The following is a 66833-nucleotide window of genomic DNA, read 5'->3' as shown; positions in this document are numbered from 1 at the left end:
CCGCCGCAGCTTGTCTTATCTCGTCAAAATTTAAATCTGCTTTTCATTTCCATACAAGGACAAGACCAAGTATATATTCAGTCACACCATTTGCTAAAAGTAGTGTACTGTATGTATTTTGAAACATAGAAAAAAACTGGGCTAAAGCTATAGATTATGGACCACAAAGATTAATGCGTTTCGTTTTTTTTTTTTTTGGGGGGGGGGGGGGGGTGTGGGGAGCTCATTTTTTCAGCATTTACAACAGAAATTCTCGAGTCCCATTGCTTGGTTTGGTTTGATCGTTTGGAGTCATTCAAGAGGTCTGTGTTTGATGTTCATTGTGAAACAAGGACATTTATCTGTCTGTACTCTGTAGGAATCCTGGGCTTGCCCGTGACAGCAACCCAGCAATGGCCCCGGGGTGGAGGGGGGGATCATTGCGCATTCACTTGGGGGGTTTTATGTTTCATTATTTTGTCGATTCTGACAGATAACAGACCAAATTCAATGTCCTGACCCTCAGAAATCCCTGTGATTCATGACGCGTTAACGCCTTTGGGACAATGCAGTGATGAAGTATCCACGTCTTATTCCTGGTAGTGGTCCCAAAGCCCTTTTGATGACGGCCTTTGAGTTTATGTTCGCATGTGACCGTTGTTTCGGTGCTCATTTTGGTAAAAGGCCTAAAGGCAAAGCCCAATATCAAAATCGAAAAGCATCTTCGGCTGTTGTGTTGTTGCTTCAGTTGCTTTTCCATGAAGCCAATCCAGGGTTTCAAGGCAAATTGGGCTTTTACCCAGATTCCAACACCAAAACTTCACGTTCATGCCGATTGGCAGAAAAGTATGGTAACTGATTCATCCTAAAAAACTCGAGTTTGATGGGTAAGAAACTTAAGAACTCAAAAATAAGTTTAAAATCCTGCTTTTCTTTCTGCTGAAGTTCACTGATCACAGAAGCAGAGGTGTTGAAGAATTTCGAATATGGAATCATTAAGGCAATAGGTGGGAATTTCAAAATTAAATTCAATCTCTATGCTGAAAATAATTGAAGTTGGGTTCAAAAAGTTGTTCAAAGAGAGTAAATAGTTGTGGCTTGGAATTGGAGCCTTCTCATGTCACGGTTGTGGACTTGTGGTCCTCGGTTCTTGTTCTTCTGGCCACTAGCCACTGCCTTTTGTCCAATACCTTCCAGTAATGGTTGGTTATATCGACTTTGCAAGTGGACCGCTTTCCTGCCCTAGAATGGAACCCATTGTAGACGGATAGGTCTCCCTCTCAGCCTCAAACTTCAGTCGACCCACACCCAACAAGTTCACCTGACCCAGCTTCATTTTTCTTCACTTTAACATTGTTCTGATAGTACGATGCTTTTCCCCTTTTTTTTCCCTTACTAATCACAAATGGTTTATTTGGAGGTGCCAATTAAAAAAAAAAAAACTGTATGTACTCTCTATTTGACCCATATATTTCTTAAAATTGGGCATAAACCTAGATAGACTTTGTCTTAGATTATATATAACAAAAGGATTCGGCATCCACTCCACTATTGCTTGTTGAGGCTGTCCCAATAACCTTTCTCCCACTTCTTCACTTGCATTATTGAATTGATTTTTCTCCTCACAAATGCTGCAAGAGCTTGAGGTTCATAAGGAGGCAGGGTGCATGGACTTGAAACAGAAGGACCTTTCACCAAGGATTCCATCATGAACTTCTTCTTCCGCCCTTCAATTCCTTCTGCATGACAGGCCATGACCTCTGAGCACAACTCCACGGCTCCTTCAGGTATTCTTGGCTCAAATTTTAACAACTTAGCATACTCGTTTAACAGATGATACATATAATCATAAATGTAGTCCATTTTCAGCTGCTCTTCCATGAAGCTACTGGCCGCTTTTCCGATTTCCTGTGCCTGCCAAATCCATGAATGTATATCAATTTTCAGAAAGGTATTGCAAAGATTCCAATGGTTGATATTCATCTACCAGTTCAAACTTTAAAGATCAAAATAGTTCTTTCACATGATATTATAGCCTCTTTAAGTACTTGAGAGTTCAAATTTGAACTGCTTTATTCAGATAATTAAGTTTTAATTACCTCTAGTTTTTGAGTTTTCTGTTGTTAAGTTACATTTTCAATCTAAACAATATAGACTATGAGTAATTTAGCCTAGATATGGCTACCTTCTTTTTGTGATTATTGCCCCAATCCACAGCAAACTTAAGGGACCTGCACTTGTCATCGTCCCTTATAGGCCAGTAATGCTCCACAGGCTGCATGCTTCTCATGAAAAAATCATAGTACTGAGGCTGTACAATCAGTGTAACAGAATCACAGGCCAGAATATATTTCTCGCTAACAGACCATGCATACCCTTCAATGTAGATCTTGTACCTGCAAAAACCATGAATTTCCCAATTTGGTAACCTTAATTGACAAGTTAACACCAGTATTGTTGTTCTGACACCAGAATTATACCTATATGTGCATTGATCTGCCACGTTCGATTGTTTAAAACCTTGCTGGCCTTCAAGGATCCAATCCTGCAAACTATGCCTATTAATTTGATATTTCTTTTGAATAAATCAAGAGCTTTGCTTAAAATTACACTAATTCTACCTGGATAAATAGGCGGGCATTCCAGTCTTGTTGATCGGAGACATTGCACTTAAGAAGGTCCTGCCTTTTCCCATCCACGAATGGGTTTCCCTTCCAATAGGCGTATGGTTCCCTGTCTATCCATTTGGTCTGATTATTTCCTTGTCTAACATCTTTCAATATGCTGTGCCATGGTTCTATATTTATCTCAGCCCTAAAATGAAAAAGCACAAACCCTTTTTGTAAATAAAGACGAATGGATACCAACCTGTTAACTTGAAATTTTCAATTTATAGAATTATAATAGCTCAAAAATTAAAAGAGTAAAGCAGTATCAATCAGTTAAGAGTTCTAACTTCCGAAACATTCCAAATTGTACCGAGTCTTATCAGAGGCCTACCAATGGTACGTCACTTAGTTTTTGAAACAGGGGACCCATTTGTTAATATACTACCAAACTTGTAAGGCCTGCCTTTAATACCACATTTGGCTACATCTCGAGCAGACTAGTGTGAGCTCTGCTTTCTACCATGCATGTAGCGACAATAATTTCAAACAGAAAACAGCGTGAAATGAACAACAAAAAGGGACAGAGAGGATTGTGAAAGAAGGCATTACCAACCCCAGAAGGACCAATCAGGAAACACTATATCCAGCGTTTCTTTATCTCCACAGTACCGAAACAATGGTGGTGGGCCCGTCGCATTCGGTCCACGGTAGTCCCTTGATCTGACTACCGGCTTATCTTCAGTGTCAAACATGATTTCCAGGTCCGGTAGCCTTCCGGGGTACTTCCTGAGGAGTTGCAGAACGCCCCAGATGGTGAAAACATCTCTTGTCTGAATGGCTTTTCTGTAGTTTTCAACGTACGCTTTGCCCCCAATGATTACCAGGCGAAATGTTGCTGTTCTGTTAGCTCTTTCCACCATGTCCCTGGTGATTCCTGAGGTTTTCCAGGGACGTAAATCTTCGTGGATCCATCTAAAGTAATCAGGGCAAACATGGTTGGATGAAGGGTCAAGGTCTTCTGTTTGGAATGTCTTGGGGTAATTCGTAGGACAGGTTTGTGTCTGGTTTTTGCTGCTGGTGCACCCGAGTGGGATTTCAATTTTCTGTATCGGAATTTTCGGCTTTTCTGATATTATTATAGTCTTATTTCTTAAATTCTCAGTTAAAAAACTAGACTGCAAAAAATAAAAATAAAAAAAGAGCAGCTCAACTAAACATGAATTAAAAATTGCACAAACTACCATGAAGATTCTGAAAAATGGGTTTTCCAATCCAGTTACTAGAAAGAAAATAGTACGACACTTGTACTTGTGGGAATTTCAGTACTTACAGTGTCAATCCATGAGGAAGATGTAAAGGCAGCCACGAGGAGAACAGTTAAAAAGAGAAGAGCTGCAGTTGTTGCAGGTTTTCTTTTCAATGGAGGCCGCCAGAAAGGCATCTCCAAGACATGTCTAGCCAGTCCAGATCCGTGCAACATGAATTCTTTACTGGATTGCAGCTTTTACGTCAGAGTCCTTCCGCTTACTCTCTTCTTGTTTCACCAAACTGTCACCAAAAAACTGATGCAGCTTCGGTTTGCCGGTTGATAAAGCTTGCTTCCTCACCAATAAACGTTTTTAGTACAAAATTTTGGCAAAGAGAAACATTTCTTAAGCGGTGAAGGATGGTATTTTGGTGGGATACATGTGGTTAGCTAATGGCCAAAAGAGTTGAACATGAGATAACTGAGAGTCTGAGACCAGCATCCAAGATCTCTCCGTTAAAAAAGCCTTGGTATTTTCTAGGACTGGCAGATTTACCATTGCAATCATCATAATTGGTTCTCAGTGGACAATACCAGACGGCAGAAAGCAAGTGGAGTGTTGGGACCATGGGAATTCCTGTGTGCAAAAATACAAGCATCTCTAATGACTTTTGCCTAGCTTACTGTTAGCAGAAAATTACTCTAAATGCTTTTTAAAAAATTTACCTTCTGAAGCATTAAGAAAGAGCTGATGATTTTCCATTTGGAGAAAGTCATAGGATCTTATATGTTTAAACTTACCCATCATAACCTTTGAAGTTAATTTTGACTAAAGAAGCCTCCTCTACTTGTATCTAAATGGCATTTACCAGTAAAGGTGGCGCTTTTCTCAACAACTATTTACTAGTATTACTGTCTTTGCAAATGAGCTAGCCAGGCATCTTCAAGACATAGTGCATATGGTTGCCATAAGTTTGGTCTTCACCGACTGATGCGCCTAAGTTGGCTGAAAGATTGTTGTCAATTGAAGGACAGAAAGGTGGCCCAGCTTTTCTAGTGTAAGAAGCGAGGTCAAGAATGGAAAAGTCTGCAGGGTCCACATCAGAGATATTGCAGTCTGATAAGTCAGGCACGTACATGTTCTTAAATGAAAATTGCTACCAATAATCCCTTTGCACTCAAATTAATCCGATGAATATTCCTTGGTTCTTCTCCAACTTCTGGTTCAGTGAAAAAACTGCTTGAGCTTTTATGTATTATATTAGTCTATTATTTGGTCTGTGACTCTCCCAAGAGTCAGCAAAAGACAGCAAAACACTTGTTTTCATTAGTGGTTGCAATCTTGTTCCTCTGAATAATTTGTTTGGGGTTGAGTGTTTTGAGGGGTAATCTTCCAATAATGTCTCCGATTGATGTCGGTTGGACTACAAAAAAGGTTACCAGCAGAGAGAATTGGTTCAGAAAATGAAGAATGAAGTGTACATAAGAAAATGTTTTCAGGAATCTGGAGCCAAATAAATTAACAAGAATCATTTCCAATTATTAGTTTGATACCAATTATGGTGTAAATATGCAATAACTATAATAAATTTAAAAGGAAAATGTTGTTGCTTGTAAACTCAGATTGGGAATATTTAATTCATTGGTCATTACTTGCAGAGTAGGATCCATAGAAAAGCCAGAAAAAGGTTGTCAGAGTGGGCGACATCATTGAATACATTACTTGCTGATCTAAGCCACTGCCAGTTTGTCATAGCCCTGTACCTATAAATGTGCAACATCCTTCCTTGACGCCTTTTGTATTGAGTTCCGATATTCAATGCTGATCTAGCTGCAGCTTAGTTCTGTTGCCTCCATTCCCTGCATATCCTGATCAATATCCTCAGATGGCTCAGGCATTTTTTTTTTATTTCTCGTCCTTTCCTTATCACAAATATACTGTTTCTAGGACATGACCTTTAATCTTGCATTGCAGAAGGTAGTCTTGAAGATAATGACCATGAATGATGAAAAGACAAAGAAGAAAGCCCTAGAGACTGTTGCCAACATTTACGGTAATCAGCAAACGTTTTCTTTCTTTTTGGGTTCTAATTTTATTCCTGAAACATGTAAATTTCTGAATGAGAGTATTGCAATATGACAAACGTTGTTGAACAGGCGTTGATTCAATTGCGGCGGACTTGAAGGAGCAAAAGCTGACTATCATTGGAGAGATGGACACGGTTGCACTAGCCAAAAAACTAAAGAAAATAGGGAAAGTAGAGATTGTTACAGTGGGACCAGCTAAGGAAGAGAAGAAAGATGAGAAAAAAGATGAAAAGGATGATGAAATGAACTGACAAAGATTTACTTGCCCCTAGACGGCTAGTCCTGACCCTTTTCTGTATTATCTATAGAAATCGAAGAGTGTGTTGTTTGTACATCCTTTTAGCTTGGCTGTGACTAAACATGCCAGCATATTCCATCAACAATCATCTGTTAGTACTATTTTACTGTTTTGCTTTTGAGTAATCAAATGCAATTCAAAGTTAAATTTGATGTATAATTTCATCAGAAGCTCTGTTCAACTGCCAGAAAAGAATACCCTGTTGGAAAGGAAATTCATGGTGGTTGATTGCAGCCAATGTACAAATGTTTACATTTACTGCCACTCGACGGCAGGGCGACCAACTCTCACTGACCACCCCCTACCAGTCCAACCATCTTTACGTGGAAGTAAATGTGAAACCAGAGGAATTCTGTGACTGTCACATTTGAATGTCTCAACTGAAGGAACATTTCTTATTCTGTATCAAAGCACTAAGATAGATCGGATTTGATTATCACAACTTTACTAGGATTTGCAGCTCATTCCATGAATATTTGGAATTAGTTAGTTTTTTATCAAAATGGACCACGCAAGAGATCAAATCTTTGTCCTTACGTTGCAGAGAAATGCATGGCAAAAGCCAAAACGAATGGTGAATGCAGAAGGCATTCTCTCCCCTTGAATACAACATTTAGTAGATATGTTTTGAGCTAGCTAGTTTTCTTCCTTGTCGTGCTTGCTGATGAAAACATACATATTGAATGAAACCCATCTCTCTCTTTGATTTTAAATTAGATTAGTTGGACAACATATAATAAGCAAGAATCAAGACAATGCTCAACGTTAATTAATCTAAAAGCCCGTGTTCGTGTGTTCTGTTCCTCCATATTTAGAGCCCAAGGCGTGGGGAAATGACACTAAGAATGGGCAGAAAACTGGTATACGGCAGCATCAACAGACATCAGATTACACTTAAAATGATTGTCCAAAAGCATACAACTTGATGATAAAAAACAGTCAATCATAACATAAAATTGAGTGTAATCATCATCATAAACCAACTTACTTCCACGGTCAACCATGCTGCAAAAGTTCAGCTCCAGACAAATATTATATGGCAGCACCTGATAAAAATAGACGGTTCAAAAATGGTGATATCTGCCTGGAATCCATTAGATTGCTATGTATTCCACTAAGTAATTATTTGAATGTGGACCTTCAAAGCATTGACACAAACTTTGGAGAGATTACATTCTTTGGAGCTAAAAAGGTCGAGCAAATAAGAAAGGCAAAGGCATTTACTGGTCAGGGTAAAAAGTACAAGTAATGATCTGCCACCTTATAGTGGTATGAAGTGTAAAGATCAATAAATTTCATCTAGGGTGATGTGTTTGTCAACATAGACATAAACTCTGTCGCAACTCACAAAACCCAATTTTTAATGGGGGAAATACTAAGCAATGATGTGTATGTCATCATTGACACATAGTTAAATATTACTTTTTTAATATTTAACTATTTATTCCAGAAGATAAAATGGTAAATTTAAAGTTTCAAGGCTTTCCAAAACATTTTGAAATGCAGTCACTGTGGTTAAAGGTGCTGGAATGGTGATGTTAATGGTTAAGGGCTGAAGCCCAATTGGAGAAGAGTTCCGGTTAAGTAGGGTGGGTCGAGTGTGGCCCATTTGTTGTGGTTAGCTGCTTCATGCTATCGCTATTTCAGCAGGGATGACGAGGCCCAAACCTTACTGTTCCAAAATTGAGCTGACATTGCAAAAGCTTTGTATAAACAACCACAAGTCAAATATACATACGGAATATGCAATTTTAAACTATAATTTTTAAGAAAAGTGATAATTTAAAATAAAATTAAAACATATAATAATGGAATGCCTTCCGTTTATAGTAGAGAATACAAATTATTAAATTTATCGTATAGCTAATCCCTTAGATTTAATAATCAAAGTCATACTTTACTTTAATTATGTTGGGTTGACTTAATTAATTAATCTATAGTTACTTCATGGGGTCACCTGTATATGTTAAATCTTCAAAAAAAAAAAAACGTGGGATCAACTCAAGTTCAAGTGATTTTTCGTTTTTCTTTTCAAAAAAATCCATAGAATTAAAAAAAAAAAAGTCAATGGCTTTAAATGATTTCCATCTCCATTCAGGGATAAGGCAAGAAAGCTTTTGTTTTCCCAAAAAGTCAGTGATATTATTGCTTTTGTTTGCTAATAAATTTCTGTTAGTAATTTTATGGCTAGAAGGTCTAATCCAGTAATTGAAGGCAAAATATGCGGTGGCAGATATGTTAAGTAGTAGGTGGTTCATCCACGTGTAAAATGCTTCTTTCCACGTGGGATGTGATGTCAGTGTGGCAGCCTGCTCGTCTAAAGAGCGGACGCAGACGCTGTATATTAAATTGCTTGCTGCTACTATTAATATCGAATATTTATTGTTTTTTAACTGTTTCTTCATTTATCTCATTCTTCGTCCCTTTAATCCACGTAATTAAAAACTTAATTAAAAGATCAGGAATCGGATTCCTGAAGCAGTCCCCAATGTACCTGAACTTATACTAGTTCTAGTTGGCTAAGGCAGTCTCTATTACAATGGTCAATGGTAATGGCTAATTAAAACCAAAGTAACTCAACCCATCATGATAAGTACTAATTCCAGAACAATATGTCAGCAGCTTGGGATTAAGTTTCGTAGAAAATTTGTAGTAGAATAGTTGATTGTTTATCTTATTTTCCTTGAAGATAATCTTGGAGTTTGGTTGATGTATGTAGTAGCAGCAGAGAAGTATATGAAAAAGCATATAAAATAATTAAATCATTGAACCGATAAGGATCTGATCAAAGATAGGAACTGAAACAAATACTATATTTCAGGTCCATTTTCTTCATGACATCAACAAATCCAAATGCTTAATAATACACTTTGAAAAAAAAATTAGAACTACTGGGAAGATAGGCTCAAAAGGGTTGATCTTTGCTGAGTTAAAAAACCCTGTTCTGTTCAGAGAGCATGCTTTAAACGTGCATTGAATTTCCTCTGCCGAAATATTCTCTAGATGAACTAATATCCTCTTTCTGAGCCACCGCATGATGGCATTGTTTAATAATAAACAAATATGCGTTTTTAGGAGGCTGAGGTACACAAAAGATCACTGAAAGTTAACTGAGAAGCTTAAAATGTTTTTTTTTTCTTTTTTTTAAATGTTATTTTACTCTTTTTTTTTTAGTTTTCGATTGTTTTATGGGACTCCATGACTGTGACATTGCATTGTTTTCTTTAATCATTTAAGTTACAACTCGGTTCCTAAGGATAGGAGCATAGATATAACTTCTTGCCGGCCTTTCTGATCATCTTCAAACCCCAACTTTCTTAACTACCTTTCAAAATGGCTAAGGTTCATCCCCAAGCATCCGTTTCGGATCCCTGCAGTATGGGTTCTGCAGGAAGAGAAACGTTCACTATATGGATGAAATCTCTTGTATGTCACACCAATGGTTGCACCGTCTTTGATTCAGAAGGGGAGATTGTCTATCGTGTTGAAAACTATGACAGCAAGGGTAGCAGTGAAGTTCATCTCATGGACCTGCGAGGCAAAGTTCTCTTCACCATACTAAAAAAGGTACTATAGATGCAACTAAACATCTTATAAAGAATAAACATCTATATTCTTGATTATCTGGAAAGACTCTTGATCGGGTTTTCTCACCTTTGACTGTTTTTCCAGAAACTACAACTTTTTGGATGTTGGAATGGCCATAGAGGGAACTTTACTGGCACAAAGAAGGAAAAGCCATGCTTTCAAGTTAAGAAATACTGGAGGATTCCCCGGAGAGATTTAGCTTATCAAGTTACTATGGGCTTGAACAAGTACTGGATAGTTAGCTTAGGTCGCAACAAACAAGGATTTAAGATAGTAAACATAGCTGGAGATATTGTAGCAGAGGTAATTAAACACCAAGACTTTAAATTTCTATGATTAAGTCATTATATAGAAAAGATAAGTTATCCCATGGTAATGTCGTCGTCACTGACAATCTTTCACCATGGTTAATATTGCAGGTGAAGCAGAAGCAATTATCTTCCGGGGTGGTGTTAGGAGATGATGTATTAACTTTGGAGGTAGAACCCTATATTGATCATTCCCTAATCGTTGCTCTTGTGACCGTTTATGGGTTGATAAACAGGAGATTGTAGATCGATGATTCCAGGCATAAATTTTCGAGAAAGCAACTAATTAAGCAAGTGAAGCATGTGTACACGTATACAATGTAGGCTTACTCCAGCTATATACAAGTTTGTGTATATATATATATAGTCTCATTTCTTTGTTTTGTTTCAGATTTTATCCATTTGAAGACTGGTATTTCCTTACGATGGAAAACCAATAACCTAGGTTTGTTATTGTAATTGATAGATCAACGAATGTATAGGAGGAAAAAGGTAGGAAAAGAAGAGAAATGATAAATTAGATTTTATAATGGAAATCAGTTAAAATACGAATATTTTGTTAAAAACTCCATACACACGTGATGATTTTTTTCGAGAAAATGTTTATTACTAGTTTGAAATACTCAATCAATTTTTAGAAGGCTCTAAGAATTTATCTTTTCATGTCTAGCACTTACCCTGCCAGGTAATTACTAAAATAGGGACTCCTAAAATTGGAACTATATATGAACCTTCAGGTAGAATAAGTTTGGCTATAAATATATATATATATATATATATAGAACAAGATATAATGTTATCTCTACTGATCTCGAAGAATATATCCCAAATCAAGTGGAAAATAATGCATATGGTTGATGCAATAAAAAAAAAAAAACCCTGCAATGAGATTCAAGAGATCAATAAGACGTGATCAGCACAATCTCTCCGACTAACCTGCCTTTGATGTGAAACTTAACTCATTTTCCATAGCCGTGTACATCCTCATTGTATTTTTGTCAGTGATCCAAGGAATTTTGAACTACTGATTTATTAATTAAATCAAACGAAAATGTGTAGATATAGAGTGTACTGTGCTAGTCCACAACCGCAAGCTCACCAAGCCATGGCAGTGCCCCAAAAAGCTGCAATTAGTTCGCTTGCCGGTGTGCTGTTTTCTGTGCATAATATCGATCACATGCGGCTGGACGCTGGCCCCTCGTGTCTTTCATACTTCACACGTTATATTGGAACTCCCAATTTAACATACCGTAAATTATTATAATTAAAAATTTAGTCAATGGTGTGAAACATAAATTTAAAAAAGAATATTAAAAAGAAGTAATAAAAATATAAAAAAAAATTTATTTCATTTCTTGTTTCAATATATCTACTATCAACCACAATGCCTTTACTTATAAGTACACATAGATAATGGAAAAATGAATTTACATAAATAGAAATGATGAACTTAATAGATAAGAATGTATATATATTGAATAAAATAAAAAAAATATGGATATATCAATATAAATATGTACATTGGATATGAGGAGATACATTGGATGTTATGAAATACAATGAATATTCATATGTATTCATAACTATCAACTTTTTTTTTATTAATACTGTTCATTTAGCTAGCTTTTGGTTAATTTTGCTGTAAATTAATTAACTTGATCCATTCTAACCTTATTTAGTTTGATATTTGTGATTTGATATATGTAGCAACCATTCAATGTACCCACAATAAACTATTTAGGCACGCATAATACATTATAGATCACTTAATTAAGGCTAATCTTATATTAAATTATATTATTTTAATATTAAATTACTTGTGCTTTAATTATTTTAGCGTGGTCATGCCCAATATATGGAATATTCAAATTAAACATGTTGAAAAATAAAAAAATTTAATAAATACGAGAATAGTTGTATATTCTTCTTGTACATGCTGAAACATATATAATATAATATATAAATGCTAAATTAATTAAAATTTAAACAATTGAAAAATAATAATACTACAAGAGAATAGAACCAAGACGCCATCTAGGATTTCATCTGACCTGGTCCCCACCTTACCCTAATTGGGTTAATTAGTCAATCAAATAATATCATGCTGATTTATATTTTTTTTTACCTTAATTTGTTTTTTTAATTCCTTCATGTTTACCTCCGTACAGCTTTTATTAATAAAAATTTAGCAGATCTCAAGAATTAAATAAATCTTATTCTAAATAATCATTTAAATTTCCCAAATTTGCCTTAATCAACCCATTGCCCGTATTAATTAACCCAATTAAGAAATTTTGAAAGAAAAAATATGACAGAAGTTTCCATCTCTACCCTTTCCCGCGACGCACATGCATAAATGTGAATGGCCAAACAGAAGGGTAGCTCGAGAATCACATTCTTTTCATTAAAAAGTTAATATATTCCTGCTTTGGAATTTGAGCTCAATTATATCGTTAAATGTTAAACATTGAAAAGCATTTAAACAAGATAGTTCTTCTTCTCTTATTAAATCTAGAAATGGGAGTAAATAAGGTACCAACTAATTTTAAGATATTCAATCCTAAATCTAATTAAAGTTTAATTATTCATATTCTGCTCGATTAAACATTAATATGTAATATCCAAACTCAATTATTAATATTTGTGGAAAAAACTCAAACCCGAAATAAAAATAATTTAAATCAAATTTTATATAATATAAAATTAAAATAATAAATATATTTAAAAAATTAATTATGAATTTTAATAAATATTACATTAATTATAAATAAATTATAAGTAAAAGTAATATAAAAAAGTCAAATTTAATATTAAAAATTATTATTTATAATTAAGTTCGCCTTTAAGATTACTATAAGAACTCTACCTAGATCTAATAGTAATTTTTTATTATCAAAACTTACTTATAAGATATTCTATTTTTACTTAATCGAATAAAATAATATAAGGTATCGGATATCAAGATATCTATTATAATGTATCAGATGGTAATAATTTTACTTTTTTTTTTATGAAAGGATCCTATTTCTGCTTTTCAAAAAAAAAATCTATTGCCATATCTAATTAAAAACAAAGCAACTAACTAAGGTGACATAAATATATAGTTTTTTTCTTTTTTCTCCATGGAAATACTTGTTCCGTAAGTATGAAATATCTATATTTTGTAATTTTCAGTATCAGATTCCTTGACAAGTAGCCTGCAATTTTTTGCTGCCAAAATGGCATATGATAATCAAAAACCGAATGATATAATCCAATTGTTGGCCCACTGTATATTTAGTAAAGTCGTCAAACAAGAAGGGCTCCCTTTCGGTTGAATTTAGTCATTGCTGCAAAAAGCACCCACGTCATGCTCATTCCCTCAATGCATTTGGGTTTGGAAGAAAAAGATGATAGTAGTACTAGTAACAACATGCGCATTGTCATGTTGAGTGGAATTCAACGTTTTCATCAGGTGATAGAGACCAATGGTGGGTGGAGAATTAATTAATCAAAGGCTGGGGAGGAGGATTTTGTTTCTTGTTATGCTTGTTTTGGTACTTTATCTAGCAGTTCTAGAGGAAGTCAAAAACAGTTTAAACAAGGGAAGGGGAATCTCATTAGCTAGTACAAGCTAATTTCCTAATACATGCACAGTGCAAAAACGGAGATGCATACCATAAACGTGGTAAGTTCATTCGACCATTGAACCTGCGAGATGTGAACTCCCTTATTCAATTATTTGAGTTACTTTTTCTCATTTTTCGGGCTTTACATTCATGTACTTTTTCCCATAATATGGATCAGCTACATTGACTAAGTCTCTTGAGTCGTTTAAAAGCACCAGCACTTTTTTGACGTGGGGGAACAAACCCAAATATCTCATTTCTCAGATGATCAAGGTTCATCCTCTTGCAGCTGCAGCCGCTGCTGCAGCTGTTCCTTCCTCTTCCTCTTCTTCTTCATATGTCACTTCAAGGAGAGAAACTTTCACCGTATGGATGAAATCCCTTGTGATGCAAGGAAATGGATGCACTGTCTATAATGAAAACGGTGAGATTGTTTATCGAGTTGATAATTATGATAAAAAATGCAGCGATGAGGTTTGCCTCATGGATCTTCAAGGCAAAGTTCTCTTCACGATACTAAGAAAGGTATTTGAAAGTTGAAATTTATGGTTAATTGGAGCCTGAAACATATGCAACTATGAAATTGATGTTCTTTCTGTCTGATTACTTATTACAATTAATACCTTTTGCAGAATCAATGGTTTTTCAAAAGATGGGTGGGCGATAGAAGCAATGATTTGAATCTGAATTCTGAGAAGCTGCAGTTTGAAGTGAGAAAGAACTTCAGAAATATTCTTAAAGGAAATCTATCCTGTCAAGTCATCATTATCTGTTGTGATAATGGCCAAGCAAGCTGCTACACAATAACAGGCATGGCCGGTAAATCAGCTTTTAAAATAACACAAGGAAACGGAAAACTAGCAGCCGAGGTGAGTACTCTTGGCCTAGATTTAGCAGGAGCGAATACTCTTCTGTTCTTATTAATTTCTTTCATGACTGAAAGTTTGCTGGTTCTGATTGTGATCTTTGTGTAGGCAAAGAGGAAGCAGTCATCTTCTGGGGTTCTATTAGGGGAGGATGTATTAACCTTGGAAGTTGAGCAGCATGTAGATCATTCCCTTATCATGGCTTTGGTAACTGTTTATGGACTTATTCATCATAGACTGTGAATCAGCTTTTGAAAGTTCTTTTCTTCAGAAACGATTCGGAGGGAATTTTCAGCAGTTCTCCACCCAATGTAAGACCCATTTCTGCCTGCCTGACTTGACTTCACTCCCCAATATAGAGTACAAGAGTTGTATACGGAGGAAAGACCTCCATAGTTTTCCCCGAGGCCATGGTTGCAACATAGAGTAAGCTTGAAAGATAGTGACCGGCTAGCTTCTTTGCTTCATTTTCACATGTGTATATAAAGTGTTCTTTAGCTTCCTTGTTGAATTTATGGTTGTTGTTCTTAGCATGTAAAATGAATATTTTTTGGAGTATGTAAAAAATTTAGGTCTAGTATAATAAATTTTAATCCTATGGCAATGGTCAGATCAATCAAATTAAGCTTATTGTTCGCCCTTTTACAGACAGGATTACAAAAAAAATGGCATCCATCAATTAGAAACTGACAATATGAACTTGCCAAGGCTGCTGGCCTAGCCCGAAGGGCGACCCCACATTTTTATTGACACGTGTATGTGATTTTCTTCGTCTGACCTGCGAAATTTCCCTGCTCGGACACGCCGAAACCCAACAGCCTACCGAAACTGATTTACCCGTTTTTGGAAAACTTGTGATTTACAAAAGACAGGTGCCCACCCAAGCCAAAACTGATCACCGAACCAGGATCTTTCTCGGAAATCTCAAAGTTCTCCCGAACCTGAAGCACTAATAATCATTAAAAAACGTAAAAATATTATCATCACATATTTTCAATTTAAAAAATATATTTTAAATAAAAAATAAATATTTACTAAGTGAAAAAAAAAACCTTTATTTATAATCCCCAACATATATCATCTCTTTTATATAAAATTCATAATATTCTATTTCATCCAATTATACAATACTTTTATTGTACTATCCGTAATAGTTTTACTCTACTCTATTACGTAATATCCTTATTATATTAATTCTTTTGCTTATTACAAAAAAATGACTCCCTTAATTCAAATATATCACGATTTTACATCTTTTCATATTAATAGAGATTTTGATAAACTTTAATACCATTTATTACAAATTCACATTTTTAATCCAAAATTCATACCTCTAATCCTAATTTGAATTGTTGGCACAATATCCGGACAAAAATAAAAAAAAAGGTTTCGGGGAACAACAATTTGGGCGACAACGGTAACAATTCACGATCCGGCAGACTTGTTTACAGATTTAACGTACAAGTCCTGGGTAATGAAAGATACAGAAAGACAAGAAAATCTTAATTCTGCTAGCAAAGAGTAACAAGAACTCATTAATTTGTGAGTGTAATTTTTAGCAAAAAAATGAAATAATTATATTAATGGAAAATGTCACCATGACAATCTTTTGAAAGAGATGGGAACAACAAAAACGAAATTATGGGAGGACAAGAATCAAAACATGAATAAAATAGACTTACCTACATCTTGGAAAGCCACTATGTGAATGCGTATTAATATTTTTTTTTTTGTACAATTTAATTTATTCACTCTGGAAAAGGAACTGTCACACCTACAATTTCCGTGTGGGCACACCCAGCTACTACTTCGACTATACATTGTATTTTTTTTGTATAGGGAGACATTCGACACTTGCTTAGCTCTTCTTGGCATTCTTGAGGTTCCGCACGGTCATCACAAGCTGTTGTCGTTCACCTTCCACCTCTGCAAATTTGAGGCTTATCTCGGAGTATCGCTCTTGCATATCCTTCAATTCATTTTCCATTGATTGGTTTCTTTCCTTCAACGATGACAGTTCAGCTATCAATTCATCCTGGTTACAGTCCTTATTGACAATAGAGGGTTTCTGTTCTTTCGTTGACAAATTGTCATTGCTGCAGTTAAGAAAACGATTAAAGTAGTTTTACTTACTTCAACAATTTTCATTATTACCGGGAAGAAAAGTAGCAAAGGTAGAAAAACTGACTCAGAAGCTAGAGTTCAATTTTCTTTAAGTCATACCTTTTCACAGAAGGCTCAGTATTTCCATGTTGCTTGGATATGCATGCTTTCCCATCTGATGTAACCCCCACCTCCTTAGCATCTTTAAATACCTGCATTTTTATACATGTAAAAGAAAATACAAGTCAAAAATAAGAGATACACTTGCCTACAATGAAGGGACGCTGTTGACAGTGAAACCAAAAAGCAACTTGAAGTAAAATTAGCCTGTTGCTAGGTATGAAAAGACTCCAAATTGGGCCGTTCTAGCCATAATGAAACAATGGTTAGGGTCAAAAAGTGCTGCCATAAATTCATATTATAACAAGATCATTAGTCTTGATGCTGGGGAAGCATGTTGAAACTGCTAATGAGTAACTTCAGTAATGACGCTTCAAAGTATTGTTCATTAATATTACAGAGTTTACCTTAAAGTGCTATTTTTTTTCAATTTGAATCATGGTATATTGTTTCTAACCTGTTTGAATTGGTACTGGCAGAGAGTGGTGCTTTGCTCATTGAGTTCTTCTACTCTGAATTCTAACTCATTAATTTTCTTCTGAAGATCCCTTTCCTTTTCCAGAAAGACATTTGTGGATGTTTCTAACGCAGTTTCCTTTAACTTTATTTGTCCCTGCCATGAGAAAAAAAAAATTATGAATACAAATTTTCCTTTTCATAATCTCCACCAGAATAGTAAGGAAGAAGCAAACTATAAGGGAAAAAAATGATCGCAGTAAGGTCAGAGGAATATTATAATATACACTAGAAAAGCAATGTTGTAAACCATTTGCAACAAACAGTCTCCACTAGGAATTTGATTTTTTATAGTACTTGGATGTGTAACATTTACCTCAAGCAACTTTATTTTCTCCCTCAGGCTTGCAACCTCTTTAGGACCACGAGGAACCATGGAGGGTTTATTGTTTCTTAATGTTGTTCTTGTTCCATCAGAACCTGCTGCTCTTCCGTTGTTCTCCTTCAGCTTCTTTTCCATGCCAGTAAATGCTTCTTCCTTCTTCTTAAGGTCACCCTTTAATTGAACTACTTGCTTTCTGAGTTTTTCTTTCTCTACTTCATCCTCAAATAGAGAATGTTTCAATTTATTGCACAGAGTTTTGAGGTTGTCCAGCTCTGATTGTAAGGATTCAACTGCTGCTTCTTTCTCATCCTTCAGATGACTCATTCTTTGCAATTCCTCCAGTGACTTAGCTGCTTCCTTTTTCATCAAAGCAATTGTATTTGCCAGCTCATTTCTTTCTAAATTTCCTCTTTGCATCTGCACGTCAGTTTCTTTGGCAAATGCTTGTGTGCGCTCCAACTCAAGTCTCAAGTTTTCTGCCTGCTCTGCTTGTTCACAGAGGAATTTATTTTCTGTTGTCAGCTTGTCAATCTCAGCTTTTAGGCTGCACATTTCCTGGGAAAATGCCCCACTAGCTTCTTCCTCATGCTTCTTTTGATGTTCAAGCTGCTTAGATTTATCATCAATTTGCTTCAACATCTGTTCTATCTGATTTGATTTTAAATTCACTTGATTGGAAAGGTTACAGAGTTTTGCCTCATAATCCTCCCTAACTGATTGGAGCTCTTCCTTATCTTTCTTGAGCAGTTCTTCCAGCTGATTTTTCAGCAAGCGTAGGTCACTAGCTTCAGTCAGAGCTTTTGTAGCCACCTTCTCATTTGCATCAAATGTCGAGGCCATCTGCATGGAGAGCCTTTTGAATTCCTCCTGTAGCCTTTCAGCTGTATTGGCATTCTTCAATCTTGTCGTTCGCAAGGCTTCCTCGGCTTGGATAGCTCTTTGCTCCTGCTCAACTTTGGCTCGTGTGATAGATTCTAGATCCATTTCAAATAGTTGTGCCTGTTTCTCTAAATCTTCCTCCAAGCTTTTGATGTGGGTTTCTAGTTCATTTATGGTGGCTAGAGAGTCAGAGAATTCTTTTGACTTCTTGTTGAGTTCGCTTTCCAAGCACTCAATTTGGGTCTCAAGTTCATTTATGTTAGCAAAAGAAGACGGGCACTCATACTGCAACTTTAATTGTTCTTGCAGCTGGCTTTGTTCTAATTTGTATGAGATGTCGTGATTTTCCTGCTTCAGTATCTCATAGTCAAGTGCTAGCTGCTCCATTTGCGCCTCAAGCTCATCTTTGTCTCTCCTGTAGATCTCTATCTCACTATAGAGGTCCATGATCTTTTGTTCCAGGACAGAGGTTTCCTTGGTGTCTCTGTGTTCTTTAACAAGCTGTTCCAACGCCCTTTGCTCTTCATCCTCATCTGTGTCACTTCTTCCGATGGTTCCTCTAAATACTTCAGCATTGTCATAGGATCCTGATTTATTGGGAGGGTTGGATATCTCCATATTCTTTGCATCCAACATTTCTTCTAGGTCTTGTACAGCAAGGATTAACTCAGCATTTGATTCCTGTGTCTTCTGCAGTTGTAACCGAAGATTGGAATTCAGGTGCTTCTCGTAATTCAGCTCTTGTCTGATTTCTTCAACAAGAACCCAGGGGTCCCCACTCTCAAACTGCACCCTGCTTTCTGTTTTTCCATCATCCATTCGCTTCTGAAAGGCCTTCAGTTTCTCACACTCTAATTTGAGTTCATCTCTCTCTTCTTTCAAAGTAACAACTTCTCGTGAGAGATCCTGCCCCCTTTTGCTCTCCTTTACAATTTGCTTTCTGAGAGTCTGCAATTCCAAATCTGACACATCCACATGCCTGGACAAAGCAATAAGCTCATTCTTGAGCTTTTCAATCTCATTATCTGAAGCATGTTGGGAGTTTTCTCGCGGAAAGGTGTCCTGAGAACTGTTAGAGTCATCAGTACTCATTCCATGATCAGAACCTGCCGACCATTCCTCATAGATTGTTGTTGAGGCAATTGGTGTTGGTTTAGGAGTAACTGAGGTGTGATTCATAGATGACAGATAAGTGGGAGGGTCCTGATTGTTGTTGTCATTCCTCATTCCAAGTTCTCGTGGCGTATTAAGTCCAGAGCTATCAGAACTTGAAATGGTAATGTCAGATCCATTAGATCCTCTATGGTTCCCACGCAACTCAACATTGTGGGTGGTTTTGCTGAAAGGCGCATCCTATGAAAGAAATGATAAACAAATATATAAGTAAAACATGCAAATCCATTTTCAATGAACATTTACAGTAAGCACACACTAAGAGAGAAAAAGTAAAAGGAGAAGAAAAATGGTCTGAACAACAACAGCAATAAGAAAACCCAATGTGAACGGTTTCACTGAATGGGAAAGGAACCTTACTTCAATGGGATCATTCTTAGTGCTTTCATCTGCATCACCATTGCTCAACTGGGCCTTCAAGCTCCTATCTTGCGATTTAATACTTGCATCTTCAATTTCTTCCACCTCTCTGCAAAAACCATCAAAAAATGTCAAGCTCAAAATCAAAGACTCCAGAAACAACCTCCAATAACTATAAGAATTTAATAAAAAAAGCAATAACTTTTTACCTTTGATCAGCATTTTCCTGCAGCCTCTGTATCGAGACCTATTCAAAACCAACAGTTTGAATTCAATTATACACATCAATCAACATTCTTACGAGCAGAGGTTTCACAGAGCTTAACAGAAGTAATCTGTGAAACATATAAATATGAGAGACAAACAGATAGAGAGAGAGAATGGATGCATACTAACATGCAAAATTGCTTTAGAGTTTGAATTCTTTAATGGAAGAGAAACGGTGGAAGTTTTAATTGCCTCAGCATAAACAGCAAAATTAACTGAAGCTTCCCCTACCAAGCCGCCTTTTCCCAATCCCTACAACAAACATACAAAATATTTACATCACAATAAGAAAACCCAACACATCAAAAATATAAATTCATCAAAAAAGATATCTTACTGTTGACAAGATAAAGTGATAGATTTTCTCATTGATCTTCCCAGTTTTTGGCTCTCGAACAAATTTAACGGTCTCGTAAACTGGATTTTCCCATCGACAGTTACCGTCTTGAACCGTCGCCTTGTCTAATTTTGTTGTCGGTTTTCCCCCATCGCCAGGAACCACTGATATCATCAATGCTTGCACATTTAACTGTGTCACCTAAATTACACCGAAAATAATTATTATTTCTCCGTTTCTCAAATTATTCAATCACATTACAAAAAATAAAAGTAATTAATTAATAATTAAAAACATTTGAAAGAAGAAGTATCATTTTAACCAAGCAAAACAGCTCAAGCAGCTTCAAAAAACAACCAAGTCAAACTTTTTTTCTAGTGGAGCTGCATTTTCTGAGCAATGACGCTAATAAAGAAGGATAGTAAATAAAACTGCAAGAAGATATTCAATTAATATGAATTTCTGGAAAATAAAGAAGAATTTGAAAGAATAAGAGTACTTACTTGAGTTGCATGGAACTGCAACTTGAAGACAGATTTGATCCTGTTCTTCTCGCTCCTCCATCTCGCCGACTTAAACATCTCCACCGCAAAACTCGCCGGAAATCCCGGACTCTCACCGGAGCTCCGGCAACTGAAGCAGGAAACCCGCCATTTATTCGATCGCTGGATCCAATGCCCGAAATTCAATCAAAATGCAAACTACGGGCGGGAAAAACAAAGCCTATTGCTACAGTCTAGACGTAAAATTTGGCCTAAAGCAGTAAACAGAAGGCGAGCTTGTTCAATGCGAGTGGAACTGAGTCAGAGAACGAGTCAAGAACTCAGAAACAAGCAAGCAGTGAAAGAGAGCAGATCTAAAAGAAGAGCTCTTTCTCTTTCTTCTCTTTCTCCTCTCTGTGCTGTATTTGTAACAAGCTCCGGTTGAAAGAGACTGCACATTTTTTTAAAAAAAATGAAAAAAAATAATTCAAAAAAATTGAGGGAGAAGCTTCTTTATCATTAATTAATTTAATCAAAGCTTAATTAAGATAATCATGTATTAGGTGAAAGCAAGTGTTTGTTCGTTCGTTTTGCGTCAAGAGAACAGTAAGGAAAACTCATTCATTTCACATAAATACCCCTTCCCGGTATATTTTTGACAAATGTTCTTGCTTCGGTTGAGGGTAAAATGGGTAAAAAACACATTTTCTAAGAATTTAAAAATATAGTAGTTTGCACGTTAAACGACGACGTGGAATGCGAAGTTGTACATTATTTCATGCGCTTGCAAACTTTGTGAGAAAAAAATAAAAAATATTAATTGCTGAGGCCGTATGGCCAAAAAAAAGTTGGAATAAGGTTAAAAAACAAATATACGGCAGTCTGAGCGATGAAAATGAAGTAATATTGAGGATATCCAAGAAATGACAAAATTATTTTGTTTTTTTTTTTGACAATATGCTTACTTTTCTTTAATGGATATGCCATGCCACCTTGTTACATCACCAAGGGAGATAATTAATGTGCCAATCTTATCACTCTTTTTCTTTTCTTTTTTCATTTAAAAATCTCTAAATTTAAATAGAAATATCAATAGGTACAATATCATTTTTGTTGAGATATACTAATTTGAATCTTATTATTTGACAAGATAATTGAATTATATAAATACTCGATTAAATTTTTAAATTTTTATTTGAATATTTTAGATATTATTTGTTAAATACACGTACTTATTGAATATGCAATTGAAATAAATTTAAAATAAATTTTATGTATATTAGTTATGAAAATTAAATTAATAAATTTAAATTAGTTTCTAACTAAGTAAATTAATTAAAATTTAAAATCATATTTAAAAATATTAATAAATTTTTCTAAGAATTGTATTAATTTTATGAAATTTGCAAATAAAAAATAATATATAAAATAAATTTTGAATATTAAAATTATTATTTATAATTAAGTTTAAATAGTGGATATCTTAAGATCGTTACCAAAACCCTTTATAAGTAATAGTTTTACTATTAAAGTCATACTCGAGTCCGATATAGGGTACCTTAATCTTATTTAACTAGGTCAAATAATATAGAGTACTCAATTATAAGGTATCTATTGATATTTTTAAACTCAATAGTGAAAAACAATTATTAAAGTATTTTCACAAAAAGGGAAATCGTGGAATATAATGTTAATTTGAGATTGAAATGAAAAATTGATTTTGAATATTTTGAATTATATTGGTGATTTCAGAGTGATGTAGGTTGTGTCATTTTCAATTCAGTGAACTCTTTTCATTTTTGTGTTCTAAGGCCCCATAGGAGCTTCAATTTTTGGGAGATAATTCAATAATTTCATTTTTCGTTTTTTTTTTTTAGGGAATTCCCTTCTTTTTGAATCAATAATTTAATTCATTTCCAAAGTTAAAGATCTAGGGCCCTGAGTTAAGGATGTGCAAATACAAGCCCAACCGAAAAATCAAACCAAATCAAAATGAGTTCGGTTAGTTCAGTTTTTTGGGTAGTTCGATTATTAGAGTTAATTTGATTCAATTTCAATTAGGAATTTTTCTAATCGAATTAACCGAACTTGAATAAGAATATAATAGGGTTTTCGCATGGGGAATAAATCACAAATTATTTGTTGTTATTTTTATTCATATTTTTTAATTATTTATTGTTTGTATGAGTATCCATCTTGTATATTTTAATTATTTTATCATTATTTTTAATATTTTTGTAATATTGATTTATAAAAAAATATAATATAAATAAATATATACAAATAAAAAAATTTAAGTTCGGTTTTTGAAAACCGAATCAAACTAACTGAATTAATTCGATTATTTGTGAAATTTGATTCGATTTCGATTATTTTTTAAATATGAATTCAATTATTAAATATCTAAAATCTAACTAACCAAAATAATTGTTTACTTTACCCTACCCTTAGCCCTCTCACATTCCACAAAATGCAATAAATACAATAAAAATATAGTATTTGCATTCTCAATATCCTTTTCTTTGAAGTCTACTTGAAGAAATGTTGAAATCAATGTGAAACATGGATCTCAAAAATAATTTTAATATCGCATTGAAATGACGTGGATGGGGTCATACAAAAATAATTTTAGGTATTACATTTTCATCAACGTTTGTTGGCATTTATGTCATAATTGTAAATTCCGTCACTTAATAACATATGGTGTGGCCGTAAAGTTTTGTGGTGCGAGGATACGATACGCAATTCAGGAAAAATTAGACGGGTATTTTGGTAATTTGGATTCTAGCTTTCCTAGTGCATGGTGGTGCTGCCGACGGACGACTTCGAATCCAAGATAAAAGGGGAAGCAAACGCCAACGGTCTGCTCTGACTAAGTAAATACTTTAAAATAATAATAATAATATAATAATAAATATTATTATAATTTTTTCAATTATATACTAATCACTAGAAAATGACATTTTAACCAAAAAATTCTGCTTTAGCTTCGTAAAAAATTTTTCTACCAATTTACGTAAGCTTAAATTAATGTCTTCTGTAGTATACATCAATCTACCACTTCTTTTTATTTCTTTTAAACATTTAAAATTACAAAAAAGGAAAAAAGAAATTTAATCTAAAAAATATAAGAAAAATACTATAAACATAGAATCACTTAGATCAAATTTGAATGGTTATGAATCCATATAAGATTGGTAGGCCATTGAGCTGTACATACATTAGCTTCCCATCGCAAATGTAGATTTCAGACTCTTTTCATTGCTGGGGTCCCTGATGAGTGCCTTTGTAAAAGCACGCTTGTTTTTTTTATTGCCAAGTGCCATGGCAAATTGCAATGGAAATTTTATTGATTAGCTTGAGATTAAGGTTTAGTTTAGTTTCAATGTCAAATGTAGGAAGAAGTACTTCATCTTGGGTACATAGACTTGACTGCTTATTACTACATTTAGCATTTATTCATCTAATTAATTCCTCATTATTTAAAGCTTGTTTGGTCTAGTTTTTTTCTAATTTAAAAGTTATTATGAAGCTCTTATGAAAAATAATAGCTTTTAAAATTAAGTTAAAATTGTTTGGTAAATTTCTTTTTATAAGTTCTTTTTTATAAGTTATAATTTTTGTTAAAATTATCATAGAAGGTATTTCTTTTTTTTGAGAGGGTAATATTGTAATTATTTTTAACAAATAAGGATATTTTTGAAACAAAAATAAAAATTTTCTTATATTTTTGAAAGAAGAGAAGAAAAAACTTCTCTTTGGAGCTTTTTTTTAAGCTCTTTTTTAAAAAATTTTGTTCTTAAAAAAAAAAGTTAATTTTGTTCAAAAAATCATATTTGGCTTGACTTTTACTTTTAAGAGGTAAATAAGTTGAAAAAAAGTTAAGCCAAACATGCACTTAGTGAGACAGTTGTTAATTAAGCAATGGATCCCCCGGGATTTCTTTTGTACTAATCAGACATAAACACAATTAATTACTTGATTAATCATAAGATTATAATAACATAAACAGAGTTGTATACCATCTATTATAGTGAAGAAGACAAGCAACTCTGAAACGGGAAAATCCTTATCTCAAATATAAAACTACAATCCATGGCCAAAACAAATAGAAAACCCACTAGGGAGCATCCATCAAATGTAGGTTTCTATTATCCAAAGCACCTAACTCTACCACGCACTATGTGGAATTTAATTAATGACAATTATTATGATGTTCTCTACAAAGTTTATGTTAGTTTTGGAATCCAATCGAATTACTTAAAACTTAAAAACACATTAAAAAAAAAGAATTAGAGTTTTTAATATTGCATTATATAATGGGCCAAGTGTATATCCATTCAAGTCATTGGAGTAGTACAAATTTTATATGCAGTCAGGCAGCTTATATATAAGTCACCTGCCGTTTGGTTGATTATATGTTAGGTGGGAGCATGGGAATGGTGCTATTTAAGAGGGCACTCTTTTATAACCTTCTGCGGGTACATTTTTTTTTATGATGGAAAATAAATTTAAGGACCTTTTTTTTTTTTCTTTTTCATCAAATTGGAAAGTAGTGCAATATTTATTTATTGTTGTTTAATTCACAAGTAAAATATGTATCTACCAACTTTGTCAATAAATTGAAACATAAATGTGTAATGTCAGAAATTTTAACCAAAGTAGAAATGCCCTAGTGTTTTTTAAGAGTTGTTGGCCTTTGTTGAGGTTCTCTTCTTGGCTATATGTGTTTGGTCTTTTTCATTATTGTTATTATTATTTTCCTTGTACCTCTGGAGATGGCTTGAAAGAGAAAGCACCGACGACTTTACCTCCATGGCAGGAAAGAGGGAACTGATGTTATTAAATACACACACGTATTCTAAAGAAATGGGTTTATTTGATTTGTTCATAGCAATAAACTTCTTTCGATGCGAGCTTTAAGTTCAAAATACAAAAAGGAGGGCGGAAGAGGGAAAAAAGGAAGGGACAAGTTTAGGTGGAGAATTAACTACATGTATGGTGTAAGGTGGTACGTGGGGAGTGGTAGAGGTGAAGCTTATTAGCTGAGAAAACCAAACATATGACTTATTAGGTTGCTTTGTATAGTTTCTTTGCTTTGCTTGGCTTTAAAGCTGGTCATGTGTTGGGCGTGAGACTTGAGGTTTACCCACAGACCGGACCACAGTACCAAAGCCGAAGCCTCCTTCAAATAAAGAGTCCACCATGAGTCAAAAAGCATGCGTAACTGTTCAAATAGCCACTCACCTGACTCTCTCTAGCTACCAATATCACTGTCTACCATACGTAGAATCTTTTTTTTTTTTTTTTTACAACGAATGGCATAAGGCAATATGGCTGATGTCTTTGTAGAGTCACAAGAGTTCACAACCACTACCAACCTAACTGCCTGCCTCCCTCCCCCTTCATAATGTGGGGTCTGCGGTTCACCTCAGCAGGTGGGATGCCAGTTACCTGTTTTTCTTCTGATTGGGTCTTACCTACAGTTCTTCTTCTGTTCGCTCCATTAGCATATTGGTGGTGTTTGATGAAAGCGTGACCAAAATTTATACTAGTTCCAGACTTGAAAATTTTCAGATTGAGAAGCAAAACCAAAGCAGTGTGGTGCGTTTTGAAATTGAGATTTAATGTAAGCACCACTATCCCTTGCCCTGTTTCATCGTTTTGCCTGGGTGCAAGCCACTGAGGCTAAGATCACGTGCCAGGACCATGCGAGTTTTCTGTGCTCAGACAAACAAAATCAAGTGTTGTTGAGTGATTGAATGATCAGTGGCCCAACTGGATAATTACGTCGCAGCAAAGCTCACAAGCTAGCCACAGGAACAGTTATTTCTATGGTCCATGCCCTTCAGTGGAAGAAAGGGCCACTGTACTGCTTCTAGCATCAGTCCAATTCCCCTACATCGTTAATGGATAGAATATAATCTATATGCACCTCGGGTTGTTCTTATTTATCTACCACAATTACAACTGGTACAATAATGTCATTGATCTAGCATTTATTTTTGGGTAATGTGATGTTTCATTTTAGCAACATCTACAACTCTACATTGTCTACCATTGTACCCATATAAAAAGAAGCATATCACATGCATATCAGATGTAGCTATGATCTTGTATGAGAAAATCAATATTAATAGTGAAGGATGCTGAACCATATTTGGTAAAATTTCATTGCTTTAGCAGATCTGCAGAGGAGAAATTAAATATCTGAAATTTATTAAAACAAAAGATTTTCTTTTCATGAGAGAGAGAGCCCTTCCATTGTGTAAATGATTAATGAATGTAGTCAAAGCCATCTTTACCATCGTTTAGATCTTCTTTAACATTCATTTCTAGTTGCAAGCAAGAGGCCGTTAGGGAAAAGCTCTAATCTGAAAATTATGGGGGAAAAAAAATTACTAATTGGTGCATTATGTAACTTCCTCGTCTTGTCAACAAAAAGAAAAAAAATTAAAGGGAGAATTTGGTGGTAATGAAAAGAAAAGGGGTTAGAGACAGGCCTCCCCATCTTCAAAGAAAGTAAAGGTGGGAATCATATAGACACTAATTCCTGTTGAGTTGGTGATAAATAGTTTCTCTTAAATTGCATTGGATGAGAGGATTATTAGTCAGCCAGACAGCCTCCTCCCACCTTTCTAACTTGGTTTCGAGAGGGACCCTTAATCAACTTGTTTCATCATTACATAATTAGCTTTTACCATGAATCACATGTAAGTTGCAATGTCCATGAAATTGGAACGAGCTATAGGGCGTCATCAGACTTTTTAGGCTTATGTATAATTAAGCTATCATCAATGGTATCTCACAAGAAAGTTAGGGACATTACAACCTTTTCTTTTCGGTTTCAATAATCTACACTAATGGAAGTTGAGGAAAACATATCAATCAAATCAAAAAGATGGGAAAACATAAAAGATCCAAAGCCAATGCTGGTTTTGGATAAAAAGTGAATGATGAAACTTCCAAACTAAGCTAGAACTGTAAGGCATATGATTTGCCAAAGAGATCACACAGTGTACTTTGTCCCTTTTGTCATGTGACCCATTGCAGTTTATGAAACTCTTTTTCTTTTGTTAATTTCTTTCATGAATAAAGGATGCCCATAGCTGGCTACATCTATATCTTTTTTTTCTTTGGGGCTCTGTTTTTTTTGGAACAACCTGACAATTGAGACAATGGGGGAAGAGAGTATAGGACTAGCAAAGGAGCAATTGGTTGTTTAATTCATGACTTAATTTTTATTGATTCAACGAACTCTTAGTGTTGCAAATTAAGTTGATGAATACATGGAGGAATTACTCAAGAATCGGCAAAGGCTAGGCTTACCTCGTACACATAGTTGTTTCTTGTATTCACGTGAATATATGTTCTTTTTCTTTTGGATATTTTCTACTTTAGCTTTTTCTTTCAGCATGATAGTATTGCAAAAAAATAAAGCTGAAAGTGTCATAAAATTGAAGAAGAAAAAATAAAAGATGAGAAAGGCCAAAGGTGGAGAAGGGAGAAGGGGTGAAATGATGATGAACATGAGTGCACACATGAGAGACAACAGAAGGTGCTCACGTGAAGGTGGTCGATTTTGTAGGCCTAGCCCAAAGGGACCCAAAGATCTTTTTATTTTTCTTTATTTTTTTAATTAAAACATACCTCCATAAGATTTGTTTTGCCCCATTTGCATCATCACAAGGCAGAAGCAAGTAGAGGTGAGAATAGGTGCAGAGATGTGGTTTGCAAGTGCCAAAAGCTGTTGAATGATGGAGGAAAGGGTGGGGGCGACGAATTGAAAAAGAAAAACATGGAAATTTATAAATTTAACTCACATGTAAGCTTACTTAAACCATTGGGACACTTTATTTTGGAGCAGTAATACACTATAACTAGTCCTGTAGTCTATGTATTCCGGTATGGGCTGCAGTCTAGTAGTCCAAGAAGTTAGGCTGTCTCATTCCATGAACTTAATCAAAAACTTTTGGGCTTATAACATTTGAGCCTATCCACATTTCTTGATGTTAGGACCTTCAGTTTGAGCTTCCACCAAGGATAAGAAAACATAAAAGAGAAAAGAGGTGCAAATACCTTCAACAGCCCAACCCAAGAACCAGAGGCCTCGAGCCCTGGCGGTAATTTTCTCTTTGATTACTTCTTCTTATGGTGCACTAATGCCCCTGGTTTTCGTGATTTATTTTGTTCTACCGGAAACAAAAATCGATTCCAGAAAACTCTAAAACGCAAAACAAGAACAAGAACGAACTCATTAGTATCCCCCCCCTCTCCCCAACCCCCCAAGGGTGTTGATGAATATATTGCAGATCTTTGGTTGACTTAGTACTTGATCGTAAGTACTTCCAGTTCCTACTGATCCAGACTCAAGCAATATCTACACTCCCACTGTCTCTTTAAAGAAACAAAGAATGAAGATGGTAGGAAAAACTGGAGAAACAAGAAGGTACTAATCTTTCTCCACTGCTGATAAGTGATAACAAAGCGTTTGTTTGAGGTGGTCAGCCTCAGGGCAGGAGACCAAGGCATGGGGATAAGGGCAGAGGATTTAGTTCCTGTTCATGAACTCGATAACTTTGCTAGGGGCAAAAGATTAGACTTTTTTGGAAATGGGTTGTTGATTATACTTAAATTAATACTTTTGAAAATTAATACTACATTGTCTTATTTACTAGACATCATAGTATATATTTTAGGTTCAAAAGTAGGTTCAATCCATATAGGTGGATTATCAGAATCATAGGATTCACCAGTAAAATGTTGCTCAAAGCTCCCATCTCTCATGTTGTAGATCCCCTGGTCTTTTCCATCTGCTTTTTGAGAGCCCGAGTAGGATGAAAAACAATCATCAGTGAAGTATATGCAGTCAGCTTTACAACCAGATCTGCTTGTAACTTGGATAGAGAAGGATGAATTACGGCCTAAGAACAACGCTCTGTTCCCTAAACTATTCACCCATTTCCACATTCCCTTCTCCACGTCCACTTCAAACACTCGGAACGCCATGGTGCCATGCCCATAATCATGACCACAAGCTTTCCCTTCTCGTGAAACAACCAACAATGACCCTGCTGATTCCACCATGTAAAACCGCTCAAAGTACTGCCATGGTTCTCTCGTATCACCGTAATTTGGTAGAAACTCTCTTGGGACAATTGAAATCACTTGAGCATTCAAAACTTCATGGTCAAAGACCCAAACTCTTGCCAGGATATCAATACCATAAAATCTTCCTTCGTAATAGACTAAATCATTACATGCACAAGAAGGATAAGCTTCAACTGTTTTCCAGGTTTCGTCCCCAACTTTGCAAACTGCCACTCTGTTGAGGCTACCTCCATAAATAATTGCAACCCTCAACTCATTTGGATTATTATTAGTAGATAAAATCGCTTTGTATATAAAATGAAAACACAATGAAGCAGGAGAATCAAATAAATAATTCAAACCTTTCAAAGTGTGCATATGTGGCAATGGTACTCGAGCGCCAGATAGAGGATGAATTAAATTAATGCCGCATGTTTTCCCTATTGCAAACAGCCAGCCTTGAGAAGCCAAGCACTTCTTACCAATGTCATCTGGTATCGAGAACTTATAGATCTTGTGGGTGGTGAGGCTAAAGAACTCACGAAATCTCTTGTGTTTCCTCTTCGAAAGCATTAACCAAGGAGGCTGTTGCTGCGACGGTTCGAAGTTGCTCTTATCCGCTGCCGATCTCCATGAGGTACAAACAACACCAAAGGCCAAAAACTCCTCGACGGAGACCAGCTTTTTGGCAATCAACACCAAGAGGTCGCCTGGAAGCTCTGACCAATCCGCCATCATCAAAGCTATTGGGAAAAAAAAAACGATTTGAAGAAGATAAGAAACGATAATACAACATTATAGTAATTCATAAGCATGACCAAGGACAATATATATAGGCCTACTATGTTTACATTTGTCTTTGCAAAGAGAGTGTACATTTTCCATGCGTAATATTCTCGAGTGCCTTGAATCAAAATTAGTAAATATAGGCATGCTATCATCTTTTGTTGTCCTTCTTTTAAGAAAAAAATTGTGGTACACTTCCTATGGTTAGGGTCCAAATGGTTTTTCTCTTTTCAAAATTTATTAATGGATTTCAATTTAATGAGATTATAATCTACTAGACTCGGGATGTGGGAACCGAGATGAAGAAGCAAAACAATAAGCTAATAAGGTGTAATATTACTTATAAATTTAGTAATGGTGTTTCTGTTTTTCTTTTAAATTTTTACTTTAGAAATAAATTCATAATACTTTAAATATTACTACTATTAATCCTCTAGCAGTTACCTACCAAGGTGCATGCCACCAAGCTTTCTCGTATACATTTTGACACATCGAACAAAAATCCTTATCTTTGTTTAAGCAAATGGCGAATCCCGTTTTGTATAACAAAAATCCCCTGAAGTCCTCCTGGTTTGTTGTCTTCCTGTTCCTCAAATTCAAAGTTCTCAAGCCTGTCGATTGGTCGATCCGTGCAAACAACCTCTTCGTACTGATTGCCAAGCGGTTGGTGTGTTGGGAGGATTTCGTGGCGTTTGGTGCGGGTTTGAATACCTCATGGCGATTAGCTGCGGATAAAAGGGATTTTCAGCCATCAAAGCAGCAACCTCCTGTGACTAATGCTCGCAGAGAGACCAGTGCAAACTCAACGGAACGCTTGCACCAAGAGATCACGTTGAAGACCCGACCAATTATCCATCTCTTACAATTACAAGTGGAGAAAATAGAAAGCAGAGTAACACAAGACAGAGCAGTTCTTTTGGTGATTACCAAGGGCGGTTGAAAGAATTATATATATATATATATAGATGTTGGATTATCTAAAAGTTAATTTTATTTCGTTGTTGTTATTTATAATTTATTTCTTTTGTGCAACAAGTGGTATTTTCATTAATTCGCATTCATATTTGTAGTCTGGGAGTAGGTCAGACTTATGAGATTGCAGTCCCTCCAAAATCATGGAAACCAGGAGTGCATGTGAAGCACTGGAATGCTGGTGGTGCGTACGTGTGCCACAGCTTGCTGGGCTCCGTGTTGAGATGAGGCCATATTTCTCGTCCAACAACAACTGAAAACAAGTCACTCTTCAAATTAACAAGAACAGAAACATAGAGCAGTATTAAAACTTCGATTTTAGGAAATGTTTGGGGAACAAAGAGGGCAATTAAAAGGACTATGTATAGATGTTGGAGTATTCAAAAATTAATGCAAAGATTTCATTTCATTAGGGTTGTTACACTGATTAATCTGAAAAATTTCCACAGTTGGCTTAAATGGGCAGATCAAATCATGCGCCCCCATGAATAAGAAGCCTGCCTAATGCATGAATTGAAAGGTTCACTTGAAGAACATGTATTTTAGGAACAGATTGGCAATGATCTTGCTAAGTTTATAATTATTTAGTTGAAGCTATGGACCCAATCCGAACTATTTGCGCTTAGATGAATATTAGACCAAATCTCAGCCAACACTTTACGCATGAAGGCAAATACTTCCAATAACAAGATCAAGATTTGTTATATTATAAATCTATTGGTATCTGTCACACCAAAAGCAGCAATTTGTCCTTACGGATCATTGAAAACAGCATCCTAACACCCAATACAATACATGCGAATGCGATTGCCCTAGGCTCCTTGACCGTTAAGCCTGTGACGTTCACAGCCCTCAATTAAAAATGTTGATAGTGGCCAATAAAGAAAAGAAAAGTTGAATACTATCACGTCAACATGGTGATGGTGGATTCGGATGCTGAAATAATTATGAAAAAGTTGAACAGTTTGCCAAAAAAAATTATACAAATGATAATGGAAAAAGTTCAAAAAAAATTCTTTGATTCCTTGAAAAATTAGGGTAATATAGCCTTATAGGGTTTTCAATGCCATTCATGATCAGCTGCCACAATTAAATTACTAATTTCGTTTGATTTTGCCGGCCGAAGGAGGCTAGGTGGCCGGCCTCCAGTACCCTTCTCTCCTTCACATAATTCTTCCTTCTATATAATTAAGCAAAGCTTCACCATTAATATCTCATTCGCTTTTCAACTGATCTCTTTCTCAAACTTGCATTAATTACTTGACGATCGTGTTATTGAAAAGCAAGGAATCTGAGAAAAAACGAAGCAAATATGAGGCAAGCAGGGACTTATTCGGGCATACTCTCTGGTGGAATATCCGGGAGAACCGGGCCTCATTCCTTGCCCTTGGCAAGGATCAAGAAGATCATGAAAAAGTCTGGTGAAGACGTGAAGATGATATCCGGGGAGGCTCCCATCGTTTTCTCCAAGGCTTGCGAGCTGTTCATCAAGGAGCTAACGCAAAGATCTTGGATGGTCACAATGCAAGGCAAGAGGAGAACGCTCAACAAAGAGGATGTTACGTCAGCTGTTGTGGCTACTGATATATTTGATTTTCTCGTGAACTTGGTATCTGAAGACTCTGGAAACACTGTGGACGCTACTCCTCTGGAAATGGATACCTTCACATCATCATCATAGGCCTCTCTCTCTCTCTCTTCCATTGCGTACACAAATTTGTCATTAACAAGTCTCCAAGTAAATCTAAATTGCTGTGATTAGAGCTTACAAACCATATTCATGGTGGACGGGGAAGAGCTTATATAGCACTATACAGATTTGTTGCACCAAATAAAACGAGAATACAATTCTAATTGTTGTCATAACATTTTCTCGTTCTTTTCTTTTGTATAATTTTTAAAAATTATTAATGGCAGAATCCAAAGTTAATGAATTTGAACATCGAACTTGCACTTCTCATCTTTTCAAGAGATGAGTACCTCCTAGCTAAACATTTATATGATAATATATCTTCTCGGTCAAATGACTAAAATCTCACTCCCTCTCCTCTTGTATTTTTCAAAAAACTACTTGCACGTATATGTTATAGTATTGATAGTAGGAATATTTTTCCTTTCCTTTTCCCTCTCTCTTTACCTACGCAGTGCATGACTTAAGAGAGGAGACCAATTATTTGTTAATAAAAAAGTCTTCAAAATGTTCAATTTTGAATTTTTGATCATATTTTAACACACAAAATAATACGAATATGGGAGTAGCCGGTACGTAATAGTCGCCATCGTTAGATGCATTATTTCATGTAGTGGCATTTTCTTAAGCATTTTTTCGCATGTCCAAAATCGTGGTATTGTGAGAGATTTTAAAATTGACTAAATGGGTTTGAACTCTTGAAGGCTTGAAGTTAGATCAGGGCCTGAGGCCTAAGGCCTATGGATACCTTTTGAGCAAAGGCAAGCCTAAACCTGTACCATGGGACTCCTCTTTATTCAACCCGAGAAATGTGTAGATTCAACGAATAGGCCCAACTCAAGCAACCGATCGAGCCGCGGCAGTAATCAATGAGAAACAGAGACTGTAGATTTTTCTCTTGTTTCGTAGCATCTCTCGGCATATTCACAACCTATAATTAAACAAGGACTGTATACTGCTTGTATATTGCATTCTACGATATTCCTTTATCATTAACTTCATACTGGATTTATACTTTCTGAACTCAACTAAACCAACTGAAATCTTATTCCCTAGTTGCTAATTAATGCACGTTCTTAATTAAAGTAGACATCCAGCTCAAAGATGGCGCTGCTTCTTTTCAACATGTTTTAGCCTCAGTGTCAAGCATTCGGAAGAGGAAAGAAGCAGAAGGAACAAAAATGGTATCTGCATATATTGCTATGTAACGTACACAAAAGAAAAAGGACATAAATTCTAGTTAAACTCATAACAAACAACTTTATACTATACGTTTATGATGTTTTGGCAATCAAAATTAGGCTGAAAAGCAACCGAAATCTAGGTTTTCACCAATCCCACCAGAGACCAAGAAGTCGTTGCTGTCTAGTCGAAATGGTGGTGGCAGGGACTTTTTCTCCTTGTCGGTTCTCTTGGTTGCCTCCGGCACCTTGTTCGGCCTCTTTCCAGCAATGGCAGCTGCTCTTTTCTCAATTCGTCTCCGTATAACATACTCTTCGGGAATAAACACATCCATTTGAATTATTCCCGAGTAGTATGCAGTCGCCTGAAAATAAGGTGACAAAAGAAACTTGGGTGAATGCAAAGTGTAATAAAATTTTTAACACACGGCAAATACGGTAAGATCTGAAACATATATATTTATGGGAGAAGGGACGGGGGTGATAATACCATGGGCGTTGGACCCATGTTTTTGTCTAAACAAGCTACTTTTTTTTTTCTGGTTCTGAGAGGCTTCCAAGGTGCAATGGTTTTCAAAAAGTTTTTGACTGTAAGCAGCTTTGGTGTATAAAGCTAGGAAATAAAGAGAGAGAGAGCATGTGTTGAGACAACGAGACAACTGTTAAACTAAAAGGTTATTTTCAAAAATACCCTTACACATAAAGTTATTTTCAAAAATACCCTTACACATAAAGTTATTTTTAAAAATATTTCTTTTTATAATTTTAATTATTTTTAATCAAAATAAATTAATTTTGAATAAAATTATTTTTAATAAAATCGACTCATATGTTTAGGTCTGCGTTTCAAACCGACTAATATTCTTTGAGCTTTCCTCGTTAAATTACTTATTTCTGTAGTATTCTTTACCAAAAAGAAAAACTTTTAAACATTTTAAGTATTTTAAAGTGATTTTTAACACAAAAAAAAACTTTTGAGCATTTTGAGCGTTCTTCGTCAAGTAGGTATGTTCATTGATTATATTGTTAAATGGAATATGATGTTTTGTTTGAAATTGTTGATTTTATTAAATGAAATTCAATAATTTTTATAGTTTTTAGACACTGCATAATTGATTTTTGAGCATTGTGTGACTACCTTTTAGGCATTGCATTACTAATTTTTAGGCATTGCATGACTGGTTGATAGACATTATGTGATTAGTTTTTAGGTATTACCTAAAAATCAGTTACGTAATACCTAAAAATTAGTCACAAAATGCCTAAAACTAGTCACACAATATTTGAAAATTAGAGACCTAATGATTAAGTCACGCAATACTTAAAAATGAGTCTCGTAATATCTAAAAACCAGTAACATAGTATCTAAAAACCAATAATGCAATACCTAATAACTAATTGATTTGCTTACTCGCAATCAGGTTTAAGTTGCCAAAGTCATACAATTTTCTAATTTACAAATATGTCTAATTAATTTCAACCCCTCAACTTTGAGATTTTATGAATAAACTAATAAACCCAATAACTTAAAACACATATCTTAATGTCATCTCTGCTCTTTAAGATCGTAAGAAATAGTTGGATGGTGAGAAAAACAATATTTGATAAGAGAGAGAAATCAAAATTTAATTTTAAAATTTTTATCTGGATGGCTGGATAGAGAAAATCGAAATCGTTTTAATTGTCTAAAATTGTTTAAAGGGCATTATTGTCAAGTTATATAAAAAATTGACTGAAAATAATTAAAATTATAAGGAAAGATATTTTTGAATTGGGCTTATGAGGAGAATTATTTATCACAATTTCCTTTAAATTAAAAGTATGATGCAGTTGATATCAGTTTTTACCCCTAAATAAAGAGAGAAAGCCAAAAATACCCGCTTGTCTCAACTCATCAGTCAATTTTAGTACAAAACATGCATATCTCAAGGGCAGGGCGGATCCAAAAATTTTTACAAGTGGTGTCAACAATTAACAATTTGATAAGTTTTTATTTATTGATCAAAATTAAGTATAAGTATCCATAAATTATATAAAGTTAAATATAAAAATCAAATAATCACATAATATATCTAAAAAATAAATTAGAAAATAAAAGATTCATAATTTTAAGATATTATTTGACATACAATATTATTTTCTATTAATTAGATTCTATTTGAATCCCAAACTATAAAATTAATAAAAAAAATTTAAACATGAAATATTTAAAAAATTAATTTGAATTGAAAATTAATAGATGAGTTGTTTTGAGCGAGTGAAAAACGTAGTCAAAGATTGAGAATAGGAAGCCTTACTACGAGTCTCAAGAGTAAGAATATTTTTGAGGGAAAAAGAATAGTTTAAATTTTAACTTTTTTGATAAAATATTAAATTATAAAAAGAAATTTTTTTATCTTTTAGTATTTAAAAAATAATATATTAATTACTTTTTGATAAATTTACTTAAAATCTTTGATCTCTTCCCTACAAAATTACAAAAAAAAAAATAATGGATTCATTACTTTCATTGATTATATAAAACTCTAATTAAGTAATATATTTATATAAATTTTTTGAAATATGACAATGCTGGGTCCGCCCATACTCGGAGGTTCATAACACAAGACTGTTTTATTCTTTTCTTTTTCTTTTACATAAGATTCGATTATAGAATACTTTGATATTAGATATTTGCAATGACAAATAGAAAAAATTAAGTTTGGAGCGCATTCATATGAATATTCATGCACTTCATATGCAATAACTCATGTATTACGGTATAATTAGTCAATTTTTATGGCGTTTATGAGTTAGTTTGGAATTGTGTTTGATTTTTAAAACTTAATTTTTAATAACGTAATGCCAAATATATTATAATTTGAATACAAAAAACGTTTTTTTTTTTAATAATTGCAAGAGCTCTTTGAAAGTGTGATTGCGGTTTTGCAAACTATGGTCTGGAAACGAAATTACTAAATATCTATCCTTATTTTGAAATTTGACAAAATTATTTTTTAATTAATTTTTGGTGAATAGAACTATCGTTTCTTTTCTTTTATTTCAAATATATAATATTACCATATTTTGATATATAGATATATTTTTAATTCGAAATGAAAATATAAAGAAAACATAACTATTTGGTTTTCTAATTTGAAGTAATTTCAATTTTTTTAAAAACATAAATTTTTTGTGTTTTATGAATTTTGAAAATTAAATTCTACAATAATGTATTTTTTTTATACATATTAATAGTAGTTTACTTAAATAATATTGAAGACTCATTTTTTTTATAGTTTTTAATATCATATCTTTATTAGACAATTTAACTCCCCATGTCAAATATCACATTTTTTCAATCATGACAGTAACACCAAACCTATATCTATAATATATATAAAGGTAAGATAATTGATTGACACTTGTCATTATCAATTGAATTAATTTTTTTATATTCTTTATATCTAAATTATATTATTTTTTACATTGAATGGTTTTTTTAACTTTATTTATTTCAGCAAAAATATTTAAAAATAATAATTTTTAACTTTTAATATTTAAAGGATAGATTCATTTAATATTTATCAATTAAAATTTAATATTATTTTATGTCAATATCTTTTTATTTTGTATGAACCTAAATTCATGGTATTTAGACATCTCTTTTTTGAGTCAATTGATTGACACTTGTCATTCTCAATTGAATTAATTTTTTTTATATACCTTATATCAAAATTATGTTGTTTTTGACATTGAAGGGTTTTTTTTTACTTTTATTTATTTCAGAAAAAATACTTAAAAATAATAATTTATAACTTTTAATATTTAGATGGTAGATTCATTTAATATTTATCAATTGTAATTTAATATTATTTTTTGATTATATATTTTTATTCTGTATGAACTTAAATCCATAGTATTTAAATATCTCTTTTATACATCTAATTAATATCCATCCAATTCATTGAACAAAATAAAAAAGTTAAGAAAATTTACTAATTTCTTAATATACATAGCACACAATCATCATTTAATATACAAATCAATTGAATTTGACAACTTTTAACTATTTATTTTATATATAAAAGACAGATGCTACTATAAATTAATAACTATTTTATATTGATTTCTCAATATACATAACACACAGTCATTATTGAATAAACAAATCAATTGAATTTGACAACCTTTAGCCATTAATTATATATATATAAGATAAATATTACAAGAAATTAGTAATTATTTTATATTGATAAGATCTTTACATTATACTATTACCTTATATTCTATAACTATTTATCTTAATCTGTCAATAGTATAGGTTATATACTCTCTCATTTTTTAATATTTTATTATACATCTAACAATCTTTGATAAGATTATTATATTCTTTGGATAAGTACTGTTTTATAACTGTATATGTAAGTGCAAGTTTTCGGTAATTGAAATCAGAGTAAATAAGTATCTTCAATTAATATCAGTTTATTTTTTCCTCTACCAAAAAGAACCATACATTCAAGCAGTTCAATAATACAATATAGCACAACAACAGAAACCAAAGAAATAAAAACAAATGTATATGGCAAAAAGAAGAGCAAACTGTCACTATAGTCAGACATATCTAACGGTTGTGTAATAGTTTATATTCCATTAAAATTTAGTTAAGTACAAGTCCTACATCTAAAAGATTGATATACATCATCTAACAAAAATGGAAACCTCTAAATCCCAAATGTTATTTATTTTGTTTGAAAAATATATTTTTAATGAAAAAAATTTACTGAATGTTTAACAAGATTATTATCTTTTTTGGTTAAGTATTGTTTCAAAATCATATATTTAGGAACAACTTTTAGTAATTGAAACCAAAGCAAAAAACTATCTTCAATTAGTACCAATTTATCTTTTCCTTTACCAATAAAAATTATACGTTCATATAGTTGACTAATACAATATAACTCTTTGTACAAATTTTTTTGAAAGTATCAAACTGAAGTCCACTCCAACATAATCTATATTTTTTGTGATCTTTTTCGTAGTGTAGCTACAGACACCATCGTAGTATATAATAATATGACAAATTATGAAGACATTCAACAAATTCCTCTTGTGTTGTACATAAAAGGAAACTACAATCAATTTAAGAATATGATTAAACAGATATAGACACTAATTAAAATTATTATTTTAAAAAATTACTTTCAATATACTATTTTCACCAAAATTAAAAAAAGAACACATTAACCAATACTAATTGTATGTAGTAATAGTCATCCGGTTTACATTTTTCCTTAAATTACATTTAAAATTGTGAATTTTGTTCGAACATGTATGTCAGGATGCCCCAACCCATTCAAACATTGAATCTAATGCTTTATTCGATGCAAGACAAGTGTCATTAGGGTACACTTAGTTCAATAAAGTCAATGGTGAAATTAGTGAAATGTGAACAGAATGATCAGGATCCGTCCATAGGTCAGAAGCATTCCATGGTCGGTTAATTTAATTTGTTTGGGATAATATAATTTAATTACTGTTGAACAGTGAAAAGAAGATTAGTTAATAATAAACTACTTTAATTAACCTCGAAAAGATAAAGCTGTAATTAATCTGACAAACACTTTTGGTGTCAGAACACTAAAAGAGCTATAACCTTTTTTTTAAAGGCCAGGTTGACCAAGTTCAAGGGAAGCAATCGGATAACGTAGAGGTTAGATTGGATTAATTAACTGTAATTAGGATTTAATTAATTATGGGTTTTAGTAATTAAACAATGGGTTCAGCTTTACGGTGGGCTTCTTCTTGGGAGACACGTACTGGACAGTAATGATTCTTGCAAGAATGCCAAGACATGGAAACCATGGTCTTTCTGCTTCTAATCCTACCTCCTAATGCTTTAACTGGCAGACATGCACATAGGAATCTGGATTCTATGGATTGTCGACATATCTCACGGTCAACCCAAAAAAGATGGGAGGAAAACCATCTTGGATTCGATGTTTCAATATAGTGAGGAAAGTCACCGACTTAAGGGAAAGAATGAGGATCAATCTCAGTTCGAGCTACACAAAAACATCTTAATCAAGCCTGAGAAGACATCTGGGTTAATTTGTTTTGATACTAATAAGCTATCACTCCTTAAGAGGAGTAGGTGAATTACTGGAGCTAATTAGCTTCATATAATCATATTCTATCCACACATCTATAGATTTTTATTGCAGGAAATTATGAAATGTAGATATGGGTAAGCATCCACCTATGAATAATTGAATAGTCTAATTTCAATGACTCTCGTAACTCTTTTCCTCATTACATTTGACACCAAGGATTACTGCATCATAATTGTAGTCAAGTAGGGCATTAAAAACGTGACAGCTCCACTTGACAATTCGCACTTCCAATTATTTTGAGTTAATGACTTAATGCTCATAAATGTAACTGACAGACTTCAGGTAAAAAATTGGTTTAAGATTGGAAAAATTGGAGTTGGGGCTGTATATTGTGCGATAGATTTTTCTTTTCCCGACGGTGATGGATTCAGATATGGAAACTTGCATCCTTGGTCTAACAATCCATCCGACAGACAGGAAGTCGACGGCCGGTCGGCTGTCACCAGACAAATGGAAGCAAATCGACATCCAGAAAGTTCATGCATTCATTTTACAAATTTACAACATTTTGATGGTTGGGCGGCAGTTGTTACAAGTTGGGTTAAAAGCAACTGTCCACTAAATTCAATAGAAGCAACGTATATAGGCAGTGCAGGGGTAGCAAGAAAGGTCTTTCCTTTCTGTTTTTTCTCCCTAGTACGTAGTTAAAAACCATTATCATATGATCCGACAGAAATATTATAAGAGCAATCATGTCCGTTCATCATCGATTATGGGATTCTTGTAAGCTTATTGTTTGTCAATATTTGAATACTGTTTTCCTCCTCCTAATTATATATATATATATATATATATATATATTTTGCAAATAGTTCCTCTTCACGGGCTGTGAAGTTTGTTTTCTGAACATCGCATGAACCTCTACTAACCAAATTCCAGGATTTTTTAAAGTATTTTGTCAGATTGGACCACGAGATGTATTTTACTTAGTCAAATGAAGTGGAGAAACACTGTCATTTTAGATTTTAACTGTTAGTTTTATCATGTCGATTCGCCATCAACCTAGCTGTCCCAAAACTCTGTTGGGACATTCTTGTATAGTTAGCATAAGAACCGTCCTTTTTCAGCAGCTCTAGTTTCTTACCTACATTTTGAAGGAACATTCATAGGAAGTTTGAAGGCACCGTGCTTTGGTCTTTTAAGTGCATTAGTACGATTTCAGAATCAACATACCAATTACCATTTATAGTTAATGGTTTAAGATTAGTCTCAGGTTTGAGGTTTCACTCAAAATTAACATAATCGCATTTCCATTTCCATTTCCAATCAAACTTCACATCCATAGTTGAGAAAACAACAAATTAATTGAAATCAAAAGAGATTGAACAAGGCACTCTTGAGGAATATAATAACGCTCTGTTTGACTCTGTTTGTTCATTTATACCTTGCTTGTTGTTTCCGCAAGTGATAACACAAAAGCTAACAAGTGTTTCCCTTCTAAACTGTCAAGTGATGATATCTTTACTTTAAGAAAGCCACCTATAGAATTTAAAAAGAAAAGAAATTGCAAAACCAATCACCTTTTTTGTCAGGACCCAACTTCTATTTGCACCTATAACCTACCTCAACCACCCAATAGTTTCCAGCTGACATTTCCTAAGAGTTTCTCTTTCTCTATCTCTGTTTCTCTCTGCAGGTACTTTGCAGTTGCTTAAATCTGTGTAGAATCTACCAGAATTTTTGGGAGAGGAATTGATTTTTTTTGGTGTTCATTTTGGTGGTGTACCTGTGGCTAAGTTAAAGGAATACGTAATGGGAGAGGAGGAAGCCAACAAAATGGAAGCCTCTGAACCCAAGGAGCAGCAGCCTGTTAAGGAAGAGAAGGATGCAGCAGCAAAGACTGATGTAGCTGAAGAGAAGAGCCTGATCCCAGTTCCTGAAAGTATGCTTTCTCTCATAGTCTAGGATTTTCTTAAACAACTCATATGATTCTGTGTAATGCTTTTATCAACTTCATCTCATTGAAATTTGCTTTTCTTGTGTGATTTTGCATTAAGGAATTTCTCTATTTTGACATGTCTTCAGGATCATGGCAACCTGAGAATTTCTTGGGTTGTTCTTGTTTGTAAACTGTAGTGCTTTGTTTAATTTTAGGGCTTCATTTTCCACCTTAATTCTAAATTTACTGAAACTGTAATTGTGCATATATTAAATATCTTACAAGAATTAGGCTGTCTGTATGCAGTCAAAAATTGTTCTGAAAAGGAAAAGGGTGTCCCAAAGATTCGTTTTGGTTTTCATATTTCTACTTTTGAATCTGCCTTTACCTTTATGGAAAGCTGGGTTCAAAAGATCATAGTTATTGCCGTTAGTTTTCGTTTAAAGGAAAATTAGAACTGGGAAACAGATCAAGCCCTTGATCTTATGCAGACTAATATTCAAGTTAGGATGCTTTTGTTCAGTTCTTCTGTGGGCCTTCTGCCATTAAAACTTCCTTTTTGTGTTCTTACTCCTTAATACTTAACACAAAATAGAAGAATCTTTTAGTCATACTACATACATACCCCATTGGCTCAATAGATTTGCTCTGATGAAGGGAATGCTGCCCTTTGGCCTTCTTGACCTTTGTTTTTGCTTATTCAGTTACTTGCATGTATAGGGGAACTTTCTCTATGATAATAGGATATTCGAACCTACTTTTGCAAGATCCTTGGATATCACAACCGAGCTTTTTAATTTTACTCTTAATTTAATCAAACTATTTCTCTGTTGAGTTCTTTCTTTCTGTGCCCAGGGACTGCATCTGCCAAAGCATGCTAATTTGATGCCAGACGAACTGGGTCATAACGTTCCATGGGTTGCATGTTCTGGCAAATTGCTTGTAGCTAATAATATATTTCATTTCCAAGATACAGAATCCATAATGTTCATTGAAATGTTGATTGATCTAACAAGTCAGATTGGAATGTGAAACTTTCGGCCATTCAGTTTAAATGATGTACAGGCTGCCCTATGATATAACATTATCTGACCTCTTTACATGTTGAAAATGGCAGAAGCTGCAGCAGTAGCTACAGAGAAAAGTCCAAACAATAGAGGTTTATGCCTCATTTATTTGAAAGCATTTGTCCTTGGAAATGGTACATTTATTTGGAAAATAATTGACTTATCTGATCATTATTTCAGATTCTGTGCTTGCACGGGTTGAAACAGAAAAAAGACTAGCTTTACTTAAAGCATGGGAGGAAAATGAAAAGGCAAAAGTAGAGAACAAGTAAGGGGCCATCTGTGAACTTATACAGCACCTTGTTTTCAGTTCTGCCATTCTGCAAGATATTGAAAGGGAATAGAAAAAAAGATTACTAAAACAATCTGGGTAACTCTAATCCAAACATATCATCCTAGCTTAGGTATATAAGGCGGAAAAAGAATCTCATTAAGTTATGATTTATGCAATATAAGTTCTTAGCCATGGCCAATTCACATTATTCTCTTTACAAGGAGAAGAAAGTATTTTCTGTACTTCTATTAGCTGGAGTGAAGTATCTGTTCTTTGGTTTCATAATGCTTAAAAACCCTTTTCTGTTATGAACCCTTGAACTTGATTTAAGCAACTTAAGATGATGCAAATGTCAAATCAGGGCACATAAGAAGATATCTGCTATTGGTTCATGGGAAAATACCAAGAAAGCTGGTGTAGAAGCACAGCTAAAGAAGATTGAGGTAACATCTCTACCAGATCAGTCCCTAGTTTAAGAATTACAGGGCATTGAACTCCTAATTAAGCACAACTAGCTTGGATTAGAACAAGTTTTAGAGATTGTGGGTACTGTGTTTGACGTAGGTCTTGTTTTGATAGGAACAACTGGAAAAGAAGAAGGCTGAGTATGCTGAGAAAATGAAAAACAGAGTGGCTGAAATCCATAGGGAAGCAGAAGAAAAAAGAGCAATGATAGAAGCCAAGCGTGGGGAAGATTTTCTCAAGATAGAGGAGACAGCAGCGAAATTTCGTGCAACTGGATATACACCGAAGAAATTTCTCGGATGTTTCAGCAGTTAACGTCCTTGATTGATATTCAAAAGAGAGAGAATTGTTTTTGCTTTTTTTTCTGGCATTTATTTTGTTCTTTTCCTCTCCTCCTGTTGGTTTGTGCCTGGGACCTTTTAATATCAGTGTACGTCAATGTATCTGTGTGTAGATATGTGAGATACATTACTTCTATCTTCATAAATCTAGTTGTAATTTGTAGAAATTTATGGCTTGTACTTATGTTCTACCATGAGATTTTCCAATTCCTTTTCTCCCCAGGCTTTCTATATCTTGTCATTTGTTCTCCCTAAAACTCTGCTGTATGGTGATATGTTGATGCATCTGGCCAATTTTTGTAAGCCAGGCTGTTAACAGAGCTTAAGACTGACCCAGTAAAGCTGCTCTGTCTTCCTCTGTAATGGATAGCATGTTCAGTCAATAAAATGATTGTAACTTTCAAAAAAAAAAAAAACTCTACTGTACTTTCATGTATGGAAAGGAACTTCAGCTCCCAAGTTCAGTTTGAACTTTGCTTGCTTACTTATTTGCTCCATGAAAAGCAGTTACAAAATTGTTCTCTTAATTTTCATTTAATGATACAGTTAACCTTCTTAATCTACAATTATATTTTTTCCTCCACTCATTCAAGAGGCAAACAACTACTGGAAAATCTCACCCCTGGCACCTTGACTGGCGCTATAATTCATTGTATGCAATCTTTATTTAGATATAATAAGTGTAAATTGTAAAGCGAGGATCATCTGTGCTCAGGTTGTAAACTAATCTTTCATATCTGGATCATCCTTGAAAAACATGGTCAGCAAAAACCTTGCATCTCTGTCCTTCCATGGAACATGACCCTATTCTTAGAAGTTAGAGCACGGAGTTTTGTACATGCCAAAGAGTTGGGGATGGACCTTTCATTGCGTACCCTTAATAAGCGTTGATTCATATCCTCCACTTGTTTTGTCCATTACATTTTTGACCCTTACTCTGCCTTTTAACATTCGCGAAACAAAGGTGTGGAAGGCAATAGGCAAATTTCTGAGTTGGTTTTCTATCTCAATACCTTCTGAGATAGAGATCAGAAACTCGTTTTTGTCTTTCACTGAACCATCTTCTCTAGACCAACTTTTATTTTTGCTGTTGGACTTATAACACGAGGAAAATGGCATTCAGTGGGACAACTGAGAAATGCAAGACTTGTGATAAGACTGTTCATTTTATCGATTTATTATCAGCTGATGGAGTTTCTTATCATAAGACCTGCTTCAAATGCAGTCACTGCAATGGACTTCTGGTGGTATGTATGATAAGCCCTTTGCAAGAATTTTAAAATTTCATATAATTTTTAATATGACAGTAAAAGCTTGATGGAACTGAAATCAGATGAATAAAAAGGTTAACCATAAATATCTGGGTGAAGGGTGTTTGCTTTTCTTTGAATTATAAGGCATTGGAGATTGACGAATCAATGTCTTGTTGCAATTTGTTTTACAGATGAGCAGCTATTGCTCAATGGAAGGAGTCCTATATTGCAAGCCTCATTTTGAGCAACTCTTCAAGGAGACCGGCAGTTACACAAAGAAATTCCAATGTGAGATCCCTTTCCTTTCCAAGCCAGTTCTCTCCACCTGATCGAGCATCATTAGTTTTGTCCATTTTTCATTTTGGCTAACAGGTTTTGCTTCTTTGGTGGTTTTTCAGCTGGGAAATCCGATAAGCCAAATGGCCTGGTACACAAATTCTTTCCCACCATTGCTTTAAAGTTGATTTTATTTGCCCCGTAGATGCCAGGGTTATTTTGATATAATTTAATGTTCATTTCATTCTACTGGCAGGCAAGGGCTCCTAGCAGACTGGCATCCTTCTTCTCTGGCACACAAGATAAATGCGGAGTCTGTAACAAAACCGCATACCCATTAGAGAAGGTCTGCTATTAGATTCTTGCTCTTTCTATTCCTCATTTTGAGTCTAGATAATCTTATTTACCCCTCGAAAAATAAAAAGGAAAGGCTCTAGGTAACCTTTATTCTTATTTCTTCTCCTGAAAGCTTGAACATGCTAGCCTTTCATTGATTGAAAGAATCAGTTATAGAGTGTGTATGTTAATAATCTGACAAAATTGAAGATGAAGAAACTGATTATGTTGAGCAAAAATAATAACAGGTGACTGTGGAGGGCGAAAACTACCATAAATCCTGCTTTAGGTGTTCTCATGGGGGTTGCTTCCTCAACCCATCATCCTATGCTGCATTGGATGGTATTCTCTACTGCAAGCACCACTTTGCTCAGTTGTTCAAGGAGAAGGGCAGCTACAGTCATCTTACGAAGACAGCTTCCTTGAAGAAAAATTCAGCAGGAGCTTCATCGGAACAAAATTCTGAAGCCGAATCTGAATCAGAATCAAAGCCAGGAGATGAGCCAAAACCAGAAGCAGAAGAAAACCCTGCTGAAGCTGTTGCACAAGACCAATAGTAGAACACTCACTGAACCTTCAGGGGCATTGGGCTTTATCCGAATTGGGTGTTGGCCTTGTTCTGTTTTCGCTCTAGTCTCATGAAGAAGTTCCTGTGGCCCAAGGTCTCCCTGTTCTCCGACTTGCAAGCAAATCCAGGGTGCTGGTCCATCTTCCATTCCAATTGATTGGAAATCTCATGAAAGGAAAAACCAAAAGTTGTTTTTGTTTCCTTTCACGCAGCGGCAGTATACCTTGTATGCGGGCAACTGTTAAACTCTGAGGGGGTCCTAGGGCTGGTTTTGCGTGGATGGGCAATCCTTTCAGATTTCAGACTTTCACCATTGTATTGCATTGCGTTTGAAATGAGATGAATTCAGTTTTTCCATTGCTTGAAATGTTTGTTTCAAATCTCTTATTTTGAGAAAACATTTTCTGTAAAACATTTAAAAATTTTTTTGAATTGTTTTAAAAATTTCAAATAAGATTTTATTCTTTTATCAATGCTATTTGTCATTTTTATGTAAAGTGATGTTTACGTAATAAATTATCATTTTAATTAATAATAATTAATAAATAATTAATCATAAAAAGATCTATCTAATTTAAAATGAAGATATAGAATTTTGAATTGAACATAAAAAAATAAAAATTTATTTAAAATATTTAAATAATTTAATCATGAAGAATGATTAAGGAAAAGAACAGAGAGTCCTTGGTTTAAGCCCAATGGCGGCCTATTGCCCCATTGGATTCAGGCCACAAGGATGATAAATTGGAGTCTCATGGCCTCCCTCCACACATGTCACGAACCACGAACAATTTCTTTTCATTAAAAAAGAAAAAATAGAAGAGAAAACTCTAGTAGAATGATTCCACGTGGCGAAATTTTAGCGGATGTCAAACTAAAGTTCCACGTGGGCGTTACCAGAGGGATAGATAATGTTCTGCTTCTTCACTCCCCAGTCCCAGGCAGCCGTTTTATACCCACCAGCAGTCCAGCACCAAAGCGCAATTTTCAATCTGAGTACAAAATTCTACAATTCCTCAATGCTACTCAACGCTGTCTGATGAGTTTGCTTTTAATTTCGCATTAGGAATGAACGGTCTTGCTTGCGCCTCCGCTACCACCGCCGCTGCTTCGTCCTTCTCTGTCAACAAGTTTTTGCTGTTTCCTTCTGCATCACCGTCAAGAGCAGGACCGAAAAGAGGGGCGAAAAGGGTTTCTTTCAGGATTTTTGCGGCGAAAGAAGAGCCAAAGTTTGACAAATGGGACCAAATGGAGCTCAAGTTTGGCCGCTTGCTTGGTGAAGACCCCAAACTCACCCTTGCCAAGGTCCCCTTTTGCTAACTTTATAATTTTATGCTCAATTTAGCGAAATTTTGTGTTTTTTTAAACACTCATTTTCTAATAGTTAAAAGAATTTGCATCTTTACAACTTCTGTTAATCTTATTCCATTTGGTTTTTCAGATAATGGGTCGAAAAGCAAACCCCGAAGCATCTTATATTGAAATTGAGAAAGCATTTCATAAGAACAAGGGTAAAATAGTTGAAGTAGAGGAGGTTCCTTTTGATGTTGAAAAGAAATCGCCCACCTCATCTTCTGATAGCTTAAATTTAGTTCGTCCTGTTCCGAAGAAGGGAATCAAGTTTAAAGCTGATGGTAATCCAGCTGTATCTGAGATAAAGAGACCAACTCTGTCAGATGGGAAGACCGTGGATAGTGCAAAAAAGGGCAGGGTTCCAAACGTTATCTTGAGAAAGCCAACTTTGATCAATGAAGATGATGTAGAAGACCTACCCAGGTTTAGGATAAAACCAAATTTGTCACTGAAAATGAGGAATGAAAAGGCGAAGGACCACTTTAGTGAAATGACATTGTTGAGAAAGCCAGAACCGATGAGTGTTGATACAAGCCTTGATAAGAAACAAGACTCTGAAGGTAGTGTTGGGCTGGAGAAAGAGAAAGAAGTGGAGGATAGAATTGGTGATTTTACAATATTAGAAAAGTCTGAACAGAGTATCCATACAAACATTCGCGAAATGCAAGAGCTATTTGAAGATTTAGAAATTGAAGGGCAAAGGTTGGAAGCGGAGATAGAAGCTAACATGCTGGCTAACGCAACAGAGAATACTTCTCAAGAATCATTAGAAGCGGGGCATAGCTCAATCCCTAAGAAACCTGAGAGAAAGGATGACTCCATAAGTGGTAATGTACCATGTTATAGCATGAAGTTCCTTTTAGTTTAATTTTTGCTTCATTTTGTCTAGTGTTGCTGTGGTGGGCTTATCACAACTAAGGCCAATTTTAACAACCCCCACCTCTCTCTCTCTCTCTTAAAAACCTTACAAGTTTCCACCTTGTACGTTATCTAAGAAGTTTAGAAACCCTTCAATCTGGAGTATTAAAATTTATGTTTTTCTGGGTTTTTCAAGGAATGCAGCCAGTTGAGCTAAGTAATAGGGTATCTACTGAGGAATCCAGCACTGGTCCCTCTATCGAAGCTGCACTTCAAGGGAAGCCAAAAAGGTGGCAAATTCTTTCTTAAAATTAAGACATTTCTTCTTCAGTTGACCGAGTTGCGATTAACAGATTGCTTTCTTATAGATTAGATCAATCTGTGAAAGAAACATCAAACTCCAGTAGAGCACAAACTGTTCCCATCAATCCTGAAGATTATGGTGATCTCCCTTCTATATCACCTCAGGAGGTCAGCTTACTAGTCCTTTTTGCCCTTAAGCCGTTACTGGACATTTTTAAAGCATGACTTTAGGAATGTCTGATCATTCTTGGTATCTCATGCTATTGTAGGATAGTGATTGGACGAGGGTAGAACATCTGCTTAAGACAGGAGAAAGGGCAGAAGTGGAGTTAATAAACTCTAGCACGAGAGGTTTTGTTGTGAGTTAATCTTTTCCTTTTATCATGTTTATTTGCAATCATGTTCTTATTTGTGACTTTTGACTTTGAAGCATCAATTTTACAGGTATCTTTTGGTTCTTTGATTGGATTTTTGCCTTACCGCAACTTGGCAGCTAAATGGAAGTTCTTAGCTTTTGAGTCATGGTTGAGACAGAAGGGCTTAGACCTGGCTGCTTATAAACAGAATTTGGGAGTTATTGGAAGTTCTGATATAATGAGCAAGAACTCTTCTCTAGTATCAAACTCAGATATGGAAAATAACCAACAATTTGAGGGAAAATTGTCACCTGATATGAATTTGGAAGATCTTTTGAAGATTTATGATCAAGAGAAGCTTAAATTCTTGTCCTCATTTGTTGGTCAGGTTTGAAGAAATTGATTTTCCTTTCTAAATCATCTTCTCTATTTCCATTTTGTATATTGATATGGTTAATACTTGCAGAGAGTCAAAGTAAATGTGCTAATGGCTGACAGAAAGTTCAGAAAACTTATAGTTTCTCTGAGGCCAAAAGCAAAGGAAGAGTTAGTAGAGAAAAAGAGAAATGTTATGGTGAGTTGCTACATTGTGTTTCAATATTTCCTTAGTCTCATCTTCAATGTTGTGCTCCCTTTTTGTATACTTGAAATGTTGTTGCACTTTGCAGCAATAATAACTATTTCAGAATTAATGTTTAAATTTGTCTTTTGAAAAAATGAGAATTTGAGCAAACATTTTCAAAAGAAAAACATCCTGTGCTTCATTTGACAAAAATAAAAAATTTCAAGTTCTTATGCTGTTTCTTTTTGCAGGCCAAGCTTCGTGTAGGCGATGTTGTTAAATGCTGCATCAAGAAAATCACTTATTTTGGTATATTTGTGGAGGTAAATGATCTTTCAGCAACAAGTTTCTCAGCCTTGTTGCAATATCTTAGCAACTACTAGGTTAGACGCCTTTTAAGAAATTGAAACTACTCGAAGCAATTATAGTCTGGCAACAGTGTCATGTGGATTTTTGCTACTTGCCTTGTTTTTATTTTTCTTATGAACTTACGCTTCTTAGCATGAAGCCATAACACCCATGTCTTTAAGACTATAGATCCTTTAATGTATTTTTTCCACTCAAATTGTGATTTAATCTTACTAATATAGGTTGAAGGCGTGCCTGCTCTGATTCACCAGACCGAAGTATCGTGGGATGCCACCTTGGATCCTGCATCTTATTTCAAAATTGGTCAGGTATTTGAGTTTACTGCAGATTAAAACATAGCAAATAGAATCTCTTTTTCTTTTCAGTAAGAATGAATGACAAAGAAGTAAGACCTAACAAGATTAAAAGCTGTTGACCTTCACGACATTTGTGTGTGTTATTTCATCTAATGCTTTGTCTGTGCCTGAACTCCGTGAAGCCCTTTGCTTTTAGGCCCTGCTTCTATCTACCTACTCTTTCTATTCCTTCACTTGAATTTTCAGATTATCTTCATGATTTCAGATTGTTGAGGCAAAAGTTCACCAATTGGATTTCACACTGGAGCGTGTATTTTTATCATTGAAGGAGATAACGGTAATACTAGTTCTTTCAATTTTCAAATTTCCTCAGTTTTTTTAGGCAATTTCTGAATTTTTGATTATATGGTGATTCTCTTTGTTCTCTTTTCCCATGACAGCCAGATCCACTGATTGAGGCCTTGGATTCTGTGGTTGGTGATCGTGATAACTTAGATGGAAGATTACAAGCAGCGGAAGCGGACTCTGAGGTTTTCGTTTATGCCCTGTTATAGATGCTTCTTATCTTCTATGTTATCCTTTTTGTCCTAGTATTAGGTATTGCATGGCTAATCCTCATACAATGGTATTAAATATTGACAGTGGCCTGATGTAGAGTCACTTATCAAAGAATTGCAACAGATTGAAGGGGTTCAATCAGTTTCAAAAGGCCGATTTTTCTTGAGCCCTGGTTTAGCTCCAACATTCCAGGTATGATAGCTTTAACATATCAACTATATAGTAGGTTAATGTTTGTGATCTCTGTAGAGAAGCTGTGTAATGTAGAACTGGTATGAGAAAATGGATGGAGTGCGAAATTAGAGGGTAAGAGGGGAAGGAGAAAGAAAGAGAGAGATGGAGACTATTCTGAATAATAACTCGGTCATCATCATAAGCTAACTGAAGCTGAAAAATTATGTAGGTATTTATAGAGTATTCCCTACCCCAATGCACTTGGTAAAGAATCAAGACTATAATATAAATAATATAAAATACCCTAAATTTACATAGATTACAATTGAACCCATAAAAAATACAAAATTAATTCCTAAATAACCCAATCCTGTAATCAGCATCATCTGTCCTGCATGAGTGTGTCATCTTTTAGGTGCCAACAATTGTGCTATCTTTCAATTCTAGGCTTCATTGCCAACTTCATAATTGAAGCCACCATTGGTTCAAACCCTGGAATCTGTTGAGATTGGATTGATAATAGGGATGAATGGATTCATGCACTTGATATTTGAAACCTTTCTTACAAGGTATTCAAGAAATTGGTCAGTTTCTTTTTTCAGACTCCATTACGGAATTATCTGCTTCCACTTGGTGCAGGTTTATATGGCATCCATGTTTGAGAATCAATATAAGTTACTTGCTCGATCTGGAAACAAAGTACAAGAGGTAAAATTTTCCATGATCTAGTACTTTGGCAAGTATCCAGCATAACCCTCAATTGGGGGATTTCAATCTTACCAATTGAAAACTTCATCCCCTTAAGAAATATATACCATCACATTTAAAGTTTTGAACCACAGTTTTGTTGTTTGGTTTTATTTCATTTTGACTCTCTTCAACCTCAAAAGATTTTGCACCTTTTGCATTGTTAGGTCTATTTTCACAACACTGGTAAAGTTTGATGTTTGAACTCAATGATTGTAGATCTGTCACACTGGTATTTTTTACAAGGCAATGACACAAGGATAAGTAAAAAATTTTCACAAAACGCGAACATGAATGTGCATAGACTTTTGAGGACCCTCTGTTGTGAAAAGTCTTTTTGTTTCCTATCTAAATACAACCTTCTTGCTTTTGTTGTTCTTTTGAATAAGTGCAACCTTACTATTATGTCTTGAATGCTGCAAAGAAAAAAAAAAAAATGGAGATATGGATGATAAATCTTCTTTTTTGGCAGATCATTGTTCTGGCATCATTGGATAAAGAAGAGATGAAATCTACAATTCTGTCGTGCACAAATAGAGTGGTATAGGGTTCTTGCTTTCTGGTTTACCACTGTCTTCTTATTCAGCCTATTGGTATCCCATTCCACCTTTTCTGGAACTCCAACTTTGTCCCCAATAGGCACTTTCGGCTGGAGGATAAGAGAGTGAACAGAAAGTGCGGGGATTGGGGCGGTGGTGGATTGTTTGGATTTTCTTGTTAACCCCCCTATAATGGCAAGTATCACTATCAGCACATTCTGTCGTTCTGCAATGGAAAACATAAGCAATGTATCTTCTGTTCGAAAGCTTATCTTTTTATACCAGGTTCATATTACATAAACATCGAATTAATGTCTGATAGAATAGCACTGTAAACAGCCACCCCTATTTATTCAATATAGTTTTATGCCTTTTCTTTTCTTGTTTTTTTATCTTTATATTTTAGCTTGGTTTAGAATTGATTTAGGGTAGTTTCTTCAGATTTTGTTCATAGAACATTTTTGCAATAAAGTTTTCCAGTAGGTTCTGTCTTCACGCTAGTGAGAGAGATCCATTAGTTCTGAAATGAGATAAATGCAAGTAACGAAGCTTTCAAGACATTGCTGGATTGTCCTACTGGCAATAAAGTCAGCATGGGCAAGTTTTCCCTTTGAATCTACGTTTCAGCTTAAAATGAATTGAAAGCATAGGCAGTACACTTGACCCACGTCTCTGCCCCCCCTCCCTTGCTGTTTCCTATCCGTTATGATGGCAAAATCCCATAATCAAATTTGTAATAGAATTGCATGCTATTACTAAGCTGAGTTTCTTAATACATACTAAAGAATAAGATTAGAACAGGTACAGGATATACCGCAGCCGAGAGAGGGGGAGGGGGTGGGGGGGGGGGGGGTCAAGTACAGTATGGTGAAAATGATTGAAAGTAAAAGATAATTAGTGTAAATTAGAAAACTGCTCAGAATTTTGGAGTGGTTGTAAAATACCAAAATTGACCTGACAAAAAGACACAAGTCATACGTGGACGCTTGTCCCACGCAAGAATCTACGTTTAGGAAAAAGTTAAAACCGTCAACGTTGTAATATCTGACTGGTAAAAGGCTTTAAAGATACTTTGTTGTTGGATATTGTCCTAAAATCCTGATGATCTAAGGGAAACGATCCTTCCTTTCTGTTATCTGGAAAAACATGAGCCATGTGCATGTCCATTAACCAAACTACCCCTCCCTATCCCTTGCAGCCCTCAGCATTTCATCTGTGCCCAACCCGACCAGCTCATTCTACTTGCCTTGCCTCTCTCTCTTTCCTTGCAATGCAAGTGCCACTTTAATATCAGAGTTCTCCAAGAAACTTCTAAAGTTCTATTCTTTTTCTTTATATATATATATATGTCCAAAAAACATTCTTCAAACTCAGAAGTCTTGGAAACCCATCTTCACCAGTGCTTTCTTTCTTTTTTGGTTTTTCTTTGCTTCTGTTTGTGGAGTTTATATACAGATAAAAAAGGAAAGTGAGAATGGGTATGGGAACAAGCAATTTTGTGATCAGATGGATCAACTTTCTTACAATGGTATGCTCTTCTTTAAGGCTCTTTTTATGTTACTGTGGTATTTCAAATGGGTTTTTTTTTTTTATGGGTCACAATGCCAGCATTATTTGTGGTCATTATTAGAATGAAGATTTTTCCTTTTACTGTTGGGTTTGTCCCATTTGTTGGTTTTCTATTGATGGTGTTATTTTATACTAAAATTTGCTTAGGTGCTTTCTCTTGAATTTTCTTGAACATTGACCTGGTTGGCTATTTCATTGTAAAAACTTGCAGAAAATACTGTTTTTCAAACTAGTTCTACCATAACCTGCTGCTCATTTCAATGGTTCTGCTGCAATCAAGTTCTAGTAGAAGTGAATGGAAAAAAATTGAACAAATTTTAGCTCGTTTAAGTTAACATATGCTTGTTTTGTATACTTTTCGTTGTGCAGCTTTTAGCTATAGCTGTTGTAATTTTTGGGGTATGGATGAGCACTCATCATGATGGGTGTAGAAAATCCCTTACGCTCCCAGTCTTAGGCCTCGGTGCCTTCATTTTTATAATGTAAGTTTTTATCACTCTAACTCCTAATTTGGTATAGAAAGTCACAATTCCATTCTTTTCTTTGAATTTAGATCCATAATCGGGTTCTTGGGAGCAGTGAAGAAGAACACCATACTATTGTGGATTGTATCCTTTGCATAATTTTGAGTTATCAAGATTTTTTACTGATTCTGTTCTTTTTTAATTTCTTTGTTTGGACTACCCTTGACTCATTGGGTTGCAGTATTTGATTATGTTATGCATCATTCTGGTGGCGATCCTGGTATTCACGGTGTTGGCGTAAGTATTTTTAACTGAGTTTTACTTCTTTTTCAGATTCAGTCAAGACCGGCAAGGGGAGTGGTGGGATTGCTGAGCTTTTAATCTTTGTGGCATTTCTAGTTTAGGGTGCAATTGAGTTTTCTATCTGTGATTTAAACAAAAATTTTCTTAGGATATTTTATAGGGTAGCTATTAGATGGAAGTTGGTGTGCTATTAACTAAATGGGAATTCTAGATGAAACCGGCTAAAAGTATGGTCTGTAGGGAGATGTACTGGATGACTCTGTTTTATGAGATGGTGTTCCTGGTGAAATAGGTACTTGTGTCTTGTATAACTTATGTGATTCTATTATCTTAACGTCGTTCTTCTAGAGCAACACATGAAAGTAAAAAATGGACATATTAGGTTGCTGCTGTTTCCGCTATATTTTTTTGTCTCAATCTGTTCTGTAGCTTTTCAGTTTCCAAGGCTACCTTATCACTATATGTTTTAATAAGACATTCTCATGCTTTCTTTGTGTGTATCATTATAGGCCCTTTGTGTCCTCACTTTTATAAGAGCTTTCAAGTTAAACAAATTGATTGTATGCCTTTTCTTGTAGGTTCATTATAACAAATAATGGATCTGGTCACAATGTATCTGGCTTGAGGTAAGGAAACATGTAAACTTAAATGGAAAAATTTCTCATTGCCTCTCTTTTCTCTTTTGGGTGGTAGTACCACTTTGTAGTATTTCCTTCCAGTCTTTATGTGATTTGTACCCCAAGAAAACTGAAAAACAATCAGCCACCTCTCTCTCCGTGCACTTGGTGCCGAGGTTTACTTCATCTTCATACAAAAATGCAGTAGTGCCCAATCTGTTTTACTTATCCAGTGGGTGGTCTTTGCACTACTTGTCTCAAATAAATGTGCATAATTCAATTTAGTGAGATCTGTGTATGACCCTAGTCTCTGTTGTCTTCTTTTCTTATCAGATACAAGGAGTATCAACTTAAAGACTATAGTTCATGGTTTCTAAAGCAGGTGAGGGTTTCAATTTGTTGGCAATGTAGTTCCCCACTTTGTTTAGCCAAGATTAGCATTTGTCTTTGATTTTGTCAGCTGAACAATACCGATAATTGGAAACGCTTGAAGAGTTGTCTTGTGAAATCACAGGACTGCAACAACCTAGCAAAGCAGTACAAGGTCTACCTTTTAACTCGTGAGTGCTATTTGTTTCTCTGACATCTATAGTAATGTTGTTCAACTCTGATTTTCAGACTCTTAAGCAGTATAAAATGGCAAAACTGACGCCTATTGAAGCTGGTTGCTGCCGACCTCCATCCGAGTAGGTGTCTTTTCTTTTTGATTTTTGGTTGGGTTGGCTCTTTGCAGCTGCACCTCTATTTAATCATGGTCTATACAGCTTCATTTATTCATGTTATGAATAACTTTTCTTGACATTCAACTTGATTCACAGATGTGGTTATCCTGTTGTCAATGCTTCACACTACGACTTGAGCTTTCATCCAATTAGTTCCAATAATGACTGCAAGCTTTACAAAAATTCTCGGGCTGTGAAGTGCTACAATTGTGACTCTTGCAAGTAAGCATTTTGGTTTTCCCGTGCTCCTTAACTTCCATTTCCTTTACGGTATAAATTTCTGACTGCCATTTGCTTTCCTCCAATCACCTTTTCAGGGCTGGAGTTGCACAATACATGAAAACTGAGTGGAGAGTTGTTGCAATCTTTAATTTGGCACTATTTGTTGTCTTGGTAAGATTCTGTTTACCAATTTCTGACCACCGTCATAGTCTTTTATCCTGCTTAAACCTTCCATGGATTTCAGTCTCAAAATTTCGTTTCATCACTTATCGTGTCGAGGCTAACTCTTATACTATGTTTCACAATGCCAGTCGATTATATACTTTGTGGGATGCTGTGCAAGACGAAACGCTGCTCAGAGCCAGTCTAAAGTTTGAAAAGGGTTTGACCATGTTCAGTTCCTTTCTTTGGTTAGTGAAATCAACTACCACCCTTTAGGATTCTTCACTTTGTTATTCAACTGATTTCTCTTGTTATTATTACCTCATTGAAGGTTGATGGAGGAATGAAGAAGCCTGATTTGATGGGGTTGGAGGTTTACAGCTTAGGCTTATATACAAGCCTAAGGTTGAATCATGTGAAAATGTTTGTTCTGACACAATGGTAAAAATTCATGCAAGGGGTAAAAAAACTACTGGTAATTTATCAGGTTTCACAATTAATTTAATGATTCCGGATTGAACCCAATTTGTTGGGATTTAAAGTGGTTTGTTGGGCCACCTTTACCAGATGTTTAAAAGCCCAGACCCGAACTCAACAATGCTTAATTCGTGCATAAGCAGCCTATTTTACACTCCAATTAAAATCCATCTTAAACTTTTTTGAGAGATTTCTAACATTAACTGATTAATAAAACTTTAAGCAGATCAGATGCTTGAATTTCTAATTATTTATAACAAGTTAAAATGCAGTGAAGGATCTTTCATCCTTGGATTGCTCTCCTGTAAAAGGTGCATGCGTATAAACGACGTAGTTTTACCTGGAAAATAGTAGAAATAGCTGGTGCTGATGGATGGCTTATTCGTTTGAAATTTACCTCTACGGATTGAAGTTATGTAACAGGAGACAACACGACGTCGTCGTGCGTCGGCAAACTTAAAAACACCATCTTAAGCAACCCGGCAAGTTTCCCACTTCTCCTTAAACCCTAAACCCCACAATGTTCTCAACGGTCCTCCTCCAGCGCTCTAAAACCCTCTCGGATCTCCTCCGATCCCGTATTTTGACTCGACCCATGGGTGGTGGTCCTCGGACCTTCCCCGGCGGCCTAAATAAGTGGCAATGGAAGCGCCTTCATGAGAAAAAAGCCAAGGAGAAAGAGAGAAGACTCCTCGACCAAGAGAAGCAACTTTACCAGGCTAGAATCCGGTCCCAAGTCCGGGCCAAACTAGCCGGGAAGCCCGACTCGAGTTCAAATACAACAAAATATAACCCCATGAGCCCCAACGACCACATCAAAGCCCTAGCTGATCGGTTCATGAAAGAAGGGGCGGTGGATTTGTGGAACGAAAACGACGGTCCATTGAAATCAGAGGAACAGGAACGGCCACGAATCATTGAAACAACAAGAAATCAACGGTCAGGGTCAATCTATTCACCGCTTGACGTGAAGAAACTGATATCTGATAAACGTATGCAAAATGCAAAATTCAATGTCGTTAATAGTAATCATTTTGGTAAGAGTAGGAGTTATTCAGTTCAGAGTAAAGGGAAATTTAGGGTAAATGAGAGTTCTTTTGGCAGGATTCCGTTAGACTTGGATTCAAAGGATGATTCTTTGAAGCATTCGGGGCGTAATATAGAGCAGAGGAGGTTTAAGAAGAATGAGAGTTCTGCTAGTCAACGTGAATCTGATTTTGTTTCGAATGATAATTCGATGAAGCGTGTTGATCAGGGTGGGCTTGGTGGGAACCGCGAGAATGAGAGTCCAAGGAATTTTAGGAAGTTTAGAAAGAGTGGTAATGGTTTGGAGAGGAGGAGGTTTAGGAGGAATGAGAGTTCATCGAGTGATGATGAATGGGATTCAGATATAGATGATGAAGTGGAAGGAGTGGGGGGTGGGAGGGATGTTAGGAAGTTGGGGAGTAGTGCATCGTTGGGGAAGTATGATGTGAAGATAACAAAGAGAGTGCCACTAAAGGAACTTGAGAAGGACATTGACTTTTCGGAGCAAGTGGAGTTGCTTAGGAAGGAGTTGGATAAGAAGAAGTTGGCAGAAAATGATGAGAAGAAGGGGGAGGGAGAAACTATTTATAGTCAAAAAAGGTAAGCCAAGATGTTTGGTTGGTATTTCTTTTCTTCTAGTGAGAGAATTCGAATTATAGATGTATGTATTGTTTGTTTTGGTGATGAGAAAATTGGTGAATCTGTGGGTTTTTGTTTCTACAGATTTGATGAGTGTGGTATATCCCCATTGACAATCAAGGCACTCTCTGCAGCTGGATATTTTAAGATGACTCGAGTACAGGAGGCAACTCTTTCTGTTTGTCTTGAGGGTGTGTTATTGCTTATTTCGCCATTGTGTGATTGTGTCATCATTTTTGTGGATCCATGAGCCTTGTAGAAGTTTGCACTGGTTTTCAATTTTACGTTTGTTTTGATAGTAACTTGTTCATGGTTTGCACCTTGGTTGCCTTTAATGCATAATGGGTAAATTGATGTAGAATCTTACATTTTCAAGAACATATCACGTTTTGGAAGCTCAACAAGTGACTTGAGGTATCAGGGTCACTAGATGGGTAGACGATACAAGATTAGGTCTTATAGTAAGGTGATTTGGTGAAGGCATACGAACCATAGGAATTTGAAGATAGGAAACAACAAATTATCACCATCACTTATATGCCTGGGCAGACTGTTCTATGCTTGCATGAGATGTTGCTGAGTGTCACATGGTCCTTTTATGTATAAAAATCTTCTGCATGGTAGTGCTTTCCCAATGGTTATGGTTAAATGCTTTCTTTAACTCTCTTGTAATTCATATTATATTCTTATAAACATGATGTTCTGATTTGCTCGATGCAAGTCAAGCATTCCAAATGACAATCCTCATTCTAATGTGGAGCAGGCAAAGATGCTTTGGTCAAAGCTAAAACTGGCACAGGAAAAACTGCAGCTTTTTTGGTACACTACCATTCCTGAGTTGTTATTAACGAACTTGTAGATTCTCTGTTCTTTCTTCCAATTTCTTCTGTTAAAGTCAAACAGCTTCCAGCAATTGAAACAGTTTTGAAGGCTGCTAGTAGTAATACTATTCAGCGAGCGCCTCCAATATATGTTCTCATTCTTTGCCCCACAAGAGAACTTGCAAGTCAGCTAGCTGCTGAAGCAAATGCTCTGCTGAAGTACCATGATGGCATAGGTGTCCAGACTCTAGTTGGAGGAACACGTTTCAAAGTTGATCAGAAACGCCTCGAATCAGACCCATGCCAGGTTAGCGTATGTTTTACACCTGGTAGTTCTTTTAGCATTGTATAATGTTTCTAGAGTCTTCTACATCTTAATGCTAGAAGATAAACCTTTTCTAATTAGCTCGGTCGAAACTTTCTGCAGATAATTGTTGCAACGCCTGGGAGGTTGCTGGATCATGTTGAGAACAAGTCTACCTTGTCTGTGCGTTTGATGGGACTGAAAATGCTTATACTAGATGAAGCTGACCACTTATTAGACCTTGGGTTTCGGAAAGATGTTGAGAAAATTGTTGATTGTTTACCCCGTCAGAGGCAGTCCTTGCTGTTTTCTGCAACAATTCCAAAAGAGGTTAGATTGTTCATCTTCCTTATATTTGTTGTGTACAAGGCAGATTTCCTTGTATGAATCACTCAGATCTAAAATGTGCTTGATTATGCAGGTTCGTCGAATATCTCAGCTTGTTTTGAAAAGGGAACATGCCTTCATTGATACAGTGGGTCTGGGCTGTGTCGAAACTCATGATAAGGTATAAATGGCAATAATTGCACACATTTACTATCAGGGAAATACAATTAGGCTAATGATTCTTTCTAAACAATGGAATTTAGATAATTTTGGTACTTAACTTTGATTGATCAATTGACTTTTTTCTGAAGTCCTTCGTTGAAATTAATTAAAATAGATGTTATAATTGTATCAAACATATTTGGCAGCTGCAATGATATATGCAGAATTTTCCTTGATGAGTTCAGGTTAAGCAATCTCTTCTTGTTGCACCACATGAATTGCACTTTCAGATAGTTCACCATCTTTTGAAGAAGCATATATCTCAAGCACCGGATTACAAGGTAAAATGTTATAGCCTCTGGATTTTGGTAGTTGCACAAATTTGTTGAGTCCTAACTGTTCTAGCACTCAGGTCATTGTTTTTTGTACAACTGGGATGGTAACATCACTCGTGTATTTGCTTCTCCGAGAAATGAACATGAATGTTAGGGAGATCCATTCCCGAAAACCTCAACTTTATAGAACTCGTATCTCTGATGAATTCAGGGAATCTGGAAGACTAATTCTTGTTACATCTGATGTATCGGCACGAGGAATGGATTATCCTGATGTCACTTTGGTTATTCAGGTACTCTTTTTGAGATAATATTCTGCTTGAAACTGAACCTCAAGCATATGATTGGTTTAATTAAGCAGTTAAAATTTTTGAAATACATATGCAAGCACAAATACAAATACTTTACCTTTCAAGTATAATATCATTGGACCATGACTAAATTTTCCATATAATTCTTGGAAATGTCAAAACTCTTGCAACTGGTTTAAAGTGAAGAAACATTCTGGTTGTGAAATACATATCTTATTTTGTTTGTGTAGACTGTTCCATTTTTTTGTTTTTGATAAAATAATATATATGACATTATATTACTACTACCAGGTGGGTATGACCTTTAGGAAAGGTCACAAGACTCACAACCCCACATCCATTAATCTTTATTACCCGCCTTTCTATCTTTGTTTTTTGGACCACAAAGGCTGTGGGAGAGAGAGAGAGAGTATTCCTCTGCTTAGATTCTATGGTTAAAATAATGTTTTAGTATAAGCTAGGCAGCTCAAGCTTGGCTTAAACCTTATTATTCTAAGTGACCACTTTCAGTCCAAGCTCAAATGATAACTTTGTTTATTTTTTTAAATAAACATCAAATTAACACCTTACAGGGACAATTTGCTACTAGTATATACCAGAACTATTGTTTTAATGATTATATTATTACTTTATATATTGCTGATAACATACAAAAACTAATTCAACGGCAATTTTACCTGTCTGTCACTCTCCATCAGTACTGTTAAAGTTAACAAGTTCAAGATTGCTGATCTATATCCATGAAGATTACAGATTAAGAGAGTAAATACTTTCATTGGACCCTAATTTCTTGGTCATTGGTATTTTTACAGTATGGCAAGAGAGAGAAAGAATCTTGTGATGCATTTATGATGTTGCTTCTGGGTTTTTAACCAAATTCGGATNTAGTAGAGAGAGAGAGAGAGAGAGAGAGAGAGAGGTCCACATAGCTGCCTAACCCTGCAATAGTGTAGTAATGCAGCAACATCAGACTTGATAATTCACCATATAAATCTACAATTCAGGCACTTTGGTTATTCAGGTACTCTTTTTGAGATAATATTCTGCATAGAAACTGAACCTCAAGCATATGATTGGTTTAATTAAGCAGTTAAAATTTTTGAAATACATGCAAGCACAAATACAAATACTTTAACTTTCAAGTATAATATTGCCGGACCATGACTAAATGTTCCATATAATTCTTGGAAATGGCAAGAACTCTTGCGTCTGGTTTAAAGTGAAGAAACATTCTGGTTGTGAAATACATATCTTATTTTGTGCAGACCCTTCCATTTTTTTTGTTTTTGATAAAATAATGTATATGACGTTATATTACTACTACCAGGTGGGTATTCCTCCTGACCGAGAACAATATATACACCGCCTAGGAAGAACAGGACGGGAAGGCAAGGGTGGAGAAGGTATCTTGTTGATTGCACCCTGGGAAGAGTATTTCTTGGATGAAATTAAGGACTTGCCTCTCGAGAAACTCTCGTTACCACATATGGATCCGGATGTCAAACAACAGGTCTGCACCTAAACTAATAAAAGTATTACTCTTCATGCTTCTATCGAAGGGATCTTTGTAAGAGGTTGATGCCATATTCAGAACATTTTGCATTGATATCTCAAACTGCATTTCGAACATGGGGTGTGTGTTGTGTCAAATGTTTCTAATGCTTTGAATCCTCTTGCAGCTGGAGTTTGCAATGGCAAAGATTGATGGTAGTATCAAAGAAGCAGCATATCATGCTTGGCTTGGTTATTATAACTCAATCAGAGAAATAGGCAGGGATAAAACGACACTTGTTGAGCTGGCCAACCAGTTTTCTATGTCAATTGGTCTACAAAGACCTCCTCCTCTCTTCAGGAAGACAGCCATAAAAATGGGTTTGAAAGATATACCCGGAATCCGAATCCGAAAATAGCAGTGATTAAAGTAGTTTTATGCAAGTTGTTGAGGATGAATATTTCCTGAGACGGATATCCAATGGATGCAATTGCCCTCATTGAAAAATTCTAACTTCTAAGTTTCAACTGTGTTTTCATTGAAATTTAATTATTTTTAATATTACATAAATGGTTCACTTTATCAAGTCTATAATGAGCTGCGGAAATGAATAAATTATTGCAAAGCGAACGGGGGGCTGATGTCAATCATTATTATTAGTTACACAATTGAATAAAGAAATATGGTTTGTGGTAAAATATTCAAACACTCAGGATAGCTTTGACCATAAATGAGCAAGGGTCCATGAAGCTGATGGATACGGTTTTGAAATAAATGCCTTTGACTGATTATGTTATTAAGACCCTTCATACTCTGGTCTTGCCACTTCTATTTTTTCCGTTGTGCTCTGGTCTGGTGTCCATGTTCACTCTACAATCAATTTTCTTCATGTTAACTGCATGCTTCCCAGTTTCCCATGTTAGTGCATGTTCTTGGGGGAATTTCCCTTGATGTGTCCTGAAATCTTTGAGTTTTCTAGTGTGATTACTTGCTCACAATCTGAAATGTGGACACATTCTATATCAAAATAAATAGGAAGGCCTATTGCCAATTTGCCACTCTATTCTTTATGTACACATCTGGACCAATTATTGTGTCTAGCAGTCCACAAACCAATATTTTCATATTCTTGGAAGTTGACGGTGAAAACAATATGTTCAACCAATTTACAATGATCAAAGCCTTGACTTCCGAGCTACCTCAGACTACATTATGCTTTCAGACTGTGTTCTCTAACGAATATATATACAATCTGATGTTGTAATAGAAAAGAAAAACAATAAATGTCATGACTTTGGATTCACATAGACAAGAAAATAATACATAAGGTAATGATGTCCTTTCAGGAAATGTCAAGTTGGGCAACTGCTAACTGGTCCTTCCACATAGCTAGACAGACTTTAGGACTTGGCAAACAGTGTGAACCCTACTTACTCCCTCCGGTTAACTCTGCATGTTATCTTTGTAAGGTAGAAGTTAGGCGATGTTTACTTTAGGAAATTGCTTGTTTGTGCATATGTTCTTTTTCGGATCAGGCTGATGCCTCAGGCACAAATCTACAATCTGGTTCAGGTTATTCCTATCCTTTTGTTTATGGCTGATGACTACATTCCGGGACAAAAAACTACCTAACCAGGTGACTAGAGACAGTATGTGCATAAAGAACTTACAGGCATGGCTCCACCATAATCAAGTATGCTTTGGTCCACCTATTTAATGCATAATTAATTTTAGGCCCCATTAGGACCTAAAAATGGGAGCATCGACGAATGTTCCATCGAATTCCCTGTTATGAAAACCAGCCTATGGGAGAGGCCTCTAAGGTAGTGGGTATCCCCCTAGAGCTGGAGAACACCCAAGCATAGCCTGTGTTAATTGTTCGGATCATGCCTTGAAACGGAAATTAAAGAGTTGATGCAATATAAAACCACTTGGAAAGGGTTTTTCACTCCTTGTTATCCAAGCAGTGAACTGTTAAATTCCAATGGGTTGTTGCGGTTTTCATTATGTCTTGAAGAAATCCTGAAGAAAAAAAATTAACATCGTGCTTGCATGGAATTCATAGTTCGTTCAATTCAAACACGCCATTAAAGAAAAGAAAAGAAGTAGCAATCTTCAAAATCACAATCATTCTATCTCACCACCTAAATATCACCTAAAATCATGCACTTCCTCTAATCCTCATAATATTTTCCCTTTCTCTTTCCAGGAAAATTGTCTCCTCTTGAGCAATAACATCTTGTCAGCTGATGTGGCACCAAGACTTTGTGCTATCACTTTATATTCCCCTAGACGCCAAAACAAAAAAGAAAAAAGAGAGAGGGTTATGTCATAAAACCAACAATGTTCCACATGAATCCCAATTATTTCCTACTAAGGACTGTCCACCAGCTTTGATCTCCTACCAACTAATTGGAACCAAACCTTTTGGTTTCATCCTCAACTTTCATATCTCTTTATCTCTTTCTGCTTAAATCAACCTGCTGCTACTCATCATTGGGGCAATTCCCAAATGCTTAGAAAATGGAGCCCACAACAGGAATGTGCCTTCATAGAACTCCCCTCCTGTCTGTCTTGGACAAGATCAGAAAGCTTCCTCTGGACCATCCTAATTATTTGATGCCTGCCCGTTCTTCCTAGCTCCATATTGAAATATTGAAGATTAGTACCAATAGCTTGGAAGCAATTACATGTGATGAAGAAAACCATCGGGAACAGCAATGGTGCCTGCCATTTGTCCAACGCGATCTTCCAGCACGTGTCGATGAACTCACCTTAATGAGAGATCCATCAATAATTAATGTTTAGCTAAAATTATCAGAACCCCAATTGGCCTTGAGAGTGATCTACATTAAGTATAAAGTCAACGCCCACAACAGCCCCCCCTTCGAAACGGTTTTTCAACTTAGCACTCCACCCAGACTGCAAAAGGACCATATTAGCCTGTGATTTCCTTTTCACCAAACCATCCGAAGAGCACCATTCCTGCTATAGGAACTTGCATCATAGGTTTCCAACCATTAGAAAAGTAACGCAGATTAGTTGTGGATACAAGCATGATAAGTTGGAACCTGCTGTTGATAGGTTTTGCATAGAATGTAATGAGATCTACTCTTATTAAGTTCAATCTTTTATAAAAACAGTCTGAATTGATGTTGTGAATGTTTTTGAGGGCAATGTAGATGTCAGAATTCAGGATGCAGAGCATATGTATTCATCAATGCAAGTGAAGAAACAAATCAAAACTACTACTACTACTACTGATTTTCTACTGTAGTTTTTG

The 66833-nt window shown here is 35.3% G+C and overlaps 13 protein-coding genes across 16 annotated transcripts; 9 read left to right on the top strand and 4 right to left on the bottom strand.

Moving 5' to 3' along the window:
• LOC18606499 (O-glucosyltransferase rumi homolog) lies at positions 950-4462 on the bottom strand. The gene is made up of 6 exons (XM_007040125.2): positions 3919-4462; positions 3198-3763; positions 2601-2793; positions 2460-2524; positions 2165-2375; positions 950-1893 (listed from the first exon to the last, which is right to left on the bottom strand). Exons 1-6 carry the CDS (start codon positions 4066-4068, stop codon positions 1528-1530), a joined length of 1551 nt encoding a protein of 516 aa, XP_007040187.2. The 5' UTR covers positions 4069-4462; the 3' UTR covers positions 950-1527.
• On the top strand, positions 5731-6293 carry LOC18606498. The gene is made up of 2 exons (XM_018117272.1): positions 5731-5888; positions 5992-6293. The coding sequence occupies exons 1-2, from the start codon at positions 5786-5788 to the stop codon at positions 6171-6173; spliced, it is 285 nt and encodes a 94-aa protein (XP_017972761.1). The 5' UTR covers positions 5731-5785; the 3' UTR covers positions 6174-6293.
• On the top strand, positions 9474-10589 carry LOC18606497 (protein LURP-one-related 4). Its single transcript, XM_007040123.2, has 3 exons — positions 9474-9787; positions 9893-10111; positions 10228-10589. Exons 1-3 carry the CDS (start codon positions 9554-9556, stop codon positions 10360-10362), a joined length of 588 nt encoding a protein of 195 aa, XP_007040185.2. The 5' UTR covers positions 9474-9553; the 3' UTR covers positions 10363-10589.
• LOC18606496 (protein LURP-one-related 4) lies at positions 13949-15101 on the top strand. The gene is made up of 3 exons (XM_007040122.2): positions 13949-14249; positions 14357-14593; positions 14699-15101. The coding sequence occupies exons 1-3, from the start codon at positions 13989-13991 to the stop codon at positions 14831-14833; spliced, it is 633 nt and encodes a 210-aa protein (XP_007040184.1). The 5' UTR covers positions 13949-13988; the 3' UTR covers positions 14834-15101.
• On the bottom strand, positions 16171-21564 carry LOC18606495 (myosin heavy chain, striated muscle). The gene is made up of 9 exons (XM_018118335.1): positions 21174-21564; positions 20671-20871; positions 20463-20585; positions 20276-20313; positions 20067-20175; positions 17646-19886; positions 17271-17426; positions 16814-16905; positions 16171-16686 (listed from the first exon to the last, which is right to left on the bottom strand). The coding sequence occupies exons 1-9, from the start codon at positions 21249-21251 to the stop codon at positions 16449-16451; spliced, it is 3276 nt and encodes a 1091-aa protein (XP_017973824.1). The 5' UTR covers positions 21252-21564; the 3' UTR covers positions 16171-16448.
• Positions 29770-31701, bottom strand: LOC18606494 (F-box protein At2g26160). The gene is made up of 2 exons (XM_018117247.1): positions 31477-31701; positions 29770-30985 (listed from the first exon to the last, which is right to left on the bottom strand). Exons 1-2 carry the CDS (start codon positions 31508-31510, stop codon positions 29820-29822), a joined length of 1200 nt encoding a protein of 399 aa, XP_017972736.1. The 5' UTR covers positions 31511-31701; the 3' UTR covers positions 29770-29819.
• LOC18606493 (nuclear transcription factor Y subunit C-2) lies at positions 33255-33693 on the top strand. Its single transcript, XM_007040119.2, has one exon. The coding sequence runs from the start codon at positions 33313-33315 to the stop codon at positions 33679-33681; it is 369 nt and encodes a 122-aa protein (XP_007040181.2). The 5' UTR covers positions 33255-33312; the 3' UTR covers positions 33682-33693.
• LOC18606492 lies at positions 34860-35469 on the bottom strand. The gene is made up of 2 exons (XM_007040118.2): positions 35362-35469; positions 34860-35236 (listed from the first exon to the last, which is right to left on the bottom strand). Exons 1-2 carry the CDS (start codon positions 35377-35379, stop codon positions 34988-34990), a joined length of 267 nt encoding a protein of 88 aa, XP_007040180.1. The 5' UTR covers positions 35380-35469; the 3' UTR covers positions 34860-34987.
• On the top strand, positions 42529-45449 carry LOC18606491 (remorin). Of its 2 annotated transcripts, XM_018116656.1 has the most exons (6): positions 42531-42659; positions 42761-42905; positions 44020-44061; positions 44150-44237; positions 44605-44686; positions 44823-45449. In XM_018116656.1, the coding sequence occupies exons 2-6, from the start codon at positions 42776-42778 to the stop codon at positions 45021-45023; spliced, it is 543 nt and encodes a 180-aa protein (XP_017972145.1). In that variant the 5' UTR covers positions 42531-42659; positions 42761-42775; the 3' UTR covers positions 45024-45449. The 2 variants fall into 2 exon arrangements, with proteins under 2 accessions (XP_017972146.1, XP_017972145.1); XM_018116657.1 differs by lacking the exon at positions 44020-44061 and having other exon boundaries at positions 42529-42905.
• On the top strand, positions 46013-47853 carry LOC18606490 (LIM domain-containing protein WLIM2b). Its single transcript, XM_007040116.2, has 5 exons — positions 46013-46296; positions 46494-46590; positions 46701-46729; positions 46835-46924; positions 47163-47853. Exons 1-5 carry the CDS (start codon positions 46162-46164, stop codon positions 47469-47471), a joined length of 660 nt encoding a protein of 219 aa, XP_007040178.2. The 5' UTR covers positions 46013-46161; the 3' UTR covers positions 47472-47853.
• On the top strand, positions 48404-53979 carry LOC18606489. 2 transcript variants are annotated; one of them, XM_007040113.2, is made up of 14 exons: positions 48404-48787; positions 48924-49662; positions 49890-49983; positions 50062-50164; positions 50266-50355; positions 50441-50740; positions 50819-50926; positions 51166-51237; positions 51505-51591; positions 51845-51916; positions 52020-52109; positions 52222-52329; positions 52951-53019; positions 53531-53979. In XM_007040113.2, the coding sequence occupies exons 1-14, from the start codon at positions 48551-48553 to the stop codon at positions 53603-53605; spliced, it is 2244 nt and encodes a 747-aa protein (XP_007040175.2). In that variant the 5' UTR covers positions 48404-48550; the 3' UTR covers positions 53606-53979. The 2 variants fall into 2 exon arrangements, with proteins under 2 accessions (XP_007040175.2, XP_017973776.1); XM_018118287.1 differs by lacking the exon at positions 52951-53019.
• LOC18606488 (tetraspanin-10) lies at positions 54686-58197 on the top strand. Its single transcript, XM_007040112.2, has 12 exons — positions 54686-55125; positions 55536-55648; positions 55720-55774; positions 55872-55927; positions 56512-56559; positions 56884-56932; positions 57011-57094; positions 57169-57236; positions 57369-57494; positions 57590-57665; positions 57806-57904; positions 57988-58197. The coding sequence occupies exons 1-11, from the start codon at positions 55072-55074 to the stop codon at positions 57869-57871; spliced, it is 795 nt and encodes a 264-aa protein (XP_007040174.2). The 5' UTR covers positions 54686-55071; the 3' UTR covers positions 57872-57904; positions 57988-58197.
• LOC18606487 (probable DEAD-box ATP-dependent RNA helicase 48) lies at positions 58409-64080 on the top strand. 2 transcript variants are annotated; one of them, XM_007040108.2, is made up of 10 exons: positions 58455-59759; positions 59883-59989; positions 60562-60617; positions 60702-60926; positions 61047-61253; positions 61345-61431; positions 61658-61753; positions 61825-62040; positions 63386-63568; positions 63738-64080. In XM_007040108.2, exons 1-10 carry the CDS (start codon positions 58654-58656, stop codon positions 63966-63968), a joined length of 2514 nt encoding a protein of 837 aa, XP_007040170.2. In that variant the 5' UTR covers positions 58455-58653; the 3' UTR covers positions 63969-64080. The 2 variants fall into 2 exon arrangements, with proteins under 2 accessions (XP_017973618.1, XP_007040170.2); XM_018118129.1 differs by lacking the exons at positions 63386-63568; positions 63738-64080 and adding an exon at positions 62871-62942 and having other exon boundaries at positions 58409-59759.

This window comes from Theobroma cacao, chromosome 3 (genome assembly GCF_000208745.1).
Source record: "Theobroma cacao cultivar B97-61/B2 chromosome 3, Criollo_cocoa_genome_V2, whole genome shotgun sequence".
In the NCBI taxonomy this organism is placed as follows: Eukaryota; Viridiplantae; Streptophyta; class Magnoliopsida; order Malvales; family Malvaceae; genus Theobroma; species Theobroma cacao.
The sequence above is the reverse complement of the archived record's forward strand: the minus strand, read 5'-3'. Positions and strand labels throughout refer to the sequence as shown.

What these genes read in the sequence shown, in the direction of transcription:
- LOC18606499 (XM_007040125.2), bottom strand. Translation starts at nt 4,068, where the DNA reads ATGTTGCACGGATCTGGACTGGCTAGACATGTCTTGGAGATGCCTTTC. An exon ending in CTTCCTCATGGATTGACACT is followed by an intron (nt 3,764 to 3,918) that starts GTAAGTACTGAA and finishes TATTTTTTGCAG; the next exon opens with TCTAGTTTTTTAACTGAGAA. An exon ending in ATGCCCGCCTATTTATCCAG is followed by an intron (nt 2,525 to 2,600) that starts GTAGAATTAGTG and finishes CATAGTTTGCAG; the next exon opens with GATTGGATCCTTGAAGGCCA.
- LOC18606498 (XM_018117272.1), top strand. Translation starts at nt 5,786, where the DNA reads ATGACCTTTAATCTTGCATTGCAGAAGGTAGTCTTGAAGATAATGACC. An exon ending in GACTGTTGCCAACATTTACG is followed by an intron (nt 5,889 to 5,991) that starts GTAATCAGCAAA and finishes GTTGTTGAACAG; the next exon opens with GCGTTGATTCAATTGCGGCG.
- LOC18606497 (XM_007040123.2), top strand. Translation starts at nt 9,554, where the DNA reads ATGGCTAAGGTTCATCCCCAAGCATCCGTTTCGGATCCCTGCAGTATG. An exon ending in TCTTCACCATACTAAAAAAG is followed by an intron (nt 9,788 to 9,892) that starts GTACTATAGATG and finishes CTGTTTTTCCAG; the next exon opens with AAACTACAACTTTTTGGATG. An exon ending in CTGGAGATATTGTAGCAGAG is followed by an intron (nt 10,112 to 10,227) that starts GTAATTAAACAC and finishes TTAATATTGCAG; the next exon opens with GTGAAGCAGAAGCAATTATC.
- LOC18606496 (XM_007040122.2), top strand. Translation starts at nt 13,989, where the DNA reads ATGATCAAGGTTCATCCTCTTGCAGCTGCAGCCGCTGCTGCAGCTGTT. An exon ending in TCTTCACGATACTAAGAAAG is followed by an intron (nt 14,250 to 14,356) that starts GTATTTGAAAGT and finishes TACCTTTTGCAG; the next exon opens with AATCAATGGTTTTTCAAAAG. An exon ending in ACGGAAAACTAGCAGCCGAG is followed by an intron (nt 14,594 to 14,698) that starts GTGAGTACTCTT and finishes ATCTTTGTGTAG; the next exon opens with GCAAAGAGGAAGCAGTCATC.
- LOC18606495 (XM_018118335.1), bottom strand. Translation starts at nt 21,251, where the DNA reads ATGTTTAAGTCGGCGAGATGGAGGAGCGAGAAGAACAGGATCAAATCT. An exon ending in ATCACTTTATCTTGTCAACA is followed by an intron (nt 20,586 to 20,670) that starts GTAAGATATCTT and finishes TGTTTGTTGTAG; the next exon opens with GGATTGGGAAAAGGCGGCTT. An exon ending in AGAAAATAAAGTTGCTTGAG is followed by an intron (nt 17,427 to 17,645) that starts GTAAATGTTACA and finishes TTCTCATGGCAG; the next exon opens with GGACAAATAAAGTTAAAGGA.
- LOC18606494 (XM_018117247.1), bottom strand. Translation starts at nt 31,510, where the DNA reads ATGTATACGAGAAAGCTTGGTGGCATGCACCTTG. An exon ending in GCTTGGTGGCATGCACCTTG is followed by an intron (nt 30,986 to 31,476) that starts GTAGGTAACTGC and finishes TTTTCCCAATAG; the next exon opens with CTTTGATGATGGCGGATTGG.
- LOC18606493 (XM_007040119.2), top strand. Translation starts at nt 33,313, where the DNA reads ATGAGGCAAGCAGGGACTTATTCGGGCATACTCTCTGGTGGAATATCC.
- LOC18606491 (XM_018116656.1), top strand. Translation starts at nt 42,776, where the DNA reads ATGGGAGAGGAGGAAGCCAACAAAATGGAAGCCTCTGAACCCAAGGAG. An exon ending in GAAAAGTCCAAACAATAGAG is followed by an intron (nt 44,062 to 44,149) that starts GTTTATGCCTCA and finishes TCATTATTTCAG; the next exon opens with ATTCTGTGCTTGCACGGGTT. An exon ending in CACAGCTAAAGAAGATTGAG is followed by an intron (nt 44,687 to 44,822) that starts GTAACATCTCTA and finishes TTGTTTTGATAG; the next exon opens with GAACAACTGGAAAAGAAGAA.
- LOC18606490 (XM_007040116.2), top strand. Translation starts at nt 46,162, where the DNA reads ATGGCATTCAGTGGGACAACTGAGAAATGCAAGACTTGTGATAAGACT. An exon ending in ACTGCAATGGACTTCTGGTG is followed by an intron (nt 46,297 to 46,493) that starts GTATGTATGATA and finishes TTTGTTTTACAG; the next exon opens with ATGAGCAGCTATTGCTCAAT. An exon ending in CCGATAAGCCAAATGGCCTG is followed by an intron (nt 46,730 to 46,834) that starts GTACACAAATTC and finishes TTCTACTGGCAG; the next exon opens with GCAAGGGCTCCTAGCAGACT.
- LOC18606489 (XM_007040113.2), top strand. Translation starts at nt 48,551, where the DNA reads ATGAACGGTCTTGCTTGCGCCTCCGCTACCACCGCCGCTGCTTCGTCC. An exon ending in CTTCAAGGGAAGCCAAAAAG is followed by an intron (nt 49,984 to 50,061) that starts GTGGCAAATTCT and finishes GCTTTCTTATAG; the next exon opens with ATTAGATCAATCTGTGAAAG. An exon ending in CTTATTTCAAAATTGGTCAG is followed by an intron (nt 51,592 to 51,844) that starts GTATTTGAGTTT and finishes TCATGATTTCAG; the next exon opens with ATTGTTGAGGCAAAAGTTCA.
- LOC18606488 (XM_007040112.2), top strand. Translation starts at nt 55,072, where the DNA reads ATGGGTATGGGAACAAGCAATTTTGTGATCAGATGGATCAACTTTCTT. An exon ending in GGTGCCTTCATTTTTATAAT is followed by an intron (nt 55,649 to 55,719) that starts GTAAGTTTTTAT and finishes CTTTGAATTTAG; the next exon opens with ATCCATAATCGGGTTCTTGG. An exon ending in TGCTGCCGACCTCCATCCGA is followed by an intron (nt 57,237 to 57,368) that starts GTAGGTGTCTTT and finishes CTTGATTCACAG; the next exon opens with ATGTGGTTATCCTGTTGTCA.
- LOC18606487 (XM_007040108.2), top strand. Translation starts at nt 58,654, where the DNA reads ATGTTCTCAACGGTCCTCCTCCAGCGCTCTAAAACCCTCTCGGATCTC. An exon ending in TCTTTCTGTTTGTCTTGAGG is followed by an intron (nt 59,990 to 60,561) that starts GTGTGTTATTGC and finishes AATGTGGAGCAG; the next exon opens with GCAAAGATGCTTTGGTCAAA. An exon ending in TCGAATCAGACCCATGCCAG is followed by an intron (nt 60,927 to 61,046) that starts GTTAGCGTATGT and finishes AACTTTCTGCAG; the next exon opens with ATAATTGTTGCAACGCCTGG.